Source organism: Oryzias latipes, chromosome 9 (genome assembly GCF_053564925.1).
Source record: "Oryzias latipes strain Hd-rR chromosome 9, Olatipes_Hd-rR_3.1".
Lineage (NCBI taxonomy): Eukaryota > Metazoa > Chordata > Actinopteri > Beloniformes > Adrianichthyidae > Oryzias > Oryzias latipes.
In genome coordinates this window covers 2,611,935-2,684,023 of record NC_136245.1, presented here as the reverse complement: position 1 = coordinate 2,684,023, position 72,089 = coordinate 2,611,935, and the positions used below count along the sequence as shown (strand labels likewise).

Below are 72,089 nucleotides of genomic sequence, written 5' to 3'. Positions count from 1 at the left end.
TTTAGGAGATGACCCAATACTTAATGTTGTCATGGATTTGTTAACTCACCCATCTAGTTTTCAGGGTTGTTTTATGTGTAGCTTATAATGTTACGGAGTAGAATTGAAAATGTTATACCACATTTTTTTCATTTTTGTGGGGGAGGGTATCGCAGTCAGAAAATTCTACGTTTATATACTTTAATTTAGGCATGGCCCATGAAAGATGTGAGAATCATTTCTTATTTTAGTTATTTACTATACTCTTTTATTTTTAAAATACTTGTTAGACGTAGTACAATGGCACGATGTTTGCAGTGTGCGCATTCTTCTCTTGCTCTGCCTGCCTCAGAAGAAAGTTCAAAAGATAATTAAAGCTACAAGTAGCATTTAGCGGGCCCGAGCACGTGCCACCGCCTGGCACGAGCGACCGCCTCGTGAGCAACGCCCTGCTCGAGCCATTCTCGTCGTTTTTTCTTGTCCATTCTGGAGCTCCAAGCTAATGTTAATATGACAGCAGCCTGTGGGGGGGGGGGGGGGGGGGGACTATAATCTGTTGCCTTAAGGGACAAAGACTTATGCATATAGCATTAAAAAAAATTCTTAAATCTAAGCCTCGTTTAGACCTGCTCATTTTCTCATCAAGTAGAAGAAGGTTTTTATCAGATTAAGAAACAAGCAATGATGATAATTGCTATCACTGTCCCTAAGGATGAGAACAATAGAACTCATTCAATTTTCACTACAATGTCTAGATGAGTGTCAGCTATGTCTGATAACTTGGCGAATTAGCTGGACCGGGATCTTACAAAGTGCAGGTGGTTTAACGTCCAGTGTGATGAGTCTGTGGACGGCAACAGTACAGCATAGCTTTTGGTTTCCACAAGAGAAGAATTCCTGACACATCTGCCCTAACAGACAACTACAAGAGGAGTTGAAATGTATAACACGGTGAAGGAGTTTTTGTGCAGAAAAAGGTACCATTAGAAAAGCTGGTAGCCATACCTGCAGACGGGGCTCCTGCTATGATTGACCGACAAACAGGTTTCATCACTCACTGTAAAGCTGACCAAGACTTTCCAAAATGTCTGCATTACTGCTGCTTCTTTCACCAGTAGGCCTTATGTGCAGAAGTGATTGGCTCTGGACATATAATGACTCCTATTGTGAAAATCATAAAAAACCTCAGCTGCAAAGCAAAACAGAACAGGATTTTTAAGGTGCTATTGGTGGAGATATCTGCTGAATATGGTGAATATGAATATGGTGAATCTGAACTTGTATTCTTGACTGACATTACTGGAAAACTAAACCACTTGATCTGCGAGCTGCAAGACATTGGCAAAACTATATTTTTTTATTGACCAGCCTGCCTGAGCCAGTGTTTTTCTTGTGGGGATCTTTTCTGCCAGGGCTTGCCAGCTTGGTCAGTGGATGTTGCTGCAGTTGTCTCCCTTGCTGGGACAGCTGGAGTTAAACACAGCAGCCTCACGGCTGTGAAGTGGACCCCGTTGCTGTCCCAGTCTGGATGGGCACTGTGGTGATGTTCCAATGTTCAGGCTGGCTCCTGGTATGAAGAGATTCCCAAGTACCATTTCCTAACCGCAGAGCCAAGGATGTGTTTACATGTTTAGGTCAAAAATGTGATGAACAGCTTCATGTTGTCTATTGATGTAAGTTTAAACCTAAACATGCCACCCTGTTACTAATCCAGTTGATGTGGTTCTCCACCTGTGTCTAGGTGATAGAAAAGCATTTTTTTATATTTAGAGCTCTAAGCAAACAAACAGTTGTCTATATAAAAGAGCTTTTACAATTGTGCACTTTTAGCAGGTCTCTGAATACATGTGACCAATGTATGGTGGATTTTCACAGACTTTGTGTAAAACTGAAGGTGACAGAGACTTTGGAGAAGTGGCTACATTGCTCTGGACTTCTTTGTTTCATCCACAGAAGAATAAAATATGTGATTGATTTTGAAAAGCTGCTGAAAAATGTATCTTTTTAAAATTGCAATTTCTAATTTGGGTTTTACATTTTGTGTTCCATTTTTTGTGATTGTATTAGAAAGATTTGTTATTTATTTGGTGTTTAAAGGTGGTACATATTGTATATACACAATCTTCTTAGAGACATTTGCTATATGTTGTGTTTGTTGTCGTTGTAGTTTAATTTCTTTGGATGTATTGAAAGGAAATGAAAAGAAGTTGCAGCATTGATTAAAAAAGCATAAAAGAGACATTTACTGTCTGATGTTACATCTGTAGTGTACTGAGGCTGGGTTTTGTTTTGGAGCACATTCATATATTTTGTTTGTAAAAAAAAAAAGATAAAATATAAAGTTAATTGTATTTTGGATGAATAAAAAAGCAATGATTAGTGCTAAGGATGTATAAAAGACAAACAAAACAAAGGAAATTGCTGTAATTTAGTGTTGAACTAGGCTTTCTAACTGTTCTACTTTCTGTCTGCCACTCCTGGCTAATTTACATGTGAGCACACAGCCGGGGGTTGGGGGGGGGGGCTAACTCCACTCCTGCAGCAGGGGAGACTGATGAAAAGCTTGAGGATGTAAGATTGAATAAATAAAATCCTAGAGTTGACCAGTTCATTTTATAAATGTAAATATTTTTTATTTTGGTGCTGATAAACTAAACAGAAGTTATGATAAAAATATTTGCTTGAGTCAAAATGTCCAAAAATTTGCTTTCAGCACAATAGGGTGATTAAGGTGGTTAAATGTTTCTCGTACGTATAGTGCTGCTTTTCAAACATGGAGCTTTGTAGGACGCATCTAATTCTGAAATCTCAGCTTCCTGAGACAAACGGCTGATTTCCTATGAAGCTTGATTATATGATCATGCTTCATGATCATTTATGAACATATATAGCTCGTCCAAAATTGTCATATCCATGGGTTCAGAATGGAAGTTTCATCAAATCTATTTAATTTCAGTGAGATCAGACAAGGAATGTGAACGTGAGAGCAACATTTGTGCATGGCGAGATACCCAACTTCGCCGCTCTGTCACGACCACACCCCCGCGTTGAAAGATTTGTTTTTCATCAGAGTAAACTTCAATGGTTTTTCAACAGGTGGACGTCATTTTGAGGTGTGTTTGCTCATCCTACTTGGAGCAGTGATGCTCCAAGTAAAACATGTCATTTCCTGTTGCCAACAGGTGGCGCTACACCTGTTTCGGATTTTTCCACTGCAGATGTGTTCAAAGTCAGACTACAATCATGCACAACAAATTTGGATCAGATTAGATTATTTATGGCTGAGTAATGGCCATTTTTCTTTTCATGGCGTGATTTCGAAACGACCTCAAATTTTGACGCGCCGCCACGGTCACAAACAACCGTAAAAACTTAAAAGCTTCGCAATTTAAGATCGGACATGTGTTTAGTTTACAAAACCAAAGTTTGGAGTCATTGTTCAAAAATCTCTAGGAGGAGTTCGTTCTAGAAGGAGGCCTGCAAATGACCAAAATACAGCAAAAATGACATATTGACACCAATATAGCAGACTTCCTGTGCGACTGACAGCTTGGTCCCAAGAGACTTTTTTGTAGGTTTCTATCTGATGAACATGTCCTGTAAAAATCAAGCTTGTATGTTAAAGAACATGGCGGGGCTCTCAAAAACAAACATGGTAGGTGGCGCTATTGAGCCGTTTTTTGTTCACCCATGCAAGTGCTGTGTATCTAAGTTGGAGATATGTAAGAGGCCTCTCATTCTGAAATCTCAGCCTCGTGATACAAACGGCTGATTTTTTGTGAATTTTTAATTATCTGACTGCAACGCAATCAACCACTTCCTGTTTGGCACTGGCTTGCGCAGGCACCGTCAGGTGTACACCCATGAAACTTTAGACGATGAGAGAAGACCCTTATGAGTATCTCCTGTTGTAATTTTATGAATGTCGGACAAAGCACAGAGAAAAGATAGGTCAGAATGTGACATAAAATGTATTTGTCAATATCTAGGTGGCGCTATGGAGCTCGTCCAAGATTGTCATATCCATTGGTTCAGAATGGAAGCCTCATCACCTCTATTGAATTTCAGTGAGATTGGACAAGGAATGTGCACGTGAGAGCAACTTTTGTGTGCATGGCGAGACGCCCAACTTCGCCGCTCTGTCACGACCACACCCCCGCATTGAAAGTTATGGCTTTTTATCAGAGTAAACATCAATGGCTTTTCAACAGGTGGACATCATTTTGAGGTGTGTCGGCTCATCCTACTTGGAGCAGTGATGCTCCAAGTAAAACATGTAATTTCCTTTTACCAGCAGGTGGCGCTACACCTGTTCTGGATTTTTCCACTTCTGATGTGTTCAGAGTCAGACTACAATCATGCATATCAATTTTGGATCAGATCGGATTTTGCATGGCTGAGTAATGGCCATTTTTCTTTTCATGGCGTGTTTTCAAAATGACCTCCATTTTCGACGCGCCGCCACGGTCACAAACATCCGTAAAAACTTAAAAGCTTCGCAATTTAACATCGGACATGTGTTTAGTTTACAAAACCAAAGTTTGGAATCATTATTCACAAATCTCTAGGAGGAGTTCGTTCTAGAGCGAGGCCTGCAAATGTCCAAAATGGAGCAAAAATGACATATTGACCTCAATATATCAGACTTCCTGTGCGAGTGACAGGTGGGTCCTTTCAGACTTTTTTGTAGGTCTCCATCTGAAGAACATGCCCTGTAAAAATCAAGCTTGTACGTTAAAGCGTATGCGGGGCGTCGGGACAAAAGTCACTGTAGGTGGCGCTATCGAGCCGTTTTTCTGCGCCCATGCCAATCTCCTATAAAATACGAAATTTTTCGCGACTCCTGATGTGTGTGCCAAATTTGGTGAGTTTTGGGGTATGTTAAAGGCCTCAAAAAGGCGACTCTTCCGGTAGAATAATAATAATAATAATAATAATTAAAGCTACAAGTAGCATTTAGCGGGCCCGAGCACGTGCGACCGCATGGCACGAGCGACCGCCCCGTGAGCAACGCCCTGCTCGAGCCATTCTCGTCGTTTTTTCTTGTCCATTCTGGAGCTCCAAGCTATTGTTAATACGACAGCAGCCTGGGGGGGGGGGGGGGGGGGGGGGGGGGGGCTGTAATCTGTTGCCTTAAGGGACAAAGACTTTTGCATATAGCATGAAAAAAATTCAAGCAATGATGATAATTGCTATCACTGTCCCTAAGGATGAGAACAATAGAACTCATTCAATTTCCACTACAATGTCTAGATGAGTGTCAGCTATGTCTGATAACTTGGCCAATTAGCTGGACCGGGATCTTGCAAAGTGCAGGTGGTTAACGTCCAGTGTAATGAGTCTGTGGACGGCAACAGTACAGCATAGCTTTTGGTTTCCACAAGAGAAGAACTCCTGACACATCTGCCCTAACAGACAACTACAAGAGGAGTTGAAATGTATAACACGGTGAAGGAGTTTTTGTGCAGAAAAAGGTACAATTAGAAAAGCTGGTAGCAGTGACTGCAGATGGGACTCCTGCTATGATCAATAGACAAACAGGTTTCATCACTCACTGTAAAGCTGACCCAGACTTTCCAAAATGTCTGCATTACTGCTGCGTCATTCACCAGCAGGCCTTATGTGCAGAAGTGATTGGCTCTGGACATATAATGACTCTTATTCTGAAAATCGTAAACAACCTCAGCTGCAAAGCAAAACAGCACAGGATTTTTAAGGTGCTATTGGAGGAGATGTCTGTTGAATATGGTGAATATGAACATTGTGAATCTGAACTTGCATTCTTGACTGACATTACTGGAAAACTAAACCACTTGATCTGCGAGCTGCAAGACAATGGCAAAACTATTTTTTTTTGACCAGCCTGCCTGAGCCAGTGTTTTTCTTGTGGGGATCTTTTCTGCCAGGGCTTGTCAGCTTGGTCAGTGGATGTTGCTGCAGTTGTCTCCCTTGCTGGGACAGCTGGAGTTAAACACAGCAGCTCACGGCTCTGAAGTGGACCCCGTTGCTGTCCCAGTCTGGATGGGCACTGTGGCGATGTTCCAATGGCCAGGCTGGCTCCTGGTATAAAGAGATTCCCAAATACCATTTCCTAACCGCAGAGCCAAGGATGTGTTTACATGTTTAGGTCAAAAATGTGATGGACAGCTTCATGTTGTCTAAACATGCCACCCTGTTATTAATCCAGTTGATATGGTTCTCCATCTGTGTCTAGGTGATAGAAAAGCATTTTTTTTTATATTTACAGCTCTAAGCAAACAAACAGTTGTCTATATAAAAGAGCTTTTACAATTGTGCACTTTTAGCAGGTCTCTGAGTTCATGTGACCAATGTATGGTGGATTTTCACAGACCTTGTTTAAAACTGAAGGTGAGAGAGACTTAGAGAAATGGCTTCATTGTTCTGGAGTTCTTTGTTTCATCCACAGAAGAGTAGAATTGGTGATTGATTTTGAAAAGCTGCTGAAAAAAGTATCTTTTCAAATTGCAATTTCTAACTTGGGTTTTACATTTTGTGTTCCATTTTTTGTGCTTTATTTGGGAAGCATTTGTTATTTGTTTGGTGTTTTTAAGGTTCTGCAAATATACACATCATTTTTTAGAGACATTTGTTATCAGTTGTGTTTGTTGATTTGTAGTTTAATTTCATTGGATGTATAGATGTCGTGTGGGGGGGAGGCTCGACAGCAGGTAGGACCCAGGCGCAGAGACGGGAGGCAAACGGGTTCAGGGCAAGTGGGTTTATTTAACTAACAAAAAGCGCTGCAGAGCAGGATGACAAAACTAAAAACAAAAACTTACTGTGGCATGGCAAGGGACATGGACGCCAGACAAGAAGACGTGATCAACATGAGCAGAAGTTAATGGACCAGCACAGGAGGAAGGCAGAGACAAGACTTATATACAGACAGGGCAGACAAGACACAGGTGAACACGATTAGGGCAGATGGGGACCAAAGGAAGTAAAACTCAAAAACATGACAAGACAGGAAACCTTTCAAAATAAAACAGGAAACAGAACCAAACAAGACAGAACAAGAACTAAAGCGAAAAAAAAGACAACAAACTGAAACCATGACAATAGAAAGGAAAAGAAGTTCAAACATTGATTATAAAAAAGGATATAAGAGATAAAAAAAAAGAAAAAGGAAAAGAAAAAAGATAAAATATTGATTTAATTGCATTTTGAATGAATAAAAAACAATGATTAATAGAATCAGAAATCAGAAAAAGTTTTATTGCCAGGTTCAGTAGAGCGCACTTTACAAAACGAGGAATTTGACTTGGTGTATAGTGCAATTAAGAATAAGTTAAAAATTAAGTTAACAACAACAACACACTATATACAGTAGAGTAAGGTGAATTAAAGTGGGAGCACAGATGGGCTGGGATGGTGGGGCCTGTAAGTGGCACCGACAGTCCTTTGGTGGGCGGGGGGGGAGGGGGGGTCACCTGGGGGAGTTGGGGTTCTGTTCAGCTGGCTGGCTGCAGTGGGGAAGAAGCTGTTCTTGTGGCGCGAGGTCCTGGTCCTGATGGACCGGAGCCTCTTGCCAGAAGGGAGGGGCCGAAAGAGATTATGTCCTGGATGAGAGGGGTTGGCTACAATCCTGGCTGCCCGCCTCCAGGTCCTGGAGATGTGCAGCTCCTGGAGAGACGGGAGGTGGCAGCCGATCACCTTCTCTGCTGAGTGGATGACGCGTTGCAGCTTGGCCTTGTCTCTGGCCGTGGCCGCAGCGAACCAGACTGTGATGGAGGACGTGAGGGTGGATTCGATGATGGCGGTGTAAAAGTCTACCAGCATCTTTTCAGGGAGGTGAAACTTCTTCAGCTGCCTCAGGAAGTACATCCTCTGCTGGACCTTCTTAGTGATGGAGCTGATGTTCTGCTCCCACTTGAGGTCCTGGCTGATGATGGTTCCCAGGAAGCAGAAGGACTCCACAGAGGTCACCGGGGAGTCACAGAGGATGACAGGGGGGAGGGGGGCTGGGGCCTTCCTGAAGTCCACTGTCATCTCCACTGTCTTCAGAGCATTAAGCTCCAGGTTGTTAGCGCTGCACTATGACACCAGCCTGGCTATTTCACTCCTGTAGGCCGACTCATCTCTGTCAGAGATGAGGCCGATGAGTGTGGTGTCGTCAGCAAACTTCAGGAGTTTGACAGACAGGTGACCAGCTGTGCAGCTGTTTGTGTACAGGGAGAGTAACAGGGGTGAAAGGACACAGCCCTGGGGGGATCCGGTGCTTGTGGTCCGAGTATCTGAGACGAGCTTCCCCAGCCTCACATACTGCTGTCTGTCCGTCAGGAAGTCTGTGATCCACCTGCAGGTGGAGTCAGGCACATTCATCTTGGAGAGTTTTTAATACTAAGTCTAGACAGATTTAACACAGGTTTTTGGATGAAAAAGGATTTTTTATAAATCATCTGTTACACTTTTAAGTCTGAAAAAAATATGGAAGGCAGCAAACACAGATCCCTACCGTTTTTAATTTTTTTGTGCTGATATTTGAAAGATAAGTTATGCAAAAAAATAGGTGTTTGCAGTTTTGCCTAAAAAGACGTTTTCGGACCTTTTTGGATCAAATGTTGTCTAAAAGTTCACCTGTAACTTCAATCATTCTGAATTTTTTTAGGAAAACTAAACCACTTCAACTGTGATCTGCAAGGCAATGGTAAAACTATATTTTTTATGGAACAGCCTGCAGTGTTTCTTGTGGGGATCTTTTCTGCCAGGGCTTGCCGGCTTGGTCGGTGGTTGTTGCTGTTACCAATCCAGTTGATATGGTTCTCCATCTGTGTCTAAGTGATATAATCAGAATCAGAATCGTTTATTGTCATTGTACATGGGGATACAATGAAATTGCAGCAGCCTTGGAGTGAAGGAGTTACATAAAATAAAAATAAAAATAGAATAGAAAAAGAAATACTGTATTTACAACTCTTAACAAAAAATGAACAATATGGACAGAAACTGTTAAATATTAAATATTTGTGAATAAAATAGAATGGAATTACATGAGTTGCTGTGAGCACAGCTTAATAAATATCAAGTTATTGCACAGTGACCCGGTTAGACAGTCAGGATATTGCACGCATTGTAGTAAAATTAGAGTGAGGTGTGGTTGGTGGACGTATGTGCATTCCGTATGATAATTGCCTGTGGAAAAAAGCTGTTTCTTAGTCTGTTTGTCCTGGTTCTGATGGACCTGTACCTCCTTCCAGAGGGCAGCAGTTCAAACAGAGGGAAAGCAGAATGGGTGGAGTTAGTGGTGATGCTAGTCACTCTGCTGAGGCAGCGAGACTGGTAAATGTCCTTCAGTGAGGGGAGGGGGCAGCCGATGATCCTCTGCGCTGTCTTTACCACTCTCTGGAGACTCTGCCGTTCTGCTTCAGTGCAGTGGGAAAACCACACTGTGATGCCATAGGACAGAATGCTCTCAATGGTTGAGCGGTAGAACGTTACCAGCAGCTCCTGGCTGACGTCGTTCCTCCTAAGTTTTCTCAGGAAGTGCAGGCGTTGCTGGGCCTTCCTGATGACAGTCATGGTGTTGTTAGACCATGTGAGGTCAGCAGAGATGGTGGTGCCCAGGAGGGTGAAGCTGTGGACCCTCTCCACACAGTTTCCATCGATGTAGAGTGGGGGTGGATCTGTTCTGTTTTTTCTGAAGTCCAGGATGATCTCCTTGGTCTTGGTGGTGTTCAGGATGAGGTTATTAGCCTGACACCACCTTGAGAGTTTCAGGACTTCGTCTCTGTAGGCCGTCTCGTCGTCCCCAGAGATCAGCCCCACCACAGTAGTGTCGTCTGCAAACTTCACCACGGTGTTGCTGGTGTGGGCTGGTCTGCAGTCTGCTGTGTACAGTGTATACAGCAGAGGACTCAGCACACATCCCTGTGTGGAGCCTGTGCTCAGCGTCCGGGTGGAGGAGAGGTGGGGGTCAAGTTTGACTGTCTGTGGTCTGTTTGTCAGGAAGTCCTTGATCCACGAGCAGGTGAGTGGGTGGAGTCCTAGTTCAGACAGTTTGTTGACCAGAATGTCAGGAATGATTGTGTTAAAGGCTGAGCTATAGTCCACAAAGAGCATCCTGGCGTAGGTGTCTCTGTGTTCCAGGTGGCTCAGCGCAGTGTGGAGGGTGATGGAAATGGCATCATCCGTTGATCTGTTTGCTTTGTAAGCAAACTGGTGGGGGACGAAGATTGGAGGGAGGGAGTCTTTGATGTGTCCCAGGAGCAGCCGCTCCAGACACTTTGTGATGACAGCAGTGAGTGCAACTGGGCGGAAGTCCGTGAGGAAGGCTGTGGATGAGGACTTTTTGGGTATCGGGATGATAGTGGATGACTTCAGGCAAGCAGGGATGAAAGCCTGAGCTAGCGACAGGTTGAAGATTTTTGTGAAGACCTGGGAGAGTTGATCGGCGCAGGCCCGCAGAACCTTTCCGGGAACTCCATCAGGTCCCGCCGCTTTCCTGGGGTTTACCCTGCTGAACATCCGTGCCATCCGTGCCACGTCCATAAAGGCATTGTTTTTATATTTAGAGCTCTAAGCAACGTAACAGTTGTCTATATAAAAGAGCTTTTACAATTGTGCACTTTTAGCAGGCTGAAAAAATTATCTTTTTAAAATTGCCATTTCAAATTTGGGTTTTAAATTTTGTGTTCCATTTTTCTGTGCTTGTATTGGAAGGATTTGTTATTATTTTGTTTAAAAGTGCTACATATTGTATATACACATAATTTATTTAGAGAAATTTGCTATACGTTGTGTTTTTTGGTTTTGTAGTTCAATTTCATTGGATTTATATTAAGGAAAAGAAGTTGCAGCATTGATTAAAAAAGGATAAAAGAGACATTTACTGTCTAAGTCTTATGTTACATCTGTAGAACTGTACTGAGAGTTGGGTTTTGTTTTGGAGCACATTCATATGTTTTGTTTGTAAAAAAAAAAGATAAAATATTAGGTTAATTGCATTTTACATGACTAGAAAAGCAATGATTATTCATAAAAATCTATGAAAGACATACAAAACAAATGAAAAAGCAGTCTGCCCTCCCTCTTGTGTCTAAACTATTGTCACCTCACTTCTGGGTTAGTTAGCATATGAACTGGCAGCTGGTGTGTGTGTGTGTGTGGGGGGGGGGGGGGGGGGGGGAAATTTGACTCCAGCAACAGGGATGATTGAGGAGCAGGCTGCAGCATGAGGAAAAGACTTAAGCATGTAAGAGGAAATGACATCCTACAGTTGACCAGTTCATTTTATATCTGTAAAGAATATTCAAGAAGCATTTAGACATGTTCAGCTATATGCGTGTGAAACTTGGTGTGGATATTTGAAGCATAAGTAATTTTAAAACACACTTGTTTGGAGTCCAGACGGAAAAAGCACAGGTTTTGGGATGAATCAGGATTTTTTTAAAATCATCTGTTTCACCTGGACTTCTGAAAAAAATATGGAAGGCAGCAAACACAGATCCCTACATTTAAAAAAATAAATGGTGTTGATATATGATGATTAAGTTATGAAAAAAAATAGGTGTTTGTAGTTTTGCCTAAAAAGACGTTTTCGGACCTTTTTGGATGTAATGCTCTCTAAGATGTCACCTGTAACTTCAATCATTCTGAATTTTTTTAGGAAGCAGTGGCACATAAATGCCTATGAAAGTTGAATTCTTGGTGCTGATAACCTAAACAGAATTTATGCTAAAAATCTTTGTTCAGTCCAAAATTTCATTAAAAAAATCAAGTGATGAAGTTTCTCGTAGACCCTATAGTGTTACATATCAAAGCTGGAGGTTATTAAAGGCATCTAATTCTGAAATCTCAGCTTCCTGAGACAAACGGCTGATTTATAATAAATTTCTATTATTTGGGTGCACATAATCGACCACTTCCTGTTACGCAGGCACCGTCAGGTGTACACCCATGAAACTTTACATGATGAGAGAGGACCCTTCTGAGTATCTCCAGTTTTAATTTCATGCACATCGGACAAAGCAAAGAGAAAATACAGGGCAGAATGTGCCCAATGCAATAACTAGGTGGCGCTATAGAGCTCGTCCAAGATTGTCATATCCATGGGTTCAGAATAGAAGCTTCATCATATCCATTGAATTTCAGTGAGATTGGACAAGGAATGTGCACGTGAGAGCAACTTTTGTGTGCATGGCGAGATGCCCAACTTTGCCGCTCTGTCACGACCACACCCCCGCATTGAAAGTTATGGTTTTTTGTCAGAGTAAACTTCAATGGCTTTTCAACAGGTGGATGTCATTTTCAGGTGTGTCGGCTCATCCTACTCGGAGTAGTGATGCTCCAAGTAAAACATGTCATTTCCTCTTGCCAGCAGGTGGCGCTACACTTTTTCCAGATTTTTTCACTGCAGATGTGTTCAGAGTCAGACTACAATCATGCACATCAATTTTGGATCAGATTGGATTATGCATGGCTGAGTAATGGCCATTTTTCTTTTCATGGCGTGTTTTCGAAACGACCTCCAATTTTGACGCGCCGCCATGGTCACAAACATCCATAAAAACTTAAAAGCTTTGCAATTTAACATCGGACATGTGTCTAGTTTACAAAACCAAAGTTTGGAGTCATTACTCTCAAATCTCTAGGAGGAGTTCGTTCTAGAGCGAGGCCTGCGAATGACCAAAATACAGCAAAAATGACATATTGTCATCAAAATATCAGACTTCCTGTGCGACTGACAGCTTGGTCCCAAGAGACTTTTTTGTAGGTTTCTATCCGATGAACATGCCCTGTTAAAATCAGGTTTGTACTATAAAGCATATGGAGGTGCTCGCGAAAACAAATTTTGCAGGTGGCGCTATCGAGCCATTTTTGTTTACCTATGCCGTTCTCCTATAAAATATGAAATTTTTCGCGACTCCTGATGTGTATACAAAATTTGGTGAGTTTTGGGGTATGTTAAAGGCCTCAAAAAGGCGACTCTTCCGTCGGAAGAAAAAGAATAATAATAATTAAAGCTACAAGTAGCATTTAGCGGGCCCGAGCACGTGCGACCGCATGGCACGAGCGACCGCCCCGTGAGCAACGCCCTGCTCGAGCCATTCTCGTCGTTTTTTCTTGTCCATTCTGGAGCTCCAAGCTATTGTTAATACGACAGCAGCCTGGGGGGGGGGGGGGGGGGGGCTGTAATCTGTTGCCTTAAGGGACAAAGACTTTTGCATATAGCATGAAAAAAATTCAAGCAATGATGATAATTGCTATCACTGTCCCTAAGGATGAGAACAATAGAACTCATTCAATTTCCACTACAATGTCTAGATGAGTGTCAGCTATGTCTGATAACTTGGCCAATTAGCTGGACCGGGATCTTGCAAAGTGCAGGTGGTTAACGTCCAGTGTGATGAGTCTGTGGACGGCAACAGTACAGCATAGCTTTTGGTTTCCACAAGAGAAGAACTCCTGACACATCTGCCCTAACAGACAACTACAAGAGGAGTTGAAATGTATAACACAGTGAAGGAGTTTTTGTGCAGAAAAAGGTACAATTAGAAAAGCTGGTAGCAGTGACTGCAGATGGGACTCCTGCTATGATCAATAGACAAACAGGTTTCATCACTCACTGTAAAGCTGACCCAGACTTTCCAAAATGTCTGCATTACTGCTGCGTCATTCACCAGCAGGCCTTATGTGCAGAAGTGATTGGCTCTGGACATATAATGACTCTTATTCTGAAAATCGTAAACAACCTCAGCTGCAAAGCAAAACAGCACAAGATTTTTAAGGTGCTATTGGAGGAGATGTCTGTTGAATATGGTGAATATGAACATTGTGAATCTGAACTTGCATTCTTGACTGACATTACTGGAAAACTAAACCACTTGATCTGCGAGCTGCAAGACAATGGCAAAACTATTTTTTTTTTTTGACCAGCCTGCCTGAGCCAGTGTTTTTCTTGTGGGGATCTTTTCTGCCAGGGCTTGTCAGCTTGGTCAGTGGATGTTGCTGCAGTTGTCTCCCTTGCTGGGACAGCTGGAGTTAAACACAGCAGCTCACGGCTCTGAAGTGGACCCCGTTGCTGTCCCAGTCTGGATGGGCACTGTGGCGATGTTCCAATGGCCAGGCTGGCTCCTGGTATAAAGAGATTCCCAAATACCATTTCCTAACCGCAGAGCCAAGGATGTGTTTACATGTTTAGGTCAAAAATGTGATGGACAGCTTCATGTTGTCTAAACATGCCACCCTGTTATTAATCCAGTTGATATGGTTCTCCATCTGTGTCTAGGTGATAGAAAAGCATTTTTTTTTATATTTACAGCTCTAAGCAAACAAACAGTTGTCTATATAAAAGAGCTTTTACAATTGTGCACTTTTAGCAGGTCTCTGAGTTCATGTGACCAATGTATGGTGGATTTTCACAGACCTTGTTTAAAACTGAAGGTGAGAGAGACTTAGAGAAATGGCTTCATTGTTCTGGAGTTCTTTGTTTCATCCACAGAAGAGTAGAATTGGTGATTGATTTTGAAAAGCTGCTGAAAAAAGTATCTTTTTCAAATTGCAATTTCTAACTTGGGTTTTACATTTTGTGTTCCATTTTTTGTGCTTTAATTGGGAAGCATTTGTTATTTGTTTGGTGTTTTTAAGGTTCTGCAAATATACACATCATTTTTTAGAGACATTTGTTATCAGTTGTGTTTGTTGATTTGTAGTTTAATTTCATTGGATGTATAGATGTCGTGTGGGGGGGAGGCTCGAGAGCAGGTAGGACCCAGGCGCAGACACGGGAGGCAAACGGGTTCAGGGCAAGTGGGTTTATTTAACTAACAAAAAGCGCTGCAGAGCAGGATGACAAAACTAAAAACAAAAACTTACTGTGGCTTGGCAAGGGACATGGACGCCAGACAAGAAGACGTGATCAACATGAGCAGAAGTTAATGGACCAGCACAGGAGGAAGGCAGAGACAAGACTTATATACAGACAGGGCAGACAAGACACAGGTGAACACGATTAGGGCAGATGGGGACCAAAGGAAGTAAAACTCAAGAAACATGACAAGACAGGAAACCTTTCAAAATAAAACAGGAAACAGAACCAAACAAGACAGAACAAGAACTAAAGCGAAAAAAAAGACAACAAACTGAAACCATGACAATAGAAAGGAAAAGAAGTTCAAACATTGATTATAAAAAAGGATATAAGAGATAAAAAAAAAAGAAAAAGGAAAAGAAAAAAAATAAAATATTGATTTAATTGCATTTTGAATGAATAAAAAACAATGATTAATAGAATCAGAATCAGGAATCAGAAAAAGTTTTATTGCCAGGTTCAGTAGAGCGCACTTTACAAAACGAGGAATTTGACTTGGTGTATAGTGCAATTAAGAATAAGTTAAAAATTAAGTTAACAACAACAACACACTATATACAGTAGAGTAAGGTGAATTAAAGTGGGAGCACAGATGGGCTGGGATGGTGGGGCCTGTAAGTGGCACAGACAGTCCTTTGGTGGGCGGGGGGGGAGGGGGGGTCACCTGGGGGAGTTGGGGTACTGTTCAGCAGGCTGACTGCAGTGGGGAAGAAGCTGTTCTTGTGGCGCGAGGTCCTGATGGACCGGAGCCTCTTGCCAGAAGGGAGGGGCCGAAAGAGATTATGTCCTGGATGAGAGGGGTTGGCTACAATCCTGGCTGCCCGCCTCCAGGTCCTGGAGATGTGCAGCTCCTGGAGAGACGGGAGGTGGCAGCCGATCACCTTCTCTGCTGAGTGGATGACGCGTTGCAGCTTGGCCTTGTCTCTGGCCGTGGCCGCAGCGAACCAGACTGTGATGGAGGACGTGAGGGTGGATTCGATGATGGCGGTGTAAAAGTCTACCAGCATCTTTTCAGGGAGGTGAAACTTCTTCAGCTGCCTCAGGAAGTACATCCTCTGCTGGACCTTCTTAGTGATGGAGCTGATGTTCTGCTCCCACTTGAGGTCCTGGCTGATGATGGTTCCCAGGAAGCAGAAGGACTCCACAGAGGTCACCGGGGAGTCACAGAGGATGACAGGGGGGAGGGGGGCTGGGGCCTTCCTCAAGTCCACTGTCATCTCCACTGTCTTCAGAGCATTAAGCTCCAGGTTGTTAGCGCTGCACTATGACACCAGCCTAGCTATTTCACTCCTGTAGGCCGACTCATCTCCGTCAGAGATGAGGCCGATGAGTGTGGTGTCGTCAGCAAACTTCAGGAGTTTGACAGACAGGTGACCAGCTGTGCAGCTGTTTGTGTACAGGGAGAGTAACAGGGGTGAAAGGACACAGCCCTGGGGGGATCGGGTGCTTGTGGTCCGAGTATCTGAGACGAGCTTCCCCAGCCTCACATACTGCTGTCTGTCCGTCAGGAAGTCTGTGATCCACCTGCAGGTGGAGTCAGGCACATTCATCTTGGAGAGTTTTTAATACTAAAGATGTATGAAAGACATACCGAAAAAATATGTCTTTCAGTGTTTAACTGGCTGTCTTTGGATTATGCATGCCTGAGTAATGGCCATTCTTACTCCTCATCTCTCTGTTCACTGCTTGCTAATTTACATAGCAGGGGTCCCAGCAGGAGGGGGCGGGGTTGTAACACGACTCCTTCAGCAGAGCCAGGCTGAGAGAGGCTTTGACATGTAAGATGTTAGATGTTAGAATGCCAGATGTTAGAATGACCAGTTCATTTTATATCTATGAAAATATTCAGGGAGCTATGGGACATGTTCAGCTTTAGGTCTGTGAAAATTGGTGTCGATTGTTGAAACATAAGTTACCATAAAAAAATGTTTGTTTGGAGTCTAGACAGATTTAACACAGGTTTTTGGATGAAAAGGATTTTTTATAAATCATCTGTTACACTTTTAAGTCTGAAAAAAATATGGAAGGCAGCAAACACAGATCCCTACCGTTTTTAATTTTTTTGTGCTGATATTTGAAAGATAAGTTATGCAAAAAAATAGGTGTTTGCAGTTTTGCCTAAAAAGACGTTTTCGGACCTTTTTGGATGTAATGCTCTCTAAGATGTCACCTGTAACTTCAATAATTCTGAATTTTTTTAGGAAGCAGTAGCACATAAATGCCTATGAAAGTTGAATTCTTGGTGCTGATAACCTAAACAGAATTTATGCTAAAAATCTTTGTTCAGTCCAAAATTTCATTAAAAAAATCAAGTGATGAAGTTTCTCGTAGACCCTATAGTGTTACATATCAAAGCTGGAGGTTATTAAAGGCATCTAATTCTGAAATCTCAGCTTCCTGAGACAAACGGCTGATTTATAATAAATTTCTATTATTTGGGTGCACATAATCGACCACTTCCTGTTACGCAGGCACCGTCAGGTGTACACCCATGAAACTTTACATGATGAGAGAGGACCCTTCTGAGTATCTCCAGTTTTAATTTCATGCACATCGGACAAAGCAAAGAGAAAATACAGGGCAGAATGTGCCCAATGCAATAACTAGGTGGCGCTATAGAGCTCGTCCAAGATTGTCATATCCATGGGTTCAGAATAGAAGCTTCATCATATCCATTGAATTTCAGTGAGATTGGACAAGGAATGTGCACGTGAGAGCAACTTTTGTGTGCATAGCGAGATGCCCAACTTTGCCGCTCTGTCACGACCACACCCCCGCATTGAAAGTTATGGTTTTTTGTCAGAGTAAACTTCAATGGCTTTTTAACAGGTGGATGTCATTTTCAGGTGTGTCGGCTCATCCTACTCGGAGTAGTGATGCTCCAAGTAAAACATGTCATTTCCTCTTGCCAGCAGGTGGCGCTACACTTTTTCCAGATTTTTTCACTGCAGATGTGTTCAGAGTCAGACTACAATCATGCACATCAATTTTGGATCAGATTGGATTATGCATGGCTGAGTAATGGCCATTTTACTTTTCATGGCGTGTTTTCGAAACGACCTCCAATTTTGACGCGCCGCCATGGTCACAAACATCCATAAAAACTTAAAAGCTTTGCAATTTAACATCGGACATGTGTCTAGTTTACAAAACCAAAGTTTGGAGTCATTACTCTCAAATCTCTAGGAGGAGTTCGTTCTAGAGCGAGGCCTGCGAATGACCAAAATACAGCAAAAATGACATATTGTCATCAAAATATCAGACTTCCTGTAAGACTGACAGCTTGGTCCCAAGAGACTTTTTTGTAGGTTTCTATCCGATGAACATGCCCTGTTAAAATCAGGTTTGTACTATAAAGCATATGGAGGTGCTCGCGAAAACAAATTTTGCAGGTGGCGCTATCGAGCCATTTTTGTTTACCTATGCCGTTCTCCTATAAAATATGAAATTTTTCGCGACTCCTGATGTGTATACAAAATTTGGTGAGTTTTGGGGTATGTTAAAGGCCTCAAAAAGGCGACTCTTCCGTCGGAAGAAAAAGAATAATAATAATAATAATTAAAGCTACAAGTAGCATTTAGCGGGCCCGAGCACGTGCGACCGCTTGGCACGAGCGACCGCCCCGTGAGCAACGCCCTGCTCGAGCCATTCTCGTCGTTTTTTCTTGTCCATTCTGGAGCTCCAAGCTATTGTTAATACGACAGCAGCCTGGGGGGGGGGCTGTAATCTGTTGCCTTAAGGGACAAAGACTTTTGCATATAGCATGAAAAAAATTCAAGCAATGATGATAATTGCTATCACTGTCCCTAAGGATGAGAACAATAGAACTCATTCAATTTCCACTACAATGTCTAGATGAGTGTCAGCTATGTCTGATAACTTGGCCAATTAGCTGGACCGGGATCTTGCAAAGTGCAGGTGGTTAACGTCCAGTGTGATGAGTCTGTGGACGGCAACAGTACAGCATAGCTTTTGGTTTCCACAAGAGAAGAACTCCTGACACATCTGCCCTAACAGACAACTACAAGAGGAGTTGAAATGTATAACACGGTGAAGGAGTTTTTGTGCAGAAAAAGGTACAATTAGAAAAGCTGGTAGCAGTGACTGCAGATGGGACTCCTGCTATGATCAATAGACAAACAGGTTTCATCACTCACTGTAAAGCTGACCCAGACTTTCCAAAATGTCTGCATTACTGCTGCGTCATTCACCAGCAGGCCTTATGTGCAGAAGTGATTGGCTCTGGACATATAATGACTCTTATTCGGAAAATCGTAAACAACCTCAGCTGCAAAGCAAAACAGAACAGGATTTTTAAGGTGCTATTGGAGGAGATGTCTGTTGAATATGGTGAATATGAACATTGTGAATCTGAACTTGCATTCTTGACTGACATTACTGGAAAACTAAACCACATGATCTGCGAGCTGCAAGACAATGGCAAAACTATTTTTTTTTGACCAGCCTGCCTGAGCCAGTGTTTTTCTTGTGGGGATCTTTTCTGCCAGGGCTTGTCAGCTTGGTCAGTGGATGTTGCTGCAGTTGTCTCCCTTGCTGGGACAGCTGGAGTTAAACACAGCAGCTCACGGCTCTGAAGTGGACCCCGTTGCTGTCCCAGTCTGGATGGGCACTGTGGCGATGTTCCAATGGCCAGGCTGGCTCCTGGTATAAAGAGATTCCCAAATACCATTTCCTAACCGCAGAGCCAAGGATGTGTTTACATGTTTAGGTCAAAAATGTGATGAACAGCTTCATGTTGTCTAAACATGCCACCCTGTTATTAATCCAGTTGATATGGTTCTCCATCTGTGTCTAGGTGATAGAAAAGCATTTTTTTTTATATTTACAGCTCTAAGCAAACAAACAGTTGTCTATATAAAAGAGCTTTTACAATTGTGCACTTTTAGCAGGTCTCTGAGTTCATGTGACCAATGTATGGTGGATTTTCACAGACCTTGTTTAAAACTGAAGGTGAGAGAGACTTAGAGAAATGGCTTCATTGTTCTGGAGTTCTTTGTTTCATCCACAGAAGAGTAGAATTGGTGATTGATTTTGAAAAGCTGCTGAAAAAAGTATCTTTTCAAATTGCAATTTCTAACTTGGGTTTTACATTTTGTTTTCCATTTTTTGTGCTTTATTTGGGAAGCATTTGTTATTTGTTTGGTGTTTTTAAGGTTCTGCAAATATACACATCATTTTTTAGAGACATTTGTTATCAGTTGTGTTTGTTGATTTGTAGTTTAATTTCATTGGATGTATAGATGTCGTGTGGGGGGGAGGCTCGACAGCAGGTAGGACCCAGGCGCAGAGACGGGAGGCAAACGGGTTCAGGGCAAGTGGGTTTATTTAACTAACAAAAAGCGCTGCAGAGCAGGATGACAAAACTAAAAACAAAAACTTACTGTGGCATGGCAAGGGACATGGACGCCAGACAAGAAGACGTGATCAACATGAGCAGAAGTTAATGGACCAGCACAGGAGGAAGGCAGAGACAAGACTTATATACAGACAGGGCAGACAAGACACAGGTGAACACGATTAGGGCAGATGGGGACCAAAGGAAGTAAAACTCAAAAACATGACAAGACAGGAAACCTTTCAAAATAAAACAGGAAACAGAACCAAACAAGACAGAACAAGAACTAAAGCGAAAAAAAAGACAACAAACTGAAACCATGACAATAGAAAGGAAAAGAAGTTCAAACATTGATTATAAAAAAGGATATAAGAGATAAAAAAAAAGAAAAAGGAAAAGAAAAAAGATAAAATATTGATTTAATTGCATTTTGAATGAATAAAAAACAATGATTAATAGAATCAGAAATCAGAAAAAGTTTTATTGCCAGGTTCAGTAGAGCGCACTTTACAAAACGAGGAATTTGACTTGGTGTATAGTGCAATTAAGAATAAGTTAAAAATTAAGTTAACAACAACAACACACTATATACAGTAGAGTAAGGTGAATTAAAGTGGGAGCACAGATGGGCTGGGATGGTGGGGCCTGTAAGTGGCACCGACAGTCCTTTGGTGGGCGGGGGGGGGGGGGGGGTCACCTGGGGGAGTTGGGGTACTGTTCAGCAGGCTGACTGCAGTGGGGAAGAAGCTGTTCTTGTGGCGCGAGGTCCTGGTCCTGATGGACCGGAGCCTCTTGCCAGAAGGGAGGGGCCGAAAGAGATTATGTCCTGGATGAGAGGGGTTGGCTACAATCCTGGCTGCCCGCCTCCAGGTCCTGGAGATGTGCAGCTCCTGGAGAGACGGGAGGTGGCAGCCGATCACCTTCTCTGCTGAGTGGATGACGCGTTGCAGCTTGGCCTTGTCTCTGGCCGTGGCCGCAGCGAACCAGACTGTGATGGAGGACGTGAGGGTGGATTCGATGATGGCGGTGTAAAAGTCTACCAGCATCTTTTCAGGGAGGTGAAACTTCTTCAGCTGCCTCAGGAAGTACATCCTCTGCTGGACCTTCTTAGTGATGGAGCTGATGTTCTGCTCCCACTTGAGGTCCTGGCTGATGATGGTTCCCAGGAAGCAGAAGGACTCCACAGAGGTCACCGGGGAGTCACAGAGGATGACAGGGGGGAGGGGGGCTGGGGCCTTCCTGAAGTCCACTGTCATCTCCACTGTCTTCAGAGCATTAAGCTCCAGGTTGTTAGCGCTGCACTATGACACCAGCCTGGCTATTTCACTCCTGTAGGCCGACTCATCTCCGTCAGAGATGAGGCCGATGAGTGTGGTGTCGTCAGCAAACTTCAGGAGTTTGACAGACAGGTGACCAGCTGTGCAGCTGTTTGTGTACAGGGAGAGTAACAGGGGTGAAAGGACACAGCCCTGGGGGGATCCGGTGCTTGTGGTCCGAGTATCTGAGACGAGCTTCCCCAGCCTCACATACTGCTGTCTGTCCGTCAGGAAGTCTGTGATCCACCTGCAGGTGGAGTCAGGCACATTCATCTTGGAGAGTTTTTAATACTAAGTCTAGACAGATTTAACACAGGTTTTTGGATGAAAAAGGATTTTTTATAAATCATCTGTTACACTTTTAAGTCTGAAAAAAATATGGAAGGCAGCAAACACAGATCCCTACCGTTTTTAATTTTTTTGTGCTGATATTTGAAAGATAAGTTATGCAAAAAAATAGGTGTTTGCAGTTTTGCCTAAAAAGACGTTTTCGGACCTTTTTGGATCAAATGTTGTCTAAAAGTTCACCTGTAACTTCAATCATTCTGAATTTTTTTAGGAAAACTAAACCACTTCAACTGTGATCTGCAAGGCAATGGTAAAACTATATTTTTTATGGAACAGCCTGCAGTGTTTCTTGTGGGGATCTTTTCTGCCAGGGCTTGCCGGCTTGGTCGGTGGTTGTTGCTGTTACCAATCCAGTTGATATGGTTCTCCATCTGTGTCTAAGTGATATAATCAGAATCAGAATCGTTTATTGTCATTGTACATGGGGATACAATGAAATTGCAGCAGCCTTGGAGTGAAGGAGTTACATAAAATAAAAATAAAAATAGAATAGAAAAAGAAATACTGTATTTACAACTCTTAACAAAAAATGAACAATATGGACAGAAACTGTTAAATATTAAATATTTGTGAATAAAATAGAATGGAATTACATGAGTTGCTGTGAGCACAGCTTAATAAATATCAAGTTATTGCACAGTGACCCGGTTAGACAGTCAGGATATTGCACGCATTGTAGTAAAATTAGAGTGAGGTGTGGTTGGTGGACGTATGTGCATTCCGTATGATAATTGCCTGTGGAAAAAAGCTGTTTCTTAGTCTGTTTGTCCTGGTTCTGATGGACCTGTACCTCCTTCCAGAGGGCAGCAGTTCAAACAGAGGGAAAGCAGAATGGGTGGAGTTAGTGGTGATGCTAGTCACTCTGCTGAGGCAGCGAGACTGGTAAATGTCCTTCAGTGAGGGGAGGGGGCAGCCGATGATCCTCTGCGCTGTCTTTACCACTCTCTGGAGACTCTGCCGTTCTGCTTCAGTGCAGTGGGAAAACCACACTGTGATGCCATAGGACAGAATGCTCTCAATGGTTGAGCGGTAGAACGTTACCAGCAGCTCCTGGCTGACGTCGTTCCTCCTAAGTTTTCTCAGGAAGTGCAGGCGTTGCTGGGCCTTCCTGATGACAGTCATGGTGTTGTTAGACCATGTGAGGTCAGCAGAGATGGTGGTGCCCAGGAGGGTGAAGCTGTGGACCCTCTCCACACAGTTTCCATCGATGTAGAGTGGGGGTGGATCTGTTCTGTTTTTTCTGAAGTCCAGGATGATCTCCTTGGTCTTGGTGGTGTTCAGGATGAGGTTATTAGCCTGACACCACCTTGAGAGTTTCAGGACTTCGTCTCTGTAGGCCGTCTCGTCGTCCCCAGAGATCAGCCCCACCACAGTAGTGTCGTCTGCAAACTTCAATTCAATTCAATTCAATTCAATTTTATTTGTATAGCCCAAAATCACGACAACAGTCGTCTCGATGGGCTTCGAAGTAAAACATGAAATCAAAAGGATCACGAATACAAAGAGTTCAATAGAAAAATACTAAAATGAACTAACAAACTGACTAAGCTATACTGGCATCCCTGCCCTTAGACCCCCCTTCGCGGTAAGGAAAAACTCCCAAAAAAACCGGATTCCGGAAAAAACGAAGAAACCTCAGGGGTGCCCACATGAAGGAGGGATCCTCCCCCAGGACGGACAGGCGATTTACCAGAAATCTTAGAGAAGAATTAACTTATCTAAATCTACAACTACATATATAAAAGTCCAGCAGACGAGCTTCATCCAGCCGTGGTTGTGGGGACAGTCAAAGGCGCGAGTCGAGCCGGAGACAGGAACCACAGCCAGGTGTAGGAGCAGGAGCAGAGACGAGGTACTCGGTCAGGTACAGAGCAGAGACGAGCCAGAGATGAGCCAGAGGCAGGATCCACAGCCAGGTGTAGGAGCAGGAGCAAAGGCGAGGTAAACGGTCAGGAACTGGAGCACGGATGAGCCAACTGGAGTCTGGAAGCACTCCCACTCCCCAGGAGGGGAGAGGAAAAGAGGGACAATACATGAATCGCACTGCACCAAACAGAGGCATGGAGAACTAAATGATAAATTATGATCAAGAATAGAGGAGAGGAAGGGTAGAAGTAAAAAAGGAAAGAGGACAGAACCCCAGTGCACCATAGTTACCCCAGCTTCAACTTCTAGCAGCCTTTTAAAAGAAATAGTTATTATTAAGTTTAATTTAAACAAACTAACATTAAGTTAAATAATCTCTGAATACTAGCTAGTCTGACAATAAGCCTGTCCAAAGAGGAATGTTTTCAGTCTAGCTTTGAATGTAGAAACTGAGTCGGCCTCTCTTACATGAGCTGGGAGTTTATTCCATAAGACAGGGGCTTGGTGGCTAAACGCTCTACCTCCAACCGTACTTTTACTAATTCTAGGAACCACAAGCAGTCCTGCATTTTGCGAGCGAAGTGTTCTGATTGGTTGGTAAGGGACTATGAGGTCCTTAATATAGGACGGGGCCATTCCATGTAAGGCCTTATAGGTTAACAGGAGGATCTTGAACTTAATTCTAGAATCAACTGGGAGCCAATGGAGCGAAACTAACACAGGAGTGATGTGATCTCTTCTGCTGGTTCCAGCTAACAATCTAGCAGCTGCGTTCTGAACAAGCTGGAGACTTCTTAAGGAACTCTTAGGACACGCTGCTAACAAGGAGTTACAGTAATCCAGCCTCGACGTAACAAATGCAACAAATACAAAACTTCACCACGGTGTTGCTGGTGTGGGCTGGTCTGCAGTCTGCTGTGTACAGTGTGTACAGCAGAGGACTCAGCACACATCCCTGTGTGGAGCCTGTGCTCAGCGTCCGGGTGGAGGAGAGGTGGGGGTCAAGTTTGACTGTCTGTGGTCTGTTTGTCAGGAAGTCCTTGATCCACGAGCAGGTGAGTGGGTGGAGTCCTAGTTCAGACAGTTTGTTGACCAGAATGTCAGGAATGATTGTGTTAAAGGCTGAGCTATAGTCCACAAAGAGCATCCTGGCGTAGGTGTCTCTGTGTTCCAGGTGGCTCAGCGCAGTGTGGAGGGTGATGGAAATGGCACCATCCGTTGATCTGTTTGCTTTGTAAGCAAACTGGTGGGGGACGAAGATTGGAGGGAGGGAGTCTTTGATGTGTCCCAGGAGCAGCCGCTCCAGACACTTTGTGATGACAGCAGTGAGTGCAACTGGGCGGAAGTCCGTGAGGAAGGCTGTGGATGAGGACTTTTTGGGTATCGGGATGATAGTGGATGACTTCAGGCAAGCAGGGATGAAAGCCTGAGCTAGCGACAGGTTGAAGATTTTTGTGAAGACCTGGGAGAGTTGATCGGCGCAGGCCCGCAGAACCTTTCCGGGAACTCCATCAGGTCCCGCCGCTTTCCTGGGGTTTACCCTGCTGAACATCCGTGCCATCCGTGCCACGTCCATAAAGGCATTGTTTTTATATTTAGAGCTCTAAGCAACCAAACAGTTGTCTATATAAAAGAGCTTTTACAATTGTGCACTTTTAGCAGGCTGAAAAAATTATCTTTTTAAAATTGCCATTTCAAATTTGGGTTTTAAATTTTGTGTTCCATTTTTCTGTGCTTGTATTGGAAGGATTTGTTATTATTTTGTTTAAAAGTGCTACATATTGTATATACACATAATTTATTTAGAGAAATTTGCTATACGTTGTGTTTTTTGGTTTTGTAGTTCAATTTCATTGGATTTATATTAAGGAAAAGAAGTTGCAGCATTGATTAAAAAAGGATAAAAGAGACATTTACTGTCTAAGTCTTATGTTACATCTGTAGAACTGTACTGAGAGTTGGGTTTTGTTTTGGAGCACATTCATATGTTTTGTTTGTAAAAAAAAAAGATAAAATATTAGGTTAATTGCATTTTACATGACTAGAAAAGCAATGATTATTCATAAAAATCTATGAAAGACATACAAAACAAATGAAAAAGCAGTCTGCCCTCCCTCTTGTGTCTAAACTATTGTCACCTCACTTCTGGGTTAGTTAGCATATGAACTGGCAGCTGGTGTGTGTGTGTGTGGGGGGGGGGGGGGTGAAATTTGACTCCAGCAACAGGGCAGATTGAGGAGCAGGCTGCAGCATAAGGAAAAGACTGAAGCATGTAAGAGGAAATGACATCCTACAGTTGACCAGTTCATTTTATATCTGTAAAGAATATTCAAGAAGCATTTAGACATGTTCAGCTATATGCGTGTGAAACTTGGTGTGGATATTTGAAGCATAAGTAATTTTAAAACACACTTGTTTGGAGTCCAGACGGAAAAAGCACAGGTTTTGGGATGAATCAGGATTTTTTTAAAATCATCTGTTTCACCTGGACTTCTGAAAAAAATATGGAAGGCAGCAAACACAGATCCCTACATTTAAAAAAATAAATGGTGTTGATATATGATGATTAAGTTATGAAAAAAAATAGGTGTTTGTAGTTTTGCCTAAAAAGACGTTTTCGGACCTTTTTGGATGTAATGCTCTCTAAGATGTCACCTGTAACTTCAATCATTCTGAATTTTTTTAGGAAGCAGTAGCACATAAATGCCTATGAAAGTTGAATTCTTGGTGCTGATAACCTAAACAGAATTTATGCTAAAAATCTTTGTTCAGTCCAAAATTTCATTAAAAAAATCAAGTGATGAAGTTTCTCGTAGACCCTATAGTGTTACATATCAAAGCTGGAGGTTATTAAAGGCATCTAATTCTGAAATCTCAGCTTCCTGAGACAAACGGCTGATTTATAATAAATTTCTATTATTTGGGTGCACATAATCGACCACTTCCTGTTACGCAGGCACCGTCAGGTGTACACCCATGAAACTTTACATGATGAGAGAGGACCCTTCTGAGTATCTCCAGTTTTAATTTCATGCACATCGGACAAAGCAAAGAGAAAATACAGGGCAGAATGTGCCCAATGCAATAACTAGGTGGCGCTATAGAGCTCGTCCAAGATTGTCATATCCATGGGTTCAGAATAGAAGCTTCATCATATCCATTGAATTTCAGTGAGATTGGACAAGGAATGTGCACGTGAGAGCAACTTTTGTGTGCATAGCGAGATGCCCAACTTTGCCGCTCTGTCACGACCACACCCCCGCATTGAAAGTTATGGTTTTTTGTCAGAGTAAACTTCAATGGCTTTTCAACAGGTGGACGTCATTTTCAGGTGTGTCGGCTCATCCTACTCGGAGTAGTGATGCTCCAAGTAAAACATGTCATTTCCTCTTGCCAGCAGGTGGCGCTACACTTTTTCCAGATTTTTTCACTGCAGATGTGTTCAGAGTCAGACTACAATCATGCACATCAATTTTGGATCAGATTGGATTATGCATGGCTGAGTAATGGCCATTTTTCTTTTCATGGCGTGTTTTCGAAACGACCTCCAATTTTGACGCGCCGCCATGGTCACAAACATCCATAAAAACTTAAAAGCTTTGCAATTTAACATCGGACATGTGTCTAGTTTACAAAACCAAAGTTTGGAGTCATTACTCTCAAATCTCTAGGAGGAGTTCGTTCTAGAGCGAGGCCTGCAAATGACCAAAATACAGCAAAAATGACATATTGTCATCAAAATATCAGACTTCCTGTGCGACTGACAGCTTGGTCCCAAGAGACTTTTTTGTAGGTTTCTATCCGATGAACATGCCCTGTTAAAATCAGGTTTGTACTATAAAGCATATGGAGGTGCTCGCGAAAACAAATTTTGCAGGTGGCGCTATCGAGCCATTTTTGTTTACCTATGCCGTTCTCCTATAAAATATGAAATTTTTCGCGACTCCTGATGTGTATACAAAATTTGGTGAGTTTTGGGGTATGTTAAAGGCCTCAAAAAGGCGACGGAAAAGTCGGAATAATAATAATAATAATAATAATAAACCTAACAGATACAATAGGGTCCTTGCACTCCGTGCTCGGGCCCTAATAAAGCTACAAGTAGCATTTAGCGGGCCCGAGCACGTGCGACCGCATGGCACGAGCGACCGCCCCGTGAGCAACGCCCTGCTCGAGCCATTCTCGTCGTTTTTTCTTGTCCATTCTGGAGCTCCAAGCTATTGTTAATACGACAGCAGCCTGGGGGGGGGGGGGGGGGGGGGGCTGTAATCTGTTGCTTTAAGGGACAAAGACTTTTGCATATAGCATGAAAAAAATTCAAGCAATGATGATAGTTGCTATCACTGTCCCTAAGGATGAGAACAATAGAACTCATTCAATTTCCACTACAATGTCTAGATGAGTGTCAGCTATGTCTGATGACTTGGCCAATTAGCTGGACCGGGATCTTGCAAAGTGCAGGTGGTTAACGTCCAGTGTGATGAGTCTGTGGACGGCAACAGTACAGCATAGCTTTTGGTTTCCACAAGAGAAGAACTCCTGACACATCTGCCCTAACAGACAACTACAAGAGGAGTTGAAATGTATAACACGGTGAAGGAGTTTTTGTGCAGAAAAAGGTACCATTAGAAAAGCTAGTAGCAGTGACTGCAGACGGGGCTCCTGCTATGATCAATAGACAAACAGGTTTCATCACTCACTGTAAAGCTGACCCAGACTTCCCAAAATGTCTGCATTACTGCTGCTTCATTCACCAGCAGGCCTTATGTGGAGAAGTGATTGGCTCTGGACACATAAAGACTCCTATTGTGAAAATCATAAAAAAAACCTCAGCTGCAAAGCAAAACAGCACAGGATTTTCATGGTGCTATTGGAGGAAATGTCTGCTGAATATGGTGAATATGAATATGGTAAATATGAAATTGCATTTTTGACTAATTTTACTGGAAAACTAAACCACTTCAACTGTGATCTGCAAGGCAATGGTAAAACTATATTTTTTATGGAACAGCCTGCAGTGTTTCTTGTGGGGATCTTTTCTGCCAGGGCTTGCCGCCTTGGTCGGTGGTTGTTGCTGCAGTTGTCTTCCTTACTGGGGCAGCTGGAGTCAAACACAGCAGCCTCACAGCTGTGAAGTGGACCCCGTTGATGTTCCAGTCTGGGTGGGTGTTGTGGCGATGTTCCTATGGCCAGGCTGGCTCCTGGTATGAAGAGATTCCCAAATACCGTTTCTTAACCGCAGAGCCAAGCATGTGTTTACATGTTTAGGTCAAAAATGTGATGAATAGCTTCATGTTGTCTAGTGATGTAAGTTTTTAACCTAGTTAAACCTACACATGCCACCCTTTTACTAATCCAGTTGATATGGTTCTCCATCTGTGTCTAAGTGATATAATCAGAATCAGAATCGTTTATTGTCATTGTACATGGGGATACAATGAAATTGCAGCAGCTTTGGAGTGAAGGAGTTACATAAAATAAAAATAAAAATAGAATAGAAAAAGAAATACTGTATTTACAACTCTTAACAAAAAATGAACAATATGGACAGAAACTGTTAAATATTAAATATTTGTGAATAAAATAGAATGGAATTACATGAGTTGCTGTGAGCACAGCTTAATAAATATCAAGTTATTGCACAGTGACCCGGTTAGACAGTCAGGATATTGCACGCATTGTAGTAAAATTAGAGTGAGGTGTGGTTGGTGGACGTATGTGCATTCCGTATGATAATTGCCTGTGGAAAAAAGCTGTTTCTTAGTCTGTTTGTCCTGGTTCTGATGGACCTGTACCTCCTTCCAGAGGGCAGCAGTTCAAACAGAGGGAAAGCAGAATGGGTGGAGTTAGTGGTGATGCTAGTCACTCTGCTGAGGCAGCGAGACTGGTAAATGTCCTTCAGTGAGGGGAGGGGGCAGCCGATGATCCTCTGCGCTGTCTTTACCATTCTCTGGAGACTCTGCCGTTCTGCTTCAGTGCAGTGGGAAAACCACACTGTGATGCCATAGGACAGAATGCTCTCAATGGTTGAGCGGTAGAACGTTACCAGCAGCTCCTGGCTGACGTCGTTCCTCCTAAGTTTTCTCAGGAAGTGCAGGCGTTGCTGGGCCTTCCTGATGACAGTCATGGTGTTGTTAGACCATGTGAGGTCAGCAGAGATGGTGGTGCCCAGGAGGGTGAAGCTGTGGACCCTCTCCACACAGTTTCCATCGATGTAGAGTGGGGGTGGATCTGTTCTGTTTTTTCTGAAGTCCAGGATGATCTCCTTGGTCTTGGTGGTGTTCAGGATGAGGTTATTAGCCTGACACCACCTTGAGAGTTTTAGGACTTCGTCTCTGTAGGCCGTCTCGTCGTCCCCAGAGATCAGCCCCACCACAGTAGTGTCGTCTGCAAACTTCACCACGGTGTTGCTGGTGTGGGCTGGTCTGCAGTCTGCTGTGTACAGTGTGTACAGCAGAGGACTCAGCACACATCCCTGTGTGGAGCCTGTGCTCAGCGTCCGGGTGGAGGAGAGGTGGGGGTCAAGTTTGACTGTCTGTGGTCTGTTTGTCAGGAAGTCCTTGATCCACGAGCAGGTGAGTGGGTGGAGTCCTAGTTCAGACAGTTTGTTGACCAGAATGTCAGGAATGATTGCGTTAAAGGCTGAGCTATAGTCCACAAAGAGCATCCTGGCGTAGGTGTCTCTGTGTTCCAGGTGGCTCAGCGCAGTGTGGAGGGTGATGGAAATGGCATCATCCGTTGATCTGTTTGCTTTGTAAGCAAACTGGTGGGGGACGAAGATTGGAGGGAGGGAGTCTTTGATGTGTCCCAGGAGCAGCCGCTCCAGACACTTTGTGATGACAGCAGTGAGTGCAACTGGGCGGAAGTCCGTGAGGAAGGCTGTGGATGAGGACTTTTTGGGTATCGGGATGATAGTGGATGACTTCAGGCAAGCAGGGATGAAAGCCTGAGCTAGCGACAGGTTGAAGATTTTTGTGAAGACCTGGGAGAGTTGATCGGCGCAGGCCCGCAGAACCTTTCCGGGAACTCCATCAGGTCCCGCCGCTTTCCTGGGGTTTACCCTGCTGAACATCCGTGCCATCCGTGCCACGTCCATAAAGGCATTGTTTTTATATTTAGAGCTCTAAGCAACCAAACAGTTGTCTATATAAAAGAGCTTTTACAATTGTGCACTTTTAGCAGGCTGAAAAAATTATCTTTTTAAAATTGCCATTTCAAATTTGGGTTTTAAATTTTGTGTTCCATTTTTCTGTGCTTGTATTGGAAGGATTTGTTATTATTTTGTTTAAAAGTGCTACATATTGTATATACACATAATTTATTTAGAGAAATTTGCTATACGTTGTGTTTTTTGGTTTTGTAGTTTAATTTCATTGGATTTATATTAAGGAAAAGAAGTTGCAGCATTGATTAAAAAAGGATAAAAGAGACATTTACTGTCTAAGTCTTATGTTACATCTGTAGAACTGTACTGAGAGTTGGGTTTTGTTTTGGAGCACATTCATATGTTTTGTTTGTAAAAAAAAAAGATAAATATTAAGTTAATTGCATTTTACATGACTAGAAAAGCAATGATTATTCATAAAAATCTATGAAAGACATACAAAACAAATGAAAAAGCAGTCTGCCCTCCCTCTTGTGTCTAAACTCTTGTCACCTCACCTCTGGGTTAGTTAGCATATAAACAGGCAGCTGGTGTGTGTGTGTGTGGGGGGGGGGGGGGGGGTGAAATTTGACTCCAGCAAAAGGGCAGATTGAGGAGCAGCCTGCAGCATGAGGAAAAGACTGAAGCATGTAAGAGGAAATGACATCCTACAGTTGACCAGTTCATTTTATATCTGTAAAGAATATTCAAGAAGCATTTAGACATGTTCAGCTATATGCGTGTGAAACTTGGTGTGGATAATTGAAGCATAAGTAATTTTAAAACACACTTGTTTGGAGTCCAGACGGAAAAAGCACAGGTTTTGGGATGAATCAGGATTTTTTTAAAATCATCTGTTTCACCTGGACTTCTGAAAAAAATATGGAAGGCAGCAAACACAGATCCCTACATTTAAAAAAATAAATGGTGTTGATATATGATGATTAAGTTATGAAAAAAAATAGGTGTTTGTAGTTTTGCCTAAAAAGACGTTTTCGGACCTTTTTGGATGTAATGCTCTCTAAGATGTCACCTGTAACTTCAATCATACTGAATTTTTTTAGGAAGCAGTAGCACATAAATGCCTATTAAAGTGTAGTCTTTGGTGCTGATAACCTAAACAGAATTTATGCTAAAAATCTTTGTTCAGTCCAAAATTGCATAGGAAAAAAAGAGGTATGAAGTTTCTCATAGACCCTATTGTGTTACATATCAAAGCTGGAGGTTATTAAAGGCATCTAATTCTGAAATCTCAGCTTCCTGAGACAAACGGCTGATTTATAATAAATTTCTATTATTTGGGTGCACATAATCGACCACTTCCTGTTACGCAGGCACCGTCAGGTGTACACCCATGAAACTTCAGATTATGAGAGAGGACCCTTCTGAGTATCTCCAGTTTTAATTTTATGCACATCGGACAAAGCAAAGAGAAAATACAGGGCAGAATGTGCCCAATGCAATAACTAGGTGGCGCTATAGAGCTCGTCCAAGATTGTCATATCCATGGGTTCAGAATAGAAGCTTCATCATATCCATTGAATTTCAGTGAGATTGGACAAGGAATGTGCACGTGAGAGCAACTTTTGTGTGCATGGCGAGACGCCCAACTTTGCCGCTCTGTCACGACCACACCCCCGCATTGAAAGTTATGTTTTTTTGTCAGAGTAAACTTCAATGGCTTTTCAACAGGTGGATGTCATTTTCAGGTGTGTCGGCTCATCCTACTCAGAGCAGTGATGCTCCAAGTAAAACATGTCATTTCATCTTGCCAGCAGGTGGCGCTACACTTTTTCCGGATTCTTTCACTGCAGATGTGTTCAAAGTCAGACTACAATCATGCATATCAACTTTGGATCAGATTGGATTTTGCATGGCTGAGTAATGGCCATTTTTCTTTTCATGGCGTGTTTTCGAAATGACCTCCAAGTTCGACGCGCCGCCACGGTCACAAACATCCGTAATACCTTTAAAGCTTCGCAATTTAACATCGGACATGTGTTTAGTTTACAAAACCAAAGTTTGGAGTCATTATTCATAAATCTCTAGGAGGAGTTCGTTCTAGAAGGAGGCCTACAAATGTCCAAAATAGAGCAAAAATGACATATTGACAACAATATAGCAGACTTCCTGTGCGACTGACAGCTTGGTACCAAGAGACTTTTTTGTAGGTTTCCGTCTGATGAACATGTCCTGAAAAAATCAAGCTTGTATGTCAAAGCATATGCGGGGGCTCGGGACAAATGTCACTGTAGGTGGCGCTGTCGAGCCGTTTTTGTGCGCCTATGCCAATCTCCTGTAAAATACGAAATTTTTCGCGACTCCTGATGTGTGTGCCAAATTTGGTGAGTTTTGGGGTATGTTAAAGGCCTCAAAAAGGCAACTCTTCCGTCGGAAGAAAAAGAATAATAATAATTAAAGCTACAAGTAGCATTTAGCGGGCCCGAGCACGTGCCACCGCCTGGCACGAGCGACCGCCCCGTGAGCAACGCCCTGCTCGAGCCATTCTCATCGTTTTTTCTTGTCCATTCTGGAGCTCCAAGCTAATGTTAATATGACAGCAGCCTGTGGGGGGGGGGGGTACTATAATCTGTTGCCTTAAAGGACAAAGACTTATGCATATAGCATGAAAAAAATTCTTAAATCTAAGCCTCGTTTAGACCTGCTCATTTTCTCATCAAGTAGAAGGTTTTTATCAGATTAAGAAACAAGCAATGATGATAATTGCTATCACTGTCCCTAAGGATGAGAACAATAGAACTCATTCAATTTTCACTACAATGTCTAGATGAGTGTCAGCTATGTCTGATAACTTGGCCAATTAGCTGGACCGGGATCTTACAACGTGCAGGTGGTTTAACGTCCAGTGTGATGAGTCTGTGGACGGCAACAGTACAGCATAGCTTTTGGTTTCCACAAGAGAAGAATTCCTGACACATCTGCCCTAACAGACAACTACAAGAGGAGTTGAAATGTATAACACGGTGAAGGAGTTTTTGTGCAGAAAAAGGTACCATTAGAAAAGCTGGTAGCCATACCTGCAGACGGGGCTCCTGCTATGATTGACCGACAAACAGGTTTCATCACTCACTGTAAAGCTGACCAAGACTTTCCAAAATGTCTGCATTACTGCTGCTTCTTTCACCAGTAGGCCTTATGTGCAGAAGTGATTGGCTCTGGACATATAATGACTCCTATTGTGAAAATCATAAAAAACCTCAGCTGCAAAGCAAAACAGAACAGGATTTTTAAGGTGCTATTGGTGGAGATATCTGCTGAATATGGTGAATATGAACATTGTGAATCTGAACTTGTATTCTTGACTGACATTACTGGAAAACTAAACCACTTGATCTGCGAGCTGCAAGACATTGGCAAAACTATATTTTTTTATTGACCAGCCTGCCTGAGCCAGTGTTTTTCTTGTGGGGATCTTTTCTGCCAGGGCTTGCCAGCTTGGTCAGTGGATGTTGCTGCAGTTGTCTCCCTTGCTGGGACAGCTGGAGTTAAACACAGCAGCCTCACGGCTGTGAAGTGGACCCCGTTGCTGTCCCAGTCTGGATGGGCACTGTGGTGATGTTCCAATGTTCAGGCTGGCTCCTGGTATGAAGAGATTCCCAATTACCATTTCCTAACCGCAGAGCCAAGGATGTGTTTACATGTTTAGGTCAAAAATGTGAAGAACAGCTTCATGTTGTCTATTGATGTAAGTTTAAACCTAAACATGTTTCCCTGTTACTAATCCAGTTGATATGGTTCTCCATCTGTGTCTAGGTGATAGAAAAGCATTTTTTTATATTTAGAGCTCCAAGCAAACAAACAGTTGTCTATATAAGAGCTTTTACAATTGTGGACTTTTAGCAGGTCTCTGAATACATGTGACCAATGTATGGTGGATTTTCACAGACTTTGTGTAAAACTGAAGGTGACAGAGACTTTGGAGAAGTGGCTACATTGCTCTGGACTTCTTTGTTTCATCCACAGAAGAGTAAAATATGTGATTGATTTTGAAAAGCTGCTGAAAAATGTATCTTTTTAAAATTGCAATTTCTAATTTGGGTTTTACATTTTGTGTTCCATTTTTTGTGATTGTATTAGAAAGATTTGTTATTTATTTGGTGTTTAAAGGTGGTACATAATGTATATACACAATCTTCTTAGAGACATTTGCTATATGTTGTGTTTGTTGTCGTTGTAGTTTAATTTCTTTGGATGTATTGAAAGGAAATGAAAAGAAGTTGCAGCATTGATTAAAAAAAGCATAAAAGAGACATTTACTGTCTGATGTTACATCTGTAGGAGTGTACTGAGGCTGGGTTTTGTTTTGGAGCACATTCATATATTTTGTTTGTAAAAAAAAAAAAAGATAAAATATAAAGTTAATTGTATTTTGGATGAATAAAAAAGCAATGATTAGTGCTAAGGATGTATAAAAGACAAACAAAACAAAGGAAATTGCTGTATTTTAGTGTTGAACTAGGCTTTCTAACTGTTCTACTTTCTGTCTGCCACTCCTGGCTAATTTACATGTGAGCACACAGCCGGGGGGTGGGGGGGGGCTAACTCCACTCCTGCAGCAGGGGAGACTGATGAAAAGCTTGAGGATGTAAGATTGAATAAAATAAAATCCTAGAGTTGACCAGTTCATTTTATAAATGTAAATATTTTTTATTTTGGTGCTGATAAACTAAACAGAAGTTATGATAAAAATATTTGCTTGAGTCAAAATGTCCAAAAATTTGCTTTCAGCACAATAGGGTGATTAAGGTGGTTAAATGTTTCTCGTACGTATAGTGCTGCTTTTCAAACGTGGAGCTTTGTAGGACGCATCTAATTCTGAAATCTCAGCTTCCTGAGACAAACGGCTGATTTCCTATGAAGCTTGATTATATGATCATGCTTCATGATCATTTATGAACATATATAGCTCGTCCAAAATTGTCATATCCATGGGTTCAGAATGGAAGTTTCATCAAATCTATTTAATTTCAGTGAGATCAGACAAGGAATGTGAACGTGAGAGCAACATTTGTGCATGGCGAGACGCCCAACTTCGCCGCTCTGTCACGACCACACCCCCGCGTTGAAAGATTTGTTTTTCATCAGAGTAAACTTCAATGGTTTTTCAACAGGTGGACGTCATTTTGAGGTGTGTTTGCTCATCCTACTTGGAGCAGTGATGCTCCAAGTAAAACATGTCATTTCCTGTTGCCAACAGGTGGCGCTACACCTGTTTCGGATTTTTCCACTGCAGATGTGTTCAAAGTCAGACTACAATCATGCACAACAAATTTGGATCAGATTAGATTATTTATGGCTGAGTAATGGCCATTTTTCTTTTCATGGCGTGATTTCGAAACGACCTCAAATTTTGACGCGCCGCCACGGTCACAAACAACCGTAAAAACTTAAAAGCTTCGCAATTTAAGATCGGACATGTGTTTAGTTTACAAAACCAAAGTTTGGAGTCATTGTTCAAAAATCTCTAGGAGGAGTTCGTTCTAGAACGAGGCCTGCAAAGGACCAAAATAGAGCAAAACTGACATATTGACATCAATATAGCAGACTTCCTGTGCAACTGACAGCTTGGCACCAAGAGACTTTTTTGTAGGTTTCCATCTGATGAACATGTCCTGTAAATATCAAGCTTGTATGTTAAAGAACATGGCGGGGCTCTCAAAAACAAACATTGTAGGTGGCGCTATTGAGCCGTTTTTTGTTCACCCATGCAAGTGCTGTGTATCTAAGTTGGAGATATGTAAGAGGCCTCTCATTCTGAAATCTCAGCCTCGTGATACAAACGGCTGATTTTTTATGAATTTTTAATTATCTGACTGCAACGCAATCAACCACTTCCTGTTTGGTGGTGGCTTGCGCAGGCACCGTCAGGTGTACACCCATGAAACTTTAGACGATGAGAGAAGACCCTTGTGAGTATCTCCTGTTGTAATTTTATGAATGTCGGACAAAGCACAGAGAAAAGATAGGTCAGAATGTGACATAAAATGTATTTGTCAATATCTAGGTGGCGCTATGGAACTCGTCCAAGATTGTCATATCCATGGGTTCAAAATGGAAGCCTCATCACCTCTATTGAATTTCAGTGAGATTGGACAAGGAATGTGCACGTGAGAGCAACTTTTGTGTGCATGGCGAGACGCCCAACTTCGCCGCTCTGTCACGACCACACCCCCGCATTGAAAGTTATAGCTTTTTATCAGAGTAAACATCAATGGCTTTTCAACAGGTGGACATCATTTTGAGGTGTGTCGGCTCATCCTACTTGGAGCAGTGATGCTCCAAGTAAAACATGTCATTTCCTTTTACCAGCAGGTGGCGCTACACCTATTCCAGATTCTTCCACTGCAGATGTGTTCAGAGTCAGACTACAATCATGCATATCAACTTTGGATCATATTGGATTTTGCATGGCTGAGTAATGGCCATTTTTCTTTTCATGGCGTGTTTTCAAAATGACCTCCATTTTCGACGCGCCGCCACGGTCACAAACATCCGTAAAAACTTAAAAGCTTCGCAATTTAACATCGGACATGTGTTTAGTTTACAAAACCAAAGTTTGGAGTCATTATTCACAAATTTCTAGGAGGAGTTCGCTCTAGAGTGAGGCCTGCAAATGTCCAAAATGAAGCAAAAATGACATATTGACCTCAATATATCAGACTTCCTGTGCGAGTGACAGGTGGGTCCTTTCAGACTTTTTTGTAGGTCTCCATCTGAAGAACATGCCCTGTAAAAATCAAGCTTGTACGTTAAAGCGTATGCGGGGCGTCGGGACAAAAGTAACTGTAGGTGGCGCTATCGAGCCGTTTTTCTGCGCCCATGCCAATCTCCTATAAAATACGAAATTTTTCGCGACTCCTGATGTGTGTGCCAAATTTGGTGAGTTTTGGGGTATGTTAAAGGCCTCAAAAAGGCGACTCTTCCGGTAGAATAATAATAATAATAATAATAATAATAATAAACATTCGAATTACAATAGGGTCCTTGCACTCCGTGCTCGGGCCCTAATAACTCTTACAGATACAATAGGGTCCTTGCACTCCGTGCTCGGGCCCTAATAATATTTTTGTAGGTCTCCATCTGAAGAACATGCCCTGTAAAAATCAAGCTTGTACGTTAAAGCGTATGCGGGGCGTCGGGACAAAAGTAACTGTAGGTGGCGCTATCGAGCCGTTTTTCTGCGCCCATGCCAATCTCCTATAAAATACGAAATTTTTCGCGACTCCTGATGTGTGTGCCAAATTTGGTGAGTTTTGGGGTATGTTAAAGGCCTCAAAAAGGCGACTCTTCCGGTAGAATAATAATAATAATAATAATAATAATAATAAACATTCGAATTACAATAGGGTCCTTGCACTCCGTGCTCGGGCCCTAATAACTCTTACAGATACAATAGGGTCCTTGCACTCCGTGCTCGGGCCCTAATAATAATAATAATAATAATAACTCTAACAGATACAATAGGGTCCTTGCACTCCGTGCTCGGGCCCTAATAATAAACATTCGAATTACAATAGGGTCCTTGCACTCCGTGCTCGGGCCCTAACAATGTACACAGCTGTTTTGTAACCCTTGTGCTATCTTAGATGACCCCCCCCTTCCACTGACGTGTTCTCCCTACCATGACAAAGGTGGATAAAGGTGAAAAGATTTCATGTAATCCATGGACACCAATGAAGATCACAAATCACTGAAGAAAAAAGGTTCAGCGCACTGTCTAGTGCAGGGGTGGCGAACACGCGGCTCTCAAGCCGCATGCGGCTCTTGGCCAATGAGCATGTGGCTCTTTGCGTGTCATCATATTTTCTATATACTGTGCCTCATTTCATAATTTTTTCCCTCTTAAACCACACTCAAACCATCAGAGGGTATTAAAAATAAATAATAATAAAAGTAATTTGGAAGTGTGTGTTTGATGCCGCTCCCGACTGTCAATCACTTGCGCAGGTTACGCCGAATGCCGGAACACATAGATAAAGATTTGATGTGCGTGCAGACTGTAACCCTCATGGTCAAAATGGTGAAATTCAGAGTATAAAGATAAACACAGGACGTTTCTGGAAGAACGGAAGGATTCTTCCTTTTTTACTGAACGGAATGGCGTCACTATGTTTATCATTATGAGCTTTTGGAAGCAGTAACATTGTTCATGGCAGAAAAGAACAAAATGTATCCTGGAGAAAATGAAAAACTCTTCCTGATCTGACACAAACTGTCTCCTTTATTAACAAGTTGAATCTTTTCAAAGTGCACATTCCAAACGGCTATCATCCCACTCTCCTTCTTTGAGGAGCTCACAGCAGAAAGCTGCAATCCAAATGAATATAGCGCAGAACGTGACGCTGCTTGCGCAACTGGACGGAAACAACCGCAGATCACTTTTCTCATGGATCCTTTAATGCAGAGACTGACTGATGAGATCCCCGCTTGTCACTGATGAGGCTGCAAGTGAACTATGGAGTCCTATACTGTTCATAATTAAATAAATAAATATTTAATTCAATAAATAAATATGACCCCATGCAAATACACAATCAACCAATAAATCTCTCATAAATATATAAAAAGATCATGAAATTGTGAAAAAGCTGCACACTGATTTTAAATTAGCCATTATATTATTCAATATATTTCCTTATGCTTTAAAAACATGTTCATTATTTTAAAACAGCATTTTAAAATATTCATTTTTGATCATGTGGAATATTATTATAATTCTACGTCTTTTTTCAGAACCTCGGATTCCAAAATCAATATTTTCCAAAGTAGCTTTGTTTTTATTTCATGTTGCCGTTTTTCACAATGACTTATTTATTTCATGAAGAGCTTTTTCAGGAGAATGTCTCTGTCTGTCAATCAGTGAAAGTGGGCGGGATCTAAACGCTCATTTGCAGACCAGGCAGCAGCGGATAGCGGAACAACTTGCTTGGGTCTCCTGGGGCCTGTTTCAGAAAGGAGGTTCAACCAACTCTGAGGTTGAACTTGAACTCTGAGTTGGTCAATCGGGACATTAACAACTCTGAGTTTTCTGTTTCAGAGAAGCTGATCCGAGTTGGGTCAATCAATTCTGAGTGGACTGATTCAGAGGTGAGCATGCGCACCGCGACTATAAGAAGCCATTATCAATGGAGCGCAGATATCACGAGTCACCATGGCAACCGTGAAAAAAAGAGGTCTGCGTTACATTAATCTAATTCAATGTCCCTGATTTCATTTTCATTTAGATGCAATCCTGCAGGAATTAAAAGAACGGCAGCAGCTAAAAATGAAGTATAAAAACATAATTCAATCAGGTCAAATTTGAGCATGTCATGGATGTAGGCTTTGACATATGAAACATCTACTTAGCAATACCTAATGTTGTTTTCATTGTATATATGTAATTGACTGCAACGAAAAACGGTAACGCTCAAACAAAAACGTATGGGGAAATGACAAAAAATCGAGTCTTCTCAAAATCCTTGCACGACGTAAATGTATTTCTCTAGGAATTAATGCAGCCTCCTCGTCTATTGGGTCCTCCAAAAAAGAACAAGCCATTCTTGTCACTTAGACCGTCTCTGTGTGACGGAAATTTGGGCAATGAAGGTTAAAGCGAAAAATACCGCTTCGTCTTTAAAAAGGGGAGGGGACCGGCAGAAACTTTGAGTTTGGAGAATAAAACCTGCTCCCGACCAGGTTAGGTTCACAGCATAAGTAACCATGGATACTGACTCCGAGTATAAGTTACCTCTCTTTCAGAAACGGGTTTGACTTACTCTGTTTACTCTGGTTTAACAAACCTCCCATTCTGAAACGGAAAACCCAGGGTTTCCCTGATTCCAGGGTTAACGCACTCAGAGTTTACACTTAACCTCCTTTCTGAAACAGGCCCCTGAACCTTATGATATGTTTTCTATTTTCATTGAGATAATGATTATAATCAGGTCCTCTGGTTTTATTTTTCCCTCTCTGAGAAAATGTTGAACCTTTCCTGCGATGACGTTTCTCTTTCTGGTTGTAAAACGCAGCGGAGATCCGGGGTTTGATTTGGGGTTCACTTCCCCGTTCAGTCTCTGTACTTTGGATATACTTTTTTTATTATTACTTTTCCGGCAAACTGAACAACGGACCCTTAACTTGCGCTCACACACACACACACTTTTGCGCTGGGCGCTCTGATTTACACGTAATTTAAGACGTAGTTTGACTGCAGGAGTTGAAGCAGAGACTCTCTGGGATGATCTCATGAACTCAAACATGGAAACATTATTATCATGTGGAACTATTCAAAATAAATAAACCTGATCTCTTAACAATCTCCGTGTGCATTGTGCATTCATGCATTTTAAGTGAGATAAACACAGCCACAGCTCCAGGGGGTATTCCAGAAAGCAGGTTATGCTAGCTCTCACGGTAAGTTTGACGCTAAGGAAGTTGATAACCTCGGGCCAGTTGTTCAAAGGTAAGCTGATCGGATTTTGGTGATCGGATTGGATCAAATCTTGAAAATCGGTTGTTCAAAAGGGAAAGAAGGAATCTGAAATCAGATTAGATCACAGAATCCAATCCTAGTTCTAATCTGGATCAAACCTTCAGTTTGTGTTGTTCAAAACTTGTCAGTAGGATTTGGATAACTTTGATCCAAAAAAACTGGATTATCCTGATCCCAACAGGGGGTAGGATTTAAAGGTGGATTCCAGGAGGGAAACGTAGAAAAACTTTAAAATTGGTCAAATAATACATTTGTTTCATTTAGTGTTTATACTTTTATTTATATTTTGCAATTGACTTGTGTAACCGTTGTAACAGTGATGAAGTAGACACAGTAGACATAGGCTACCAGTTAAGCTATTCAGTAAAGTAAAAACAACCAAAGCAGAACTGCAGATCCGCTTCCTAAAAGCAGAGCTTGGAAATGCTGGTCTCTCCTCCTCAGATTAAAAAACTCCCTGAACATTCTTTATTTTGTTAACTATTGGACATTTAGCCATTTTATTTAAGACGTTTTCAAAATATCCACAATGTATTTGTTAATATATATTTGTTTTTTTATTTTTTTGTGACTCAGATGAGGGGTCGTAAAGAAATTATGAATGGAAGCGGATGTTTGTTATTTTTGTGTTTTGTCTCAGAATAAACTCTTCCAGTGACCCCATGTTGGCTCTTCTACCTGTTCTTTACATAGCTGGTAGCCCGTGTTGTGATATATTGTCCCATTTAGAGCACAGGTAATACGGATTTGGTAATCTTGAAAACTGTGTATCTGGATCAGGGTGATCCAGTCCAATGATGCTTTGAAAAACCGGCATAAAAGTAAGACGGATTACCTGATCCTGCATAGGAGAAAATGTGATTTCCAAATCCGGATCATTTTGATCCAGATTAAACTTTTTGAACAACTGGCCCCTCAGCTTTCAGTTCCAGAAATGGAGGTATGTTTCAGGGTAGGTCAAGTTGCCATGGCAACTCATGCTCTGAACATAACCTGGTCTGGAGCAGGTTTAGTTGAAGGTTAGTTTGTTTTCAGAGAGGTGAAGCAGCATGGCGTGTCCATTTGAAGATGATTTAGTGGATGAAGAAGCTCAGATAATACTTTTTCCACCATGAGAGAATGATAAGACCACATATGGATGTTGGAAAAATAAACTTTTTTACTTTGATCTAACTTAATTATTTGTTTCAGTTAAAATAAACCATTTTTAAGTCGGTTTAAAAATTACACGTAGTTTTCAGACAGTTATTTTACTTTCATTCAAATTAATTCAATGAAGCAGGTGTAACGTTGGTCCTGCTGTTAGATTGGCACCGCAAAGGATTCTGGGATATCATTCCCTTTGTCTGTCTGGATGGATTTGGGTTTAAGTGTGGGTTTTTAACCAAATGTGTTTAGTTGTTTAGCTGTTTAACTGTGTCTTGCCGAGTTATTTTGCCCTACTGAGCTTACGTCTCTTCACCATGAGTGAGAGTGAAGGAGAGGATGATGAGTTTATATGACACCCCTACAATTGAAATAAAAAACTACAATGACGGTACATTCTTTCACGAATTTTTGCACTCCGTGCATTCCCCCCGTCTTTTTTATTGTTATAAAAATGAGTATATCTGCCGGCTCAAACTTAGACATTTGAGAGTTCAAGAAATATAACTAATTAATTAATTAATTAATTAATTGACAGGCATTTTAAATTTGACAAACAGGTCAGTCTTGTAGTCCAGTCTAGTTTTTATCACTTAAGGCTAATTAGCAAAGTCAAGCCATATCTTCCTCCTCACGCTTTGCAACAAGTGATTCATGCCTTGATCTTCTCTAGACTGGACTACTGTAGCTCTATGTACAGTGGTATGGATCAGTCTCTGCTCCGCCGTCTCCAGCTGGTTCAAAATTCAGCGGCCCGCCTGTTAACGGGGACCAGACGGTGTGAGCACATAACCCCGATATTACGCTCACTTCACTGGCTGCCTGTGTCTTTTAGAATTTCTTTTAAGATTCTACTTTTGGTTTTTAAATGTCTGAATGGTCTGGCACCTCAGTATCTTTCTGAGCTTTTGCATGTTTATCGTCCATGTCGAGTCCTTAGGTCTGAAGATCAAATGCTTTTAGTGGTTCCCAGGACTCGGCTTGTGACTCGGGGAGACAGAACCTTTTCAGTTGCAGGTCCTAAACTCTGGAATGCTCTCCCCTATTCTGTGAGGTCTGCCAGAACTGTCAGTAAATTTAAGACTCTTTTAAAAACACATATTTTTACTCAGGCTTTTAACTCCAGTGAGCGTATCTAGTGGGACTTGTTCATTTTATTAATTTAATTCTTTTCTTGTTTTTATTGTTTTATTGCTTTTATTGTTCAATTGATTTTATTGTTTTATTGTGATTGTTTCTTTATTGCATCATATTGTTTGTGATTTTATTGGATTTTATGTTAAGCACTTTGGTTGCCTTGGCTTTTATAAGTGCTATACAAATAATAAATTGATTGATTGATTGATTGATTGATTGATTGATTGATTGATTGATTGATTGATTGATTGATTGATTGATTGATTGATTGAATTAAGATGGAAAAAAGATTAATTGAATTGGAGTAATATGACATTTAGTTAGATAAATACATAAATTTGAGTTGTATAAACATTTATTGAGTTTTATAGAAGTAAGAAATTAGGTTGAATAAATTTAACTCAATTACTTGTTACCAATAGAAGTATTTCATTTAAGTTGGCAAAATTGGATACGTTATATATATATATATATATATATATGCGTTACAAGTAAAATGGAAACAAGATCAGAAACTCGTGCGTTTACTTTGTCTGTTCTTCTACTACAAGCAGAAACTCTTTCTTTTGATGATGCAGCCGTGTTACTTTTTTGATGGACATATAATCTTCATACGCCGTCATTAATCTCAGACTCCGTCTCACTGAAGTGTCGCGCTCTCTTTTTTTTCCACGCGTTTCCATGGTGACTCCGTAAATCGGCGATCCATTGAGAATGTCTTTATGAACATGCCGCGCACGTGCACTAACCCAGGGTTACCAAGTCGAGCGTAATTACGCTAACTCATATCCGGTCTTTTGGAACCGACATACCCAGAGTAAGCGAGTTCAGGCGGATTTCAGCCAGAGTTCAGGCTTAAAGTCAGGCTAGTTTAAACATGCTTCCTGGAATACCCCCCTGGAATACCCCCCAGGTGGCAGTCAGGCTAAAACATTAGCTGTTAGCTCCTCCCACACATGGTGTGTTTATGGAACTCCAGTTCACAGAAGTTTTGTGGAACTCCAACAGCCACCCAGCCTAACTTAGGCCACTACTAGATGTTCATGAGGAGATGAAAACCGCAGAACCGACCACAGAATCACCTGAATTATGCACACTCGCCCTAAAGCCACTTTTATCCGCAAATTTAGAACCAAAACTGCCCAATTTATGGTAACACTGTGGATGTGTTGAGGTGCACACTCCCCCTAGTGCTGAGGGGTGTGCATTGCGCCGTCACGTTTGCTGAAACATCTTCGATCGATGTAGTCAGGGTGCTGCTGCTCATGTCTGAGTAAAGGAATAGCCAATCACAAGAGTCTTCGCCCTGTCTAGTTTGATTGACAGACAGACACAGTCTCCTGAAAAAGCTCTTCATGAAATAAATACGCCACTGTGAAAAACAGCAACATGAAATAAAAACAAAGCTACTTTGGAAAATATTGATTTTGAAATCCGAGGTTCTGAAAGAAGACGTAGAATTATAATAATATTCCACATGATTAAAAATGAATATTTTAAAATGTTTAAAACAGGGGTGTCAAAATCATTTTGGTTCAGGGGCCACATTCAGCCCGTCTGATCTCAAGTGGGTCGGACCAGTAACGTAAAAGTAAAATAACAGCTTTTTTTTAGTTTTTTTACTCAGTTGGAAAAAAATGCCTCAACCAACATAGTAGCCTAATCACTTGGGGCCAATGGATCTCAAACAAAATTAGTTTCACTTAAAAAAAATGTTGGTCTATTCAATTTTATACAGACTGAATATTTTACATCTGACACGGTGAAACCTTTCTTTATGGTGAGTCTCATAGTGTTGCTGAATTTTTTATTCTTTGAACTCTGCGACCTGTTGATGACATAACAAGCATGCAGGTTTTGCATTCAGCTCTGTGAACAAATTAAACTCTGTCCATTTTTCCTGGAAAGTTCAGCACTCCACTTCTTTTTGACGACATTTTGGTCATTAGGGTGTCACTACTGATCATCCTTATAGCAACATAACAGCGGTGAAGCTCATAGGAAACCATAGTGCCTCTTACCCAGACGCAGAGCTGTTAGGTTTCGCTTTTGGCACGTGCAGAGATATGCTGGTTCACCTGTTTTGTGTTTCCTTTGCTCCCCCTAGTGGCGGAATTGCGCATTTCGGTTATTTCTTTAAAAAAATCATAACTCGCCACAGGAATGGACTAGAAAATTGCTTTGTTTTTAAAATACCTTTATGATTTTTACTCTTCATGTTTGGGCCGGACTAAACCACCTGGCGGGCCGGATCCGGCCCGCGGGCCTTATGTTTGACGCCCCTGTTTTAAAATATTGAACAGGTATTTAAAGTAAAATGAAATATATTGAATAATATAATGGCTAATTTAAAATCTGTGTGCATGTTTTTCACCATTTCATGATATTTTTATATATTTATGAGAGATTTTTGTTGTTTTTGTGCTCAGCCTATTTCTCATTGTCCTTGCCATCACTTAAGGGGTGGGAGGTGTGAAAGGAGTGCGGGGCTAGGTACGGGGAGGGGGGCCCTATTTATTTATTTATTTATTTATTTTTATTTTATTTTTAATTCGTCAATACTTGTTTTTATATTTTGTTGTGTTTTAATGTAAAGCACTTTGTGTTATATTTTTATATGAAAAGTGCTTTATAAATAAAGTTTGATTGATTGATTGATTGATTGATTGATTGATTGATTGATTGATTGATTGATTGATTGATTGATTGATTGATTGATTGATTGATTGGTTGATTGTGTATTTGCATGAGGTCATATTTATTTATTGAATTAAATTTTTATTTATTTAATTATGAACAGTATAGGACTCCATAGGAGAACTACAGATGATCGAGCTGAAATCCTTTTGTTAAGTTTTGGAGAAATCCCCGTGTGTAAAAGAGCTGCTCTCAATCTGCTGTCGATGTTCTCCTCAATATTTGTATGGGAGTCCCCGTTTATTACCTTGAAACGTGAAATCAAGGCATCGGTCCTTTCTTCCTGACACTCACAGAAAGGAACCGATCAGAGAGGCTACAACTGGCCTGGGGGTTAGCCCCGCCTTCAGCCCCTAAGACTTTTGATGCAAAAAGTCAGTCATTCAATTTTAAATTAAAAAACCATATAAAAGCAAGATATTCTAATGAAGGTAAAAAGTAATTTACCGGTAATTTGCACACAACTGAAATTATGTTTATTGTGAATATGCATTACTTAGACATCTGTCCAGATGTTTGTGTATTTGTTGGTGTGAGAGTCATTGAAAGAAGAATGTTGAGATACAAAGAATTACCAGTTAAATGATGAATGGTGAAATATTCATTTATTCAGAGTGAGATAGAGAGAGAGAAAGACAGAGTGAGTGTGTGTGTGCGTGTGTGGGGGGGGTGTGGGTGTGTGTGTGTCTGTGTGTGTGTGTGGGGGGGTGTGGGTGTGTGTGTGTCTGTGTGTGTGTGTGTATGTGTGTGTGAGTGAGAGATGAGAGAGAGGTGCCTGTGTGTGTGGAGGGGGTATCTGACCTCCGGGCTAGTCTCTGTGTTAACTCTGGCTAAGCTGCATTGATTGATGTGTGTATTGAGGGTGGACACTTTCCTTGAAATAAACACAAGTGCAATACTTGCCGTTGTGTTGTAGAGAGAGGAGTGTGTTATGGAAAATAATACGGCTTTATTTGCGTGTGTGTACGTCTTGGCAGGTCAGTGTGTGGTGTGCCTCTTTGACTCACAGTGAAAAAATTCGGCTCTTGGTGTCAAACCTATTCGCCACCCCTGGTCTAGTGGGTCTAGATGACCCAACTCCCAATGTTAAAGTGCCTAGGATAGCACAAGGGTTATTAACTGGGGAAAATAGGAGTATTACATGGTGAATCATCACTAGGAACAATTGCTCCTGCACTTATAAGGTCTTGGATTACACATAAAACTGTACACTTTAAAACTGAAATGAGAGCAGACAAACAGAATTTCATGTTTTTAATTGGCATTTCAGGATTCACATACAAGTCTGTCTCATTGTTGTATTGTAGGACCAACACAGCAGCTGACTAAGGTAACATCTGAAGTCTCTTTGTTGATGTTTTTGGTGAAAATGTACATTGTAGTCCAAATCAAGGATCCCCTTTGAGTGTTCTGTGTCATCAACAACTAACATGCCCACTCTGAGCGAAGTACCAAACCTCAGCAGCAATAAATGTTCAGTTCTCTGATCAGCTCAGAACCAGATCAGTAAGATCCCTCTGCACTTTTTCCCCACATCTCTTCTGACCATGAAATGGATGGCATCTTGAAATGAGGTCACAGATTAACCGGGGAGAAAGCTACCAAGTTGAGGGGAACCTGGTTGCAGACAAGATGGCGCTCATGCATCATAAGTCAGAAATGGAATTTCTACAAGACTTCAGAATTGTAGCACTTTTTATTAAAATGTTTTAATGTGAATAAACAGTTCAGTGTGCAACATGAGTTTAAAACAGGGTAAAACATTAATTGTTTTATTCCTAAAAAAAAAGATATCTGATAATTTTTGTAAGAAATCCTTTTTTTTAAAAGATTAGTTGGACTTTTCTACCATCTTTTTGTTTGTAGTTTTCTAAATCATCTAAATTTCTGGTTATAATCACATGAAGCAAAGGTTTTTCTTTTTACAAAAACAAACATTTGTACCTTACCCAGTTTAACTCACATTACTTTAATACAGTACATCAAATCCAATAAATATTAAAATACATGAATTATTGGAATTTCTGGCTGACTAATTTTCAGGTCAGAAACATCACACATGTAATAAAAGTCACAAAAACAGCAGCAAATAACATTTTTAAAACTTTAAAAAGAATTGTTTGTGTATTTTCTTTCTTCAAAAATAACCACCTTTTTGTTTTATTTTACCAGCAACATGTAGAAGTTTGGTCAAAACTAATGAAACTTGTGACCACAATTATACCAAAACTTGTTGTCCAGAAGCTCCTCTCATCTTTTCACATTATTTCTAGCATCTGCTTTGAGAAGATAGATTGAAATTCCCCCAGAAAACAGCTGATACTCTGTAACTAGAACCCAAAATGTACTTTACTTTTGAGGGAGATTTCCGAAAAAACACAACATTTTAAGACAAGTGTCATCCAAAAGTTCTAGGATTAAAAATAGTCAATCAAACCTCAATAAAGTTAGAGTTTGCTTTGATGTCTTTCAGACAGAGAATGTTGAGTCTTTGCCTTCTGGATGTGTTTGAGTTCTTTTCATTGAATTACACACCTATTTTCATATTTTTCTTTCAGTTTTCGCAGGTCTTTTTCAAGTTGTTCTTCTAGTTCCTTCTTCATTTTCTCTTGTTCCTTTTGTTTTTGAAGAAGTTCCTCTTTGAATTGTTTCTCGTTGAAACTGGAGAGCTCGTCCCGCAGTCTATACTGTTTTTTTGCCTCCTCTACCTCTCTAGCGTGCATTTGCTCCAGTTTCTGAAGTTCCTCTCTGTGCTCCTCCATGAGGCCGGCAAAGTTGGTTTCATATTTTTCTCTGAATTCGTTGTGTTCTTCAGCCTGTAATCTGGCCTTTTCTTCATGATGCTGCAACATTTCTGCCATAAGCTTCCCATATTTTTCCATTGGTTCTTTTTCCAGTTTTTCTAATTCTGCTAGTTCCTTTTTTTCTTCTTCTTCGCAGTTCATTTTTTTCTCTTCATATTCTTTTTCAAGCGTTTTGATTTTTCTCTCAGCTTGTTGTTCTTTCTGTTTTATCTCTTCCTGGTGTTTTTCCCAGTATTCTCTCATTTCCTTCTTTCTGTTTTCTTCCTTCTCAATAAGACTCTCATAAATCTCCTGTGTTTCTCTTTTCTCCTCTTCATCTGATGACATTTTTAATTTTTCCTCTAAACGTTTGAGTTTTGTATAAAAATCCTTCTCTTCCTGCTCTTCCTCTGCCTTCTTCCGTCTATCTTCTTCTTCCCTTCTATCAAAGTCTTTCTTTCTTTTGGTCTTCTTGTAGTTGAGATTTTCATAAATGTACTCCAGCTCTGCATCTTTGACCCTTTTCTTTTCTTTTAAATCAGCTTTTCCTTCTTCTACTTTCATTTGCACCCATTCCAGTTCTTCTTGAAGTTGTATTTTAATCTCGTTTTCAGTTTTCTGGATCTCTTCATGTTTGCTTCTCATGATTTTCTTCATTTCTTTCTGAATTGCTTCCTCAGCCTCTCTCAGCATTTCATTGGTGAAACACGTCCCACCGTTGTCTTTCAACATTTCATCAATCTTTTCGATCAGCTCTCTGGCCTGCTGGGGTCTGGTTTGTTTGTTGTAGTTGTTAAACACTTGGTATCTTCCACCACACTCCTGCACAATACTCTTAAAGAACTCATCTCCTCCTTCCAGGTATTCCTCTGGGGTCATTGAATGGTACTGCAGCTCATCCCCTCTTGTTAAAAGAATGATGGTGAATTTTTGTGAGTTTTTTCCAAAGACTTTTTTGATGAGTTTCAGCGTCTCCCTCTCTTCTTCTGTAAATCGTCCAATTCCCAGCACTAGCAGGAAGACATGTGGCCCCGGAGCCAGCAGACTGATGCATCTTTTCAGCTCCTCGCTTACTTGCTCGTTACTGAGTGTCGTGTCAAATAGTCCAGGAGTGTCGACCACGGTGACTTGACGGGCGCCAATTTTTGTTTGTGCTTTCTGGCATTTTTTAGTGACAGACTTTTGATCAGATTTAGCCATGAATTCATCCCTTCCTAAAATGGTGTTTCCAGAGGAGCTCTTCCCACTGCCAGTCTTCCCAATCAGAACAATGCGGAGGTCGGTTGAGACATCGAGTGCTGTTGGAGACAAAAACGTAGAATTTGTTATTTCGAAGACGCGCAGAGACAACAGTTGTAGATTTTAAGGTTCTCATTCATCCAGGTGACGATGTTTTGAAGTGGAATCCTGGGAACTGGACTTCAAATCTTTCAAGAAGGAAGACTTTAAGTCCAGTTGCCATAATTCGTATTCAAGACATCAGTTACAGAAATTGAAACTTCCTTTAGGTAATGCAGGAATTGCTTCAAACTGGTTTAGCTGATGGATTCTACTTTATATAAATGATGAGTCTTCCTCACACATCCGTCAGTCATGGTGTACCACAGGTCTCTGTACTACATTTAGTTCTGTTAAAGGGGCCAATACCATGATATTCTTCAGCCTTTAGTAATCAATATCCATGTATAGGATAATATATTACCCTTAGCACACTAAAGAACAAACTTTTTATGAAATATGAGCTATTTTCCTGAGCTAATTTCAAACCCAAAGTAGGAAGACTCGACCTCTGAGGCTCCGCCTTTCTCTCCTTGTGGGTGTCGCCCATTTCATGACGTAAGCCTACAGCTAGTCTCAGCTGCGTGTCTGCGTTTCTCCCAGGAAAGCAAACAACATCCAAACGTTTGCAAAGATGGATGTTCATATTGTGTATATAAATCAAAGCGTTTAGCTGATCGCCGCTAGCTCCACGGAGAAAGTGGGTGTTTGTGTTGGCCTAGGGGCGGAGCTGGCAGCGCAGACTATACGTGGAAAGGGCGGTTCCTCACTGTGATGTCACAATGTGAAAACCGACTTGTTGTTTTGTGGATTAGGAGGAGCTGGTGCTTAGAGAGTATGTTTGTAGCAATACATACTTCCATAACATTTTATTAGGATTGTTTGTACTTATCAATTAAACCAGGAGACAACAAAAGTTTGCTGAAAAAAAGACATATCTGAAAGTAATCAGTAAGCTTCATCGATAAAAAGTGAAATGAAGCCTAAAATGGGACAGACGCCGCAGCCCAGTTTGCACCACCCACCTATACTACTGGGCAAATAAAGGTAAGTGAGACTGTAGGGTCAGCTATTAAAAAACTATGCCCCCTCATAAGTTACTATAATTAACAAATGAAATATGAAAAGTCATGATGTCATTTTGAATAAGGACTTGACTCTAGTTGATTTTTCCCAGAACGACTGAAGAAATTGTTGAGTTTGTTGCTTTAAGATAATGCAAATCCAAATTATGAGGCATTTTATTGAAAAATCTGTGTGACTTATACTTATACTTACACGTGTCTTCAAGTTCATCCACCAGCTCATAACTGTGTTCATCTTTTATTTTCACTTTCTCTTTCTGCACGCATGCATATGTCTTTGTGGTATAAGACATTTGTGATTCCTGAAAATGCTTCATTATTTCAGCTGCTTCCAGCAGCTCTGAGATCTGCTGCTTGTTCCTGATGTTGAGGATGATGTATCTTCCTCCACAGCTCTGACAGAGCTTCTGGATGTCTTTGTTCTCTTTAATGAACTTAACAATAGTAGGGGTGGTGGGATCTACCTCCACAGTGAAAACAATCATGGTAAAGTCGTTCACTTGAGAACCAAATGTGCTCTGGATGGTCTTCAGCTCTTCCTGGTCTTCATCAGGGAGTGGACCAACCGGCAGGACCAGGATGAAGGCATCAACGCCCGCAGGGTCACTGAGGGAGACACTCTTGATAGACATCTTCATCACTTCATCATGAGGTTTTTTGTGAAGAGGAGGCAGCTCCACCACAGACACACAAAGACCACACAGCTCCCTCAGATTCCTCACACAATCGCCTGAGGGGACTGGATACGTGTAGTTTGGGCCCAAAATTGTCTTGGCTACTAAAGTCTTTTCAGGTTGTCTCGTCCCCCACAGAACCAGGTTCAAAGTTGGTTTCTTCTCTTTGTACACGGCAGTTTCCTTAAAGGTGAGGAAGGATCCTTCGTTTTGTAAAACAATCTTCTCGATCATCTTCATCAGTGATTGGTGGTTATGTTCAGACATGCTGTACTGGCGTCCATCACAGGCTTTCAGCAGCTCTCTGGCTGAGGCGGTTTCAGCCCCATCATGGGTCATGACGACCATCGAGTGTTTGAAAGCGTCTTCACTGAACAGACTGAGAATGGAAGAAAGGGCTTGTCTCTTCTTTTCTGTGAACTTTGAGGGTTTGATTAGCAGCAGAAGAACGTTTGGTCCAGGTTTGCAAAAGTCCACACTTTTCTTTATCTCTTTTTTTATCATTTCGTCTGACTGATGAAAGAAATTTGGAGTTTTAACGACAGTTAAAGGAATGTCTCCCCATTTTCCACTCTTGAAAACACTGGTGACCACTGAGCTTTTACTTGAACGATCCCATCGGTCAACTATGAAGTTTCCCAGCTGTGTCTTTTTTTCTTCACCTTTTCCCAGCAGCACAATCCTGAATGAAGCATCTGGTAAAATTGCATAAAAAAGATGGAGGTTGTTAGGGTTACGTAATTATCATTTGCTTACACGCTATTACACGCCATGGCCCATCTGTATATTCTGTGTTTTAACTTTATGTATTTAATTTTATTATTACGCATAACACACGATATGTCGTAATAGTGTACATAAGTTATTACTTACTTTTTTACTTTATCTATTTTTGCACATTTTGTATTTGTATTTTTGCACATTTTGAACACCCCTCACTTTTGCACATTGCTGTCATTCTTCTCTGCTTTTTGAACTGCTGTAACAATTGAATTTCCCCAATGTGGGATCAATAAAGAAAATCTCTCTCTCTATTATCACCATAACATGATTGTCTCAGCTCTATCTTTTAGTAAGAAAACACTGACGTGCAAAGTGCTGACTAAACGAGATATGATGTTCCTGTACTGCATGATTGAATGACCCACTTTCATGTTATCAACCCCAGCCACCAATAGAACCAGACTGGATACACTGGGAAGGCAGAACTTCTCTGTGACAGACAGGCTTCTCCTTCCACAGAAGTCTAACAAAAATTCTCATCTCCTGTGTGGTTCTTCTCTTCGTTGGGAAGAAGACGTTAGCCCAGGGGTGGGCAATTCCAGGCCTCGAGGGCCGGTGTGTCTGCATGATTTCCAGATACTCTTCCCCTACTCATGGCTGATTACCTGGTTCAGGTGTGTCCAGCCAATCAGAACATGCCAGAGCAGGGTATGCTGGAAAACATGCAGGACTGCGGCCCTCAGTGCCCACCTCTGCGTTAGCCTGACAGAGGTTTTGGTTAATTAAGAAAAAGACAACAGTATTACAACAAAACGTCAGCAAAAAAGATGAATTTGAAAAAAAATGAGTTTTATTTTTGTTTTGCCGCTGTTGAGTTGAACTTTTCCTAAATTATTTGGCAAACAATAAATCTTCAAAAAGCTTCAAGAAATGTTTTCAGGAAAATGTTCATGGTGGAATTGATCTTGATTTATAACCTCAGCCTTAGACTTAATTTTTGAAAAAGACAATCATCTCTAAAGGCATAAAACATAACACATTAAGTGCTGTAATTATTAAAAAGTAAAGAGTGAGTTTGCAATTGGGTGTAGATGGTCAAATGCAAGAACCAGACTAAACCAGAGTTAAAAATCTTCCTACGAATAACCCTCGTCCTGACCCCCCCCCTTCCATTGACGTGTTCTCCCTACCATGACAAAGGTGGATAAAGGTGGAAAGATTTCATGTAATCCATGGACACCAGTGAAGATCACAAATCATTGAAGAAAACAGGTTCAGAGAACTGTCTAGTGCAGGGGTGTCCAAACTGTATGAAGGTAAAAATGCTCCGAAAAGAACGCACTTGTAGATTTGATTTGAGAACTTGTAATACAGAATGTGAAAACTTGTGCATCAAAAATCTGCATGTGTGTAGAAATCTTCTGCTGTGAACTGACAAATTTCCATTTGCATGTGTTCATTTAGAGTTACAACTTCAAATCTGTGATTACAACTGCTCAAATGTGCTTCTGCGTGTGCTCCAATCTGCTGGCGCAAATCACAAGTGCGCTTCAACTGCGCTCTGAATTCTGACACAGTCCTTGCGAGAAACTCCTGTCAAAAGTGATCTGTGTCCGATAATGGAACACGTGGGGGAGGGAGGGTTAGAGGAGGCGGAGTCAACCAATCAGAGTGCAGGACTCGGAGAACTTGGTAAAGTTAGAAAGATCTTCACAGATTCGGACTTCCTGCTTCAATAACTCTTCCGATAATTGTTAAAATGTGACAAAGTGTCTCAATCATTTTGTATTAACACGGAGAGTGAACTACAAATAGATTTCTAAAGAAAAATGTCCGTTTTTATCCTGCATTTTAATGAGAAATGATCTCTTCGTGCTTAATGAAGACATGCAGCTAGACGGCTGCCAACAGGAAAATCATCTTTGTTGTAGCAGGACAACAGGGCCAGGGCTATTGAGCATCTTTATAAGTCAGATGGATTAACATTTGAAAAAAAATGTATTCGATTAGATCAACGCGTTCCCCGCGAGCGAAGTTCCAGGCGACGGCACCGCGGAGCGCGGCTGTGGCGGACCCAGACGGCTACGGCTGGGTCTGCGCGAGCGACAGGCGTGCTCCGCCATCGGTCAGCTGGATCCTCGCTTCTTCTTTCCTCCGCAGAGCTCGGCGTCTGGCCGCTGAGCGAGGGCGTAGCGCGGTGTCGCGAAACCAGCGACTAGAGTTGGCCTCTACAGTGTGTCTGAACAACATCTGAACTTTTACCAACATGAATACAAACATATTTAGCATATGAAAGGAAAGCGCTTAGCCGATTACTGCTTGCTGCATGGAGGAAGTGTGTGCATGTGTTAGCCTTGGGGCGGAGCTGACAGTGCAGACTCTTGCTGGTAGGGGCGGTTCCTTACTTTGTGATGTCACATTGTGAGGACCCACTTGTTTTCATGGATTGGGGGGGCTGGTGCTCAGAGAGCAGGTTTATAGAGGAAAAATCAGAAATACGTGAATGGATAAAAATACAGCTTTTGGGTTAATTGTAGTGATGAATTAACATTATAAAACACTTAAAAGCTCAAAAAGTGTCATGGTTTGGGTTTCTTTGTGTTAGTTTTTGCTTTCCGTTTTGTTTCTGTCATGTTTGAGTTCTGTTTCCTGTTTTCTTTTTATTTATTTTTTTTAATTGTTCTGTCCAACAACTGAGCAAACAGATTAAAGCTGAAAGCCATTTGTGTTGAACATGTTTTACTTTCACAAAAAGAGGTTATAGAACTTTGAGAAACCAGTGTGTAGATTTGTATTAACCCCTTTTTGTTGTATTATATTTTTTTTTGTTACATTTAGTGTGTGTGGGGAGGGAGAGGGGAAGAATGTGAGAGGGGGGTGGAAGAGAGGTGATAAAGTGGGGGATACAAACGCTTATTTGAATAAGTTATTATTTTAAGCTGTAACCATTATACCAGATCTGCTGGACGTGCACGTGGGGGTGGAGCTACATGCATGCTGCCGACGTGAACCGTGTGATTATAAGGGGAACCACATCCTCCCCAGCCCGAACAGCCAGACCAGGAGAGGGGTGGAGAGATCCCCAGGCCAGGAGCCCCCCCGGCGACGCGACCCACGCAGCCCGGGTCCTTATTTTTTAAGGTTTGAAAGGTTTACTGTTATGTCATTGTCTTGAGTTTTACTTCCCTGGTTCCAATCTGTCCTGATTGTTGTCACCTGTGTCTTGTCAGTCCTGTCTGTATTTAAGTCTCGTCTCTGCCTTCCTCTTGTGCTGGCCCATTACTGTCTCTTCCCTGGAGGTCATGTCTATGTCCGTCTTCTGCCTTGTTTATCTGGTCAGCCCACAGTGAGTTTTAGTTTTGCAGGGCTTTTTGTTACGTTAATGAACCCCTTGTCCTGGAACCGTGTGCCTCCCGTCTCTGCATTTTGGGTCTTTTATGTTCATCAGCCCTCCCTACCTGACAAAAAAGAGGATTTTGAATAATATAGGCCCTTTAGGGCTCTTGAGGATTCATACTGTGATGGCTCTATAAGTTCAAACATTAGCAGGACATCGATTCCTGAGCATTAGGAATATAAATTTGGCAAAGTTTTACAAAAAAGGGAAAAGCAGTACACGATCTCTTTAGCTGCTTAGACTTTGTAATCTGTACAGTGCTTTTCAGATGCTGCAAAAATAAATATTTGATGGAGCCCTTCAATTGGGACTTCAAATTGTGCAGATTTGACTCCATAAAGAGTCAGGACTGACTGGACGTTGAGAATGAGTCGTCTCCTTTCACAGCATTCGTTTAGAAATCAGGCTTTTTGTTGGATGGATTGTGTGGCTGTCATTTTACACTCACCTGCATATAGAGGAGGAGTGATAGCTGAATCCAGAAATGCTTTGCAGATTAAACTTTTCCTTCCGTTGGCTCTCACAATAAGCTCCAACTGCTCCAGCAGCTTCAGAGTGTCTGTGGTCTGGTTAACTAAAAATGTGCTTCTACATTTCTCTTTCAGATCTGCTAAATGTGAAAGGGTCATAAAACGCTCCCACATCTCTGAAAAATCCTCTCTTGATGATCGTATTACAATCAGGGAATGCTTAAATGCTTCAGCGCTGAAGTGTTCAAGGATCCGGCAAAGCTTCTGTTTGTGATCTTCTGTGAAGTTTTGGGGTTTCAGAACCAGGAGGAAGACATTGGGTCCAGGGGCAGACAGTCTCAGACAATCATTCATGTGTTTTAAAAGTTGGAAACTGGTAAACTTGTCAGACAGCAGATCTGGAGTGTTTACAATGACTAGATTTTTGTTATCTACCAGTCTTTTTGTGCAGAGACATCTGTCTGTCTCTCCCTTATTCCTGGCTAGAGAAGCTCCCAGTAGAACTTCTTCAACGAAACACCTGTCGGACCAGTCGTTCCCTATTAGAACCACCCTCAGCTCTGACACTGGAAGAAAAAAGCCAACAATGAAATTATGAGACATCGATGCAGTAAAGAAGATTAGCTGAATGCTGTTTCATCTGTGACCATGTTCAACCTCACAACTCAGAAAGAAGAAGACACAACTCACAGTCAGGTCGCTCGTCATCATTACTGTCCCTTTGATCTGGAGGAAACAAAAAATGTCATCATGTATGTAAATAATGACTAAAAAGTTGTACATTCATCAGTTGAGAGGTGTTCTTAGCATGCATAGTAGTACAAACATAGTAGTGAAAACATAAATTGAGTTTAGGTTATGTTATTGCACACATCAAGCCTTGCTCATTGAAGGTACTATCATGAGTTCAGTAGTCTAACAGTTTGGGGTTAGTTAATGTCTCTGAGTCTTTCTGTGAGTTCAGGTAGGCTCCTGTATCGTCTCCTAGAGGGTAACAGACAGAAAAGTCTAGTAGCTGGATGAAGGGGGTCATTTAATGCTGAGTGCCATGCACAGACTCCTGCTGCAGTAAATGTCCTGAATGGAGGGAAGGCTGCTACCAGTGATGTCCTCTGCTGCTGCCATCACCTTTTGTGGTGAAGCTGCTGACTTGCTCCACCTCTGCGTTGTTGATATAGATGGGAAGATGCTGGTCTGTGTCTCCTAAAGTCTACATTTTCCTGACACCAGCTGGTCATTGATGTCCCCCCATCTCAGTAGGCGCTCTCATCATTGGTGGTGATGAGGCCTTGGATGGCGGTGTCGTCAGCAGACTTAGTGATGATGTTGGAGCTGTACTTGTCAGTGCAGTCGTGGATAAACAGGGAATACAGGAGTGGGCTGAGGACACACCCCTGCTGTGTGCCGTGTTGAAGACACATGTGGACGACAGGTGACTGACGATTCTCACCGCCTGCAGTCTGTTGGTGAGGAAGTCTCATATCCAGTTGCAGATGGACTGCGGTGACCAGTTTCGCAAACAGTTTGAAGGGGATTGAATCCCAGCTGTAGTCAACAAAGAGCATTCTCTCATGTGTTCTCTCTCTCCAGATGGCTGAGTGAGTTGTGGACCACCAGTGAAATCTAGTCAACTGTAGACCTCTTAGCTTGGTTTCAAGGCTCAGTCATGTCTGACAGATGTGAGTGTAATTGGATGATTGTCACGCTGTGGGGGTCTTTGTGATAGGAACTACAGTGGAGGTCTCAGAGAAGGTGGGAACGGTAGACTGATTCAGAAACAGGTTAAATATGTTTATGAACACCCCAGCAAATTGATTAGGACAGGCTCTCAGCACCCGTCCGGGGATGCCGTTGGGTCCTGTTGATATCTGGAGCTTCACTTTCTTGAATGCCCATCTTACTGTTGCTGTGTCTATGTAGTTTCGCGTCCTCTCTGTCCACAGGTGGTCTGGCGAGACATGTGGTGTTGTCTGCATTAGACTGGGCATAAAAGGTGTTTAGGTCTTCCAAAAGTGATGCACTGGAAAGTTCCACTGGCCTGCTGCTCCCTCTGCTGTCTGTGAGGCTCCTTTGGGCAAATTCAACTCTCTCTGGACTTTCTCTGGGCAGCCCTGATGGTCCTCCTGAGGCCACATTTGGCTGCTTTGAAAGTTAGTGACATGAGAATGGCTGACTGCTGTTGGCAGGCAACCCTGCAAAAGGTTTTAGTAAATTTGAATCAAGAGACAAACAGAGAACCAACTGGGTAATTGTTCATGCTCCCTGCGTGTCCAGGAGGTCAGCAGTACGTTTGTGACTATATAGGTTTGTTTCTTCCTGCTCCTTTTTTCCTGATGAATTTTTGTTGATAATTTTTATACTTACCAAATCTATCATGACCTATGTGTGTATTGTCTGCATTACTGGAAAAATTCTCTATTTGGTTGAATGCTGTAAAGTATTCAACCCATTGTTTTCCTGTTTCTCTTTATTCTAGGATCTTCTGCCATTTTTCACCACTTAACTCCTTCTACAATTTTTCAGCTATTTTAACCATCCAACTGTTAAAATGTTCAGCTCTTTCAGTTTATTCCTGCTATGACTTTTGGTCCTTCAAATCGTTGAACTTTCTGAGTTATTCCAGGATTTTTTGCTCCTTAGAGAGACATAGGGAAGGCTTGGTGCAGAAGGTGGTCGGTTCAAGAACCAGCTCGGATATTTTCACAAACACATTTTTGGCAGTTGAGCCATTTCTTCAGCAAATTCAGCTTTCATTCAGCAAAACAGCATTCAACCCTGCATTTTCTTTTGGAAATGCAGCTCCTTCTAGTTATGATTAGGATTGATTACACTGTTAAGAGGGTAGCATGATCTTTTAGCAATTTGTTCAATTTTCCTCATTTTTTAATCAATGCATTACTTTAAATTCTGTAATAAGTTTGATATATCTGAGGGATGTTTTTGGTAAATCCAACTTTATAATAAAGCAGAGAAAAGTCCTTAAAGCTGTGGGAACAAATAAAACACAGAACTCCATTGTCGCCTTAAAAACAACTAAATGCAGCGCTAAAGTCATGATTCTCCAGAGACTAAATGTACTTAACAGGTATTTTTTTTAATACTGTCGTGACATTTTTATCATGACAACTGGCACTAGAAAGTATTTCATTCCCTAAAATGGAAAAAAAAACTCGGAGTATGATGGGCTCAACCTTCCCTGTGGTCTGACTACTATCAGGGATACAGAAAATCCTTCTGGAAGCAACAAAAAACCAGGAAGGACAAGGCACGTGGGGATGCTGCAACCAACCTTGCTACTGTTGTTTGAGGGTTGTACACCCTGGACAGGCCAGTCTGTTGCAGGGACACACACTCACTTCTAGGGGACAATTTAGATTCACAGATTAACCTCTGAAGCATGTTTTTGGACTGTGGGAGGAAGTCTCAGGATCCAGAGAAAACCCACACATACATGAGGAGAACATGCAAACTCCACACAGACAGGACCCAGCCGGAATTTGAACCAAGGCTTTCTCACTGTGAGGTGACAGTGCTAACCACTACACCACCATGCTCCCCCAACACCTCAAAACATACATGAAAAGCATTTTCTTCTTATGTGGAAGAGGCTGGATGGTTAGTTGGCGGGGTGTAGGACTGGCGTGTGGGAAACCGAGGTTTACTCCTAGGGGCCGTGATGAGCTTCATCCATTGTGGGTCTTTAAGACCCTTCACGCTACTGTCTAACTATTCAGCCACAAACAAGGGGGGCAAAGTCTGGATTCCCTTGTGCCGGTCTGCAGACTGGATGAATAACAGGGTTTTGTCAGGAAGGGCATTCGCCGTAAAAAACTGAATGTGCGATTCAGTGAACGTTGATTCACTGTGGCGACTCCTGAAGGGATAATTTAAAAGGAGGGGAGTTTTCTTAAGTTCATAATTGATGCAGGAAACTATAATTAAGGTGCTTGATGTATTTTAAACACAAGAATTACTTAAAAGGAAAGTCAATTAACAGGCTTGATAAATGAATAATCAATATTGGTCTTTAAAGTAAATATTGATTACATTTTGATTAATCTTTTTTAATCTGCTCTATTGGACTTTTCCTAAAAATCAAACTTTTAGGGCAGGGCTGGGCAAACGTTTTGGCTCACAGGCCACATAGGGTTCCAAAATTGGATAGAGGGGCCGGACCAGGAACAGACGTGTGGAGTGAGAAAGAAATAACATGGAATCTGGATGAAAACATTTGGATTGAAAAATATTTTTTAAAACAGAGCATTTCAGACTTTTTAGTTTAAAACTTTTGTTCTCTCTTTAGAGCCAACGGCTTGATGTACCTCATGTAAAACCTCATGTAAACTGTCTTCATGTGGTGTTTGAATGATCGGAAGAACGAAAAACAACAATTCTTCCAACACCACTTTTGTTCTGAGGGCAACAATAACTCTTTTTACTTAAAACTTCAAACTTCTTCAGTCTTTCTTTTATTGTGAAGCCCTTTGGTACCTTAAAGGAGTTGTAAAGTGCTATATAAATAAAGTTTATTCATTCATAATAATTTTAATAAAATAACACTATTTATGAAATTTAAAAAAAATACCAAATAACTCTCTCTGTGATCTTCAAAGACAAAAAGTCTGGAAAAAAAATACTGATACATTAAAAACAACAAAACAATAAATAGTGGATCCTCTCTCGTCTTGGTCCCGCTGAGACTTTGAGGGCTGCAGCTCCTCACACGTCTCACTGTTTGCGCTAAACTTCCAGAATACAACTTAGCTGAGTTTCAGATTGGGGCATGGACTGCAGAACTGTAGAATAAAAAGACACGTTCTGTGCGGGTCTCGATCGTACAGCTGGATTAAAAAAAAACATGGGGGGCTGATATTGTTCACTGATGAACGATCAATGATGGAGGCGGGCCGGATGTGGCCCACAGGCCGTAGTTTGCCAACCCCTGTTTTAGAAACTTACTCTAGTCACCTGTTTCTACTTAATGAAGTGTTATTGTATCAATGAAGACCAACAATAACTTATAGAGGGACCTCGCACTTTATTCACTTCCAACTTCTTAACCATACATGAAGAACTAAGGCTCAGGTGAAAAGGCAAACTCTGTATCACTCCGCGTAGGGAACTATATTCATAGTATGTGAGACATATCACAACATCCCCTCTGTTTAGCTCAAATCTATATCACAAACAAAATAAAGTGAATATGCTAACCCTCAGATCACTGTAACAATAACAATAGCACATTCTGTGTCATGTTAATAGAAATTAGAAACATACATTCCCATTTGTCTTGAGCATCATTTTTTTTTTTTTTTTTTTTTTTTACATCCGTTAGGGTCTGGAAAACAGCATAATAACAATACGAAGTAAAGAATCAACAGTTTTGATTTTTCCTCTTGTTTATAGATCAAAGTCCTTGTACCGAGATGGTTTGTTTATAACTCTACCAGATCGTGTGCAGGTTGGTGGTGGACTGTTCTGTCTTTCATAGTTTGTGGTTGTTGTGCATGGGGTTTCAGTGATGGTCTCTGCAGAGTCATTGCAATCCTCTTGATGCTGGGTTTGTTGTGGTGCCTCTGCAATTTGGTTCCTCCTTTCGTTGATCTGTATATGTGGTTTAAAGAGTTCTCTTAGGTGACTCCTGCAGCGTCTGATTTGATTTCCGTTGGGTGTTTGGACAATGTAGCTTCTTGGCTCGGTGCTCTTTTCCACTACAGTTGCTGGGTGCCACGTTCCCCTTTCTTTATTTAACACAGTCACATGTTGTCCTGGTTGGAGAGGTGGTAGCTCCTTACGACTGTTTCTGTCGTGGTGTTCTTTCATATTTGCAGTTCGTTGTTCTAGGTGCAGTCTGTGTTCTTCTTTGCCAGGATCTGTTCGACTTGGTAGCAGGGTGGTGACAGGTCTCCCAAAAATCAGTTCTGCAGGTGATGGTAGTTTACTGTCGATTGGTGTAGCTCTGATCTGTAATAGTGCCATTTGTAGATTTCCACCATATTTCAGTGACTTCTTGACGATGGATTTGATGTGTCGTACATGTCTCTCGATGAATCCGTTACTTTTCGGGTAGTGAGGAGAGCTGGTGATGTGTTTGACTCCCCACTCCTTTGTGAACCGTTTGAAAGCTTCTCCTGTGTATTGTGTCCCGTTGTCCGTCAGTATTTCATCTGGACGTCCAAATAATGACACATACGCTTGTATTTTTTGTGCAACTGCATGACTTGATGTTGTGTGCATCTCATCCACCATAGGGAACTTGGAGTATCTGTCCACAGTTAATAAGTAGTGGCGACCATTCACCTCAAATAGATCTGATGCGAGTGATTGCCACGGCTTTGTTGGTACCTTATGTGGTTGAAGAGGTTCCTTTGGGTTTGCATCCTGGTATTCAATACACACTGAGCAGGATCTGCACATCTTCTCAATGTCGTCGTTCATTTTGATCCAGTATACGCTTTCTCTTGCGAGGCGACGTGTTTTCTCAATTCCTTGATGACTGGAATGCAGTTGTTTTAGAATGCTCTCCGTCATAGAGTCGGGAATCAGCACTTGTCTGCCTTTGAATATGACTCCTGTTTCTATGCCAAGTTCATCTCTGAAGGCCCAGAAGGCACGAAGATGTTTTGGTAAGTCCTGTATTTTTTCTGGCCATCCTTGAAGAATCACCTCCTTTAGTGCACTGAGTTTGAGATCTTTGCTTGTTTCTGCTCGAAGGGTGTTCTGTTTGTCAGGTGAGAAGTTAATTAGTGCTATGGTGTACATTTCAGGGTCTTCCGGTTCAAAAATCAGTCCGTCTATACGTTCATCCAGCTCTATTTCACTGCTGTTCTCTGGGTTGGGTAATCGACTTAGGGTGTCTGCGAGGACCATCTGTGGTCCAGGACGGTACATGACCTCGAAATTGTACCCCTGAACTTGGACTAGCATTCGTTGTAACCTTGGTGGAGCCGCGTGTAGTGGTTTTCTGCATATGGTTACAAGTGGCTTGTGATCTGTGATCACTATGAATCCTTTTCCGTACAGATATGTGTGGTATCGTTGTATTCCATAGACAATAGCAAGCATTTCTCGCTCAATGTTGCTATATCTGGACTGAGTATCTGTTAGTGTTTTGGATCCAAAAGCTATAGGTTGGTTATTTTGCACAAGGGCAACACCTAAGCCTTTCTGAGATGCATCCACTTCAAGTGTTATAGTCAAGCTGGGATCGTAGTATTTCAAACATGCGTCCTCAGTGATCATTGTTTTAAGGTCATCAAAGCAATTTTGGTAGTTTGTGTCCCATACCCATGGTGTGTCGTTCTTCAGTAGTCCTCTCAGGGTGTGAGCTTTGTCTGCGAACCTTGGTATGTAGGGGGACAGGTAGGATAGCATCCCAATGAATCTGTGTAACTCATCTTTGTTTTGTGGTGTTGGCATCTTTTGGATGTCTCTGACTTTGGCTGGGTCAGGTCGAATACCATTGGCGGTGTACTGGTTACCAAAAAATGAGATTTGGTTCTGTTTAATGTTACATTTTTCACTGTTGAACACCAAACCTGTGTTTGCAGCACGCTCCATCAGGTTGATTAGGTTCCTATCATGTTCCTCTTCATTTTTTCCATATACTGCAATGTCATCTGCGATGCTGACCACACCTTGCAATCCTTCCAGGATCTGGTCCATCTTTGCCTGAAAGATATCCTGAGACACACTGAGTCCAAATGGTAGACGCTTCCAGCAGTACCTGCCAAATGGAGTGCGAAATGTTGTTAACAGTTGTGAATCTTCATCCAAATGTATAGACCAGTATCCTGCCTTAGCGTCAAGCTTGCTAAATACTTTTGCGTTTGCAAATTTTGGATTTAATTCCTCAACTGTTGGAATCCTGTGCGGGCATCTTTTTAAACTGTCGTTTAGTTTTTTAGGGTCTAGACATATCCGTAGACTACAATCTTTCTTGGTACTGTATGCTAGACTGGAGCACCAATCTGTGTGCACTTCCACTTTGCAGATCACATCCTGTTCCACAAGATTATCAAGTTCTTTTTTGAGCTTGTCTTTTATGTGAATACTGCATTTGCGTGGTGGGTCTTGAAATGGTTCAGCACCCTCTTTTAGCAGGAGTTTTGCAGTCCCACTGAAGTTACCAAGCTTATCAAACTGGTTTGCATAAGCCTTCTTTAAATCTTCTATGGTGTTTATGTGGAGCAATGGATTGGCTTTTTTAGGTTTTGTTGTGGTCTGGCTCTTGTTTTCTTTGTTAGCTGCTTTGCTGACATTAGCAATAGAGTCCACGTTCACAGTTACCAGGTTGAGTGCTTCGCATGTGGGCAATCCAACTATTGCTGGACCTGGTACATCCACAACATAAAACATGGCGTTAATCCACTCTGAGTGCTTCCATTGACATGGGATGTTTATTTTCCCATAGCATCGGATCCTGTGTCCGCTGTAGGCTGACAGTTTTGCATGGCTCTTTTGGAGTCTGTTCATCGCCTGTCTGTTTCTGCCGTACATTTGTCTGTATGTACGTAGTGGCAAGGTATTCCCTGATGCACCTGTGTCAATTTTTAAACGAAGTGTGTGTTTCTGGCCAGGTACGTCAGGTGGTTTTATATTTAGGATTGTATAAGCCTCTTCTCTTGGCATTTTTGCATCAATGCTGTGCATACATTTTTCGCTGACCGTGACAGAGTGAAACTCTCTTTGATATGGGTCATCTTCACTTGAGTCTGTGGTTTGTATGGCATCTATTTTTCCTTTGTTTGGCTTTTTACGGTCATTCTTGTATGACTGGCTCAGATAACTTTTGTGGTATCTGCCCATTGACTGTGGTTGAGATTTATCTCGCCAGTGTTGGTTGGTATATTCTGTTTTTTTCTGTTGCTTTCTGTTTCTGCAGCATTTAGCCCAGTGTCCTGTGTATCCACATAGGTGACATATATCATTAAAAGCAGGACATTGTCGTGGCTTATGATCTGATCCACATCTTTGGCACAGCCTTCCCCTTCCTTTGATAATAGCATCCACTCTTTCCTTTTGCTCTGTTTTGCATACCTCAAGTTGGTGAAGTTGGAGATTTCCTGCTGTGAGAGCTTCATGTTTTCGTCCTTCAGTCAGGACTTCGGCCAGAGAACACCCTTGAGGCTTGCTGTAGAGCTCATTTCTGAAAGCTTCATGCGGCGTGCTGGCTATGATCAGCTCAATCAGGCGTTCATGGAGTTCTTCATCTGTGAATTGACATTTTAGTGCAAGAGTTCTTGCTCTGTTTATAAAATCATCAATACTCTCGCCTGCTTTCTGTCTATATTGCATAAGATGTAGTCTGTGAATTCTGAAGTTGACATCCAACTTTAATTGTCCTTCAAAAAACTTCCACAGATTTGCCGGGACTTTTTTTTCAGCCGGACTTAGGCCGCTAGCATTTAGCCTCTTTAGCCCCTCATCTCCGATGCCTCGGCATATTTTCCTGGCTTGTTTTACTTCATCTGAGATCTCCTCATCCTCTAGGTACAGGCACATTTTTTGCTTGAACAATGAAATTGCCTCACCCAGATCCGGGTCGGACCAGTTCATAGTAGGAAGATGCGACGCCATCTCGAACCAACAGGCTACACGTGCAGTTAGCTAGCAGCAGCACGTCACTTATCCACGGACAAGTTGTCGCTTCGGTTCGGGGAAATTCTTCTCCTCTCTCGTCTTTTTTTTTTTCAATCTCTGTTTTCCGCTGCCACCATGAGGTGTTATTGTATCAATGAAGACCAACAATAACTTATAGAGGGACCTCGCACTTTATTCACTTCCAACTTCTTAACCATACATGAAGAACTAAGGCTCAGGTGAAAAGGCAAACTCTGTATCACTCCGCGTAGGGAACTATATTCATAGTATGTGAGACATATCACAACACTTAACTTAGTGAGATAACATGGTAAAGGATAGATTTTAGTTTCTGTGTGTGAGGTCAACCATACCTAGTGATTTATCAATATTATCCTCGCTGTCACGCCTTTGGAAAGCCATCAGGGAAACTCTCCTGGTCAATCTCCTGAAACAAACACATAAAGGAATTTTCTTCTGAAATGACATTCTGTGACTGAAGCAGACTTTTGTTTATGAAGCCACAGCTATGCTAAGAGCATCAGCTGGACCTTTCTGCACAATAGTTTACCTTCTTTAATATTTAAAGTACTAAACATAGTTTGATGAAATGAAAATAAAGAAATGTAATATTTTCCATGTTCCCAGTCTTTCAAAGAGAGTGGATTAAAACAGCGGTAGGGTTCATGCATGACTGTCAAAACCTAATCATCTCTTCTTTATAGTTTCTCCAAGGAAACTCTTAAAGCAAAAGTTAATTACATTTGGACATTAAGACAAAAAAACTACAAACAACCTTTACCTTTAAAATAAAAGTACTCACTGAAATCTATGCAAAAACAAACTGCACTGGATTTAAATGAAGTTACATGAGAAAAGGTTTGTCTGTAGAAGGAAGATCAACTTTCATAAATATGTAACTACGGCTGTAAATCTCTGGACTTTGGTTTTGGAATTGCTTTATCTCAAGCAATCAGGAAAAAATAAAACTGAAGGCAATAAACAACAGAACTATATCTATACGCATTTCAAAGTTAAGTCATGAATTGATGAGAACATGTGTATAAATACTGAAGGAATTTATTTTTTGTGGTTCTCATTTCTCCTAGGTTTTTATCTTATCTTTATTTCATTGAAGGTTTTCTTTCTGGTTTACTGTGTGTGGGTTTCAGTAATTTCAATTAAAAGGGACTTCCTGATAATTGCATAGGTAAAGAGGTTTCAGGAATGCAGCTCCAACCTCCAACCCCCTTCAGGAGAAAATGGTCTTTGATCTTCTGAGGCCATTTGGTTGTAGGTCTGACTTGGATCATGAATCAATCATCTCAATCCCTGGGAACCGCCACAGGCATCTGCTCCCGTGTGAAGAACAAAGCTCTAGGATCGACTTCCTGCGGTGACAGTTCCTGCCACCCATGGGGATTCCGTACCGTGTCTATCTGTGAGGTTCGCCCCCAGAGACCAGATGCTGTGATTCTAAGGATGGGCTGAAGGAAGAAGGCGGGCTCCTCTGTCAGCCAATCTCTAGCGACCAGAGGCGGAGATTCGGCGGCCATTTGCTCCCGGGGGAGGATGTTCTGCCCACATGCTTAAAAGTCTGAACTCAAGGAATTTTCGTGTGTCTCCAGACAAGCTGCATGTGAATTCGGAATGTAACCTCTTGCGTATTGCAGGCCTTGATTTTGGACACCCAGATCGATCTGTTTTATTTTGTTTTACTCTGTTTTTAGAAATATTGTTAGGGAATAAATTTGTTAAACTTAATCCGGCCGAATCCCGTGGTTTTCTTCTTCTCGACTTTATTGAACATGCAACAAAGGAAAGTAATCTCAAAGCGACAGATTATATTTTTCCAACAATACACATACATACACAAATAATCATATAAATATGCATATTTGCAGTTATAAATGCAGAACTACACTACATCCATATGATCACATATACCTTAAGCACACTGAAGAACCATTTTTTAAATGAAACTAGTTATTTTTGCAGCTCATCTACCTTTCCAGAAGTAAAACGCCTTAATCTCTGAGGCGGTTCCGCCCATTTCATGACGTCAACCTAGAGCCGGCCTCGGCAGGTCGGCACGTCTACGCTTCGTCCACGAAATAAATTCAAAAATCCAAAAAAACATTGGTTAGCCTGGGGGCGGGGCTGGCAGTGCAGACTTTTCCTGGAAGGGGTGGTTCCTCACTTTGTGACGTCACAATGTGAGGACCCGCTTATTTTCGTAGATTGGGAGCTCAGAGAGCAGGTTTTTAATGGAATACTGATGAATGGATCAAAATACCACTTTGGAGTTGCTTGTTTGTAAAGAATAAACAATCTGTTAGACTTAAAAGCTCAAAAAAGTTGATTTTGTATGATATAGACCATTTAAACATTAAGTTTGTCAAAATGAGTTGAACTAATTGCTTGAAAGAGAGTAGGAGGAAGCAAATTTACAGTATATAATCCCAGGTGAGACTGTGGTTGTTTTGGTTCTTCTATCTTCTATCTAGTTTAACGATGGAGAGGCAACCTTGAGTGCCCAGAAAGACGCCTTATAAATAAAATGTATTATTATTATTATTATTATTATCATTATTATTATTATTATTAAATGCACTCAGTTTCACTTCAAACAAAAAACATAAAACAAGTGTTACTTTTGTTAGAGTTGGTCAGCTTTGCTTTACTTTCAGCTCTTGACATTTAATAATTTTTGTCTGCAAAAAAGGTAAACGCAAATCTGTTTTATTTACTCTCTAAAAAATCAGCAAAATGACTTTCTAAAAGTACAGAAATCTGACAGTAATTTGATACAAATGTACGTTTTTCTTTTAACATAAGCTGCAATTTTGAACTCACCACTCACCAGAAGTCGTCCGTCTCTGCGTCTCACAAAGTCAGGATTCACCTGAAACTGGAATGAGAGGAAGAGCACGAAGGTTACAGAGGGCGTGTTCGGGAGCTCATCCCTTAACCCTTGTGCTATCTTAGATAACCCCACCCTTACATTGACGTGTTCTCCCTACCATGATAAAGGTGGAAAGATTAGATTTCATGTAATCCATGGACACCAGTGAAGATCACAAATCATTGAAGAAAAAAGGTTCAGAGCACTGTCTAGTGGGTCTAGATGACCCAACTCCCAACGTTAAAGTGCCTGGGATAGCACAAGGGATAAAACAACCACAGTCTCACCTGATTTCCCTTTTTGAAATACATCCATGTTGCTTCCAAACTGTAAAACAATTTGAATTGAGCATTTAACTTCTGAACTTCAAGCTTATAATCTTGGTGTCCAAATGAGATTTGAATTATTGAAAGGAGAGACTGATAAATACCCAAAAGATGAACGATTGATTTTGTAAAGACATCCTCAGCTGTGTTTTCTGTGTTTTCTGCTAAATTTGATTCCCTAAATAACAAAGAACAAGTACGTTCCATTCAACTATATTGTCTAGTTGTTAAAAAATATATTAATAAACATTTTAAATCATCTTAGAAAAGTGAAATGTTACTGGCAACTGTGCAAAAAGCTTAAGCCTGGAAAATCCAACAACCGCTTTTTAAAGTTAAACACATTTGGTTTGTGTTCATTTTGGGAAGCAGCAAATAACAGCAGCCTAAAAGTGAAAAATGAAAAAATATTAAATGAAGAAAAAACAAATTTGACCCTGTGGTCAAAAAGTTTGAATCCGGGATTAATCTTTCATTTGAAAAACAACCTTTCCAACAGATTTTTGGGCTCTAAAGCCTTTCAAAGACTTTTCTCAGAATGTTTACCCACAGTCTCAGACAGATTCAGGATGCAGGGTGGTGCAGTGGTTGGTGCTTTATTGGTTTATGATTATCCTTTTTAAGGTTATCAAAAAAAACAAAGACATGGAATGATTTTAAAATTGAAGTCTGCCGACCGCCTTAAGATGGAAATATGGGAAGATAATTACATCAAAAAGGCCTTTTTGGCTTTGGCTGATTCTGATGATGAATTTGGTTAGAAAAGTTCTGATTTGACGTTACAGCCGTGATGACAGTGAACGCATCAGGTGCCTGCAGCAAACTCAGAGTATGAATGCATGTTTTCAAATCCTAGAGACAGAAAACAAACCTGCTGTTTGGAATATTTGTAAAGCAATATTGATGCTTGAAGGAGGTCAAACATTTACCCAGAAATAAATTCATCCTCATCTCCACACAGGAACAGTTCTGCTGGTTTATCTTTAGTGGACATCAGAGGTCTGCAGTGAGAATCAGAAAAACAATACAGGAAATCATATTCCATTCCAAATACAGAATGTTCTTCTCATGAATCTTAGTCATACAGCGGGGAAAATAAGTATTGAACACGTCAACATTCCTCTGAAAAAAACATTTCTAATCGAGCTATTGACCTGAAATTTTCACCAGATGTCGGCATCAACCCAAGCAGTGACGTGGAGTCAGGAGAGGCATTATGGGAAGAAAAGAGAAAAAATAAATTCAATTATAATATTTAATCAGTAATTTGTGCTTTGCAGTCATTTTCCATTTAAATGTACCATTTTTGGGTGTTTTTTCTTTCCAAAAATCGCTGAATTTCCGCATTTGCCGTTCAAATACTAAGTGATGTGCGATGAGGCACCAGCCGGCTGAGCCTCACCTTGGATTGCGCAATACCTATGCAGTCAGACGGTACTGCTGTCTCTCTGTATGTCGGTTCAATCACTTGTACTATATGAGCTGAGTTTACATAATTTAGCAGATGTATATGATGTACAGTGTTTGTTTTTATAAATAACTGTATGTGAGGGACGTGTTTCTTGTGCTGAGCACTAAACGCCGGCAAAAAAGCCGCTGGGTGAGGCCAGCAGTTCTCGTGCCTCATGTTAGGGGGCGCCGGTGAGCCCTGAGATTATGACGCTAAAAAATAATAGAAGTAGTGATAGCAAGCGGCAAGACATTTTCTTCAGAAGGAGCGGCGTATGGACTTTACTTACAAGTAAAGGTAAGACGATGATAACATTTGTGCTTTTTTCTATGCTGCAGTGTGTATATGAAAAAAACATGGTAAAATGATATTTTAAACAAAACACGTTAACTGTTGTCAATCAAATGGTGAATAAGTTACTCAGTATGGTTCATATGTTTGTAAATCTGACTGATGACATCAGTGCCTCACCAGCCATTAACCTCACCGCACGTCACTGAACCCAAGTAATGCACACATAGAAAGAAATCCAAACATTTGTCCATAAATGAAGGTATGTGTTATAAAGTGTAATGGCACAGGGAATAAGTATCTAACACGCTTCCTGAAATTTATTTAATACTTAATGCAAAAACCTTTGTTGGTGATTCCAGCCTCAAGACGCCTCCTGTATGGAGAAAGCAGTGGAATACATTGCTCAGGTGTGATTTTGGCCCATTCATCCACACAAACTGCCTTCAAATCTTCAAGGTTCCGGGGGTCTCTTCTGTGAACCCGGATCTTCAGTTCTTTCCAAAGATTCTCAATTGGATTCAAGTCTGGTGATTGACTGGGCCATTCTAGCAGCTTTATTTTCTTTTTCTTGAACCAGTTGAGTGTTACCTTGGCTGTGTGCTTGGGATGGTTGTCTTGCTGAAAGATCCACCCTCTTTTCACCTTCAGCAGCCTGGCAGATGACAGCAGATTCTGATCAAGAATGTCTCCATACTTTTCTCCAGTCATTATTCCTTCAATGATATGAAGTCTACCAGTACCACATGCTGAAAAACAGCCCCACGCCATGATGCTCCCACCTCCAAACTTGACTGTTGGTATGGTGTTT

General features: G+C 41.4%; 1 protein-coding gene across 4 annotated transcripts; it reads right to left on the bottom strand.

Annotated features, from left to right (window-relative positions):
* Positions 1 to 47,554: 47,554 nt before the first annotated feature.
* Positions 47,555 to 69,243, bottom strand: LOC101165124 (GTPase IMAP family member 8). 4 transcript variants are annotated; one of them, XM_023958838.2, is made up of 6 exons: positions 69,163 to 69,243; positions 66,681 to 66,754; positions 57,415 to 57,450; positions 56,703 to 57,290; positions 51,654 to 52,829; positions 47,555 to 50,395 (listed from the first exon to the last, which is right to left on the bottom strand). In XM_023958838.2, exons 2-6 carry the CDS (start codon positions 66,727 to 66,729, stop codon positions 48,834 to 48,836), a joined length of 3,411 nt encoding a protein of 1,136 aa, XP_023814606.1. In that variant the 5' UTR covers positions 66,730 to 66,754; positions 69,163 to 69,243; the 3' UTR covers positions 47,555 to 48,833. The 4 variants fall into 4 exon arrangements, with proteins under 4 accessions (XP_023814606.1, XP_078808555.1, XP_078808556.1 ...); XM_078952429.1 differs by having other exon boundaries at positions 69,170 to 69,230; XM_078952430.1 differs by lacking the exons at positions 66,681 to 66,754; positions 69,163 to 69,243 and adding an exon at positions 65,764 to 65,852.
* Between the last annotated feature and the right edge of the window lie 2,846 nt (positions 69,244 to 72,089).

Excerpts from the sequence above, each read along its gene's own strand:
- LOC101165124 (XM_023958837.2), bottom strand. The coding sequence starts at position 66,729 with ATGGCTTTCCAAAGGCGTGACAGCGAGGATAATATTGATAAATCACTA. Across the intron at positions 65,937-66,680 it reads TAATATTGATAAATCACTAG|ATGAAGAACTCCATGAACGC; the intron begins GTATGGTTGACC and ends GTCAATTCACAG.